Source organism: Macrotis lagotis, chromosome X, assembly GCF_037893015.1.
Source record: "Macrotis lagotis isolate mMagLag1 chromosome X, bilby.v1.9.chrom.fasta, whole genome shotgun sequence".
In the NCBI taxonomy this organism is placed as follows: Eukaryota; Metazoa; Chordata; class Mammalia; order Peramelemorphia; family Peramelidae; genus Macrotis; species Macrotis lagotis.
The window spans coordinates 59,906,887-59,978,975 of NC_133666.1; the positions used below are offsets into that span (position 1 = coordinate 59,906,887).

General features: G+C 36.3%; 2 pseudogenes; one reads left to right on the forward strand and one right to left on the reverse strand.

Moving 5' to 3' along the window:
* Positions 1-22,469: 22,469 nt before the first annotated feature.
* On the reverse strand, positions 22,470-24,870 carry LOC141498682 (large neutral amino acids transporter small subunit 1 pseudogene; annotated as a pseudogene).
* A 16,919-nt stretch (positions 24,871-41,789) lies between these two features.
* Positions 41,790-46,013, forward strand: LOC141498683 (KH domain-containing, RNA-binding, signal transduction-associated protein 1 pseudogene; annotated as a pseudogene).
* Positions 46,014-72,089: the final 26,076 nt, after the last annotated feature.

The window sequence follows — 72,089 nt, forward strand, 5'->3', positions numbered from 1 at the left end:
TGTTGCTTAGGATGATACTTTGGGACATGCTATCTGGACTAAATACTGTAAGTTCAGAGTAACCAATGTCCCATGAGGGGGATTTCCCCCCAACCCTGCAGATCCCATTTTGACAAAGATAGGCCCCATGATCACATCAACCTTTCCTGTTTTGCCAATTAAATGGGTAAAAAGTCTGGATCTAACATTTAACTGCAGGTAGAATTAGCATGCACTCATGGTCCTTTATTAGCTATATATTTTAGAGCCAACTCTGCAAACAGTGTCTTCAAATCCCATTCAGATCAGCAGATTCTGCCCACGAAGTTCAAGCTACTATGATCCCTCAGAGGAACCCCAGAGGGGACAGTAGAACTTAGGTAGAAGATTTCCAGTGTCATAGCTGCCAGTCCCCATTGTGATAATCAGTAGATGACAATTAGTCAGATTTAATTAGCTTTTAAAAAGGAATATTTATAAACGTGATATATTAACAGCAGTTGGTATAAAACATGCCCCAAGAAGTACAACGCACAAGTTTAAACAGTTTATGAGGAAGGGAACTCAAACACAATAAACACATGAGTTATAAAAAAGGTGAGTCATAACTGTTGGAAGGTTGTTTTGGCCATAGTCTTCATCTGGTAGAGGGAAGCTTGTATGCTATAGAGTACAGTAGAACCTGGAATCTGATTTCATCATCTCATCCTATCTGTCATGGGCTCTCAAAGCAGATAGCACTATAGATAGCTATTCAATACATGCTGCTAAGATCACAATGGGAAGCCCACATTTTTCTGGGCCTCCAAAATTTATTAGTTTTTCACCCTGTCAGGAGAGAGGGAGGAGGCCAAGGTACTCTCTTCTTTGACCACTCTACCAGCAATTCCTTCTCAGGGGTTTGACTGGCATTCTCTCTCTTTACTCCCCACCCTCCTTAACCCTTGTCTTGAAATCTCTTGGTTTCTAAATTGGCTTCCAGTTTTACAGAAATTTCTGAGAGTGTGACCAAGTCCCTCAACTAATCTGAACAAACTACCTGTCAATATGACTCCAGTTTAACAAATAACTTTCAAAGATTTTTTCTTTTTTTTTTCTTTTTGCAAGGCAATGGGATTAACTGACTTACCCAAGGTCATACAACTAAATGAAGATTAAATGTCTGATGTTGGATTTGAACTCAAGTACTCTTGATGCTAGGGGCCAGTGCTCTATCCACTGCACCACCTAGCTGCCCCTTCCAAAGACTTTTTTGTTTGTTTTGTTTGTTTTAGGATTTTTGCAAGGCAAATGGGGTTAAGTGGCTTGCCCAAGACCACATAGCTAGGTAATTATTAAGTGTCTGAGACCGGATTTGAAACCAGGTACTCCTGACTCCAAGGCCGGTGCTTTATCCACTATGCCACCTAGCCGCCCCTCCAAAGATTTTGGATACTAAATCTAAAGCATTTGATTGAATGTGTCATATTTTCACCTGGACATAGTATCATCTCATTGACTTAAAATGTAGAGTAACCAATGAACTCCTACTCTCTCATAGCATTTTCTTGATTTCTCCAAACATACTTCAGCTAGACTATTCCAAGGAGAGTATGTAGGGCAGTGAAAGACTGTGTGCTCATGACAGATTGCTGTTTGTTTCATAAAGTCATAAGCTTCACTCTCTCTTCCAGAGTCATTGAAGTACAGTAGCAAAACAAAAGGCAGAATGACTGGTGATGGCTGAGGATATAATGAATAACTTTGGTGTCTTTGATTTCTGACTAAGCCCTCCACAGTTACCAGCATTTAACTTTGTGGACAATGAAACAAACTATTCTCCTCTATCCATTCCACCAGGGAAGGTCTTTATATGAAGACTTTTACTCTAACTCACCAATGGGTTTGAGACTTGATGGTTACCCTCTACCTATTTTAGGCAGTCCGTCAAGATGGTCTATCAGTGTGTGGCCTCTATGACTGCTACAGCTTTTTAGAGCCAGTGGTGAAAATTGACTGCCCAGTAGATACCAACGATGGATGAGTAGCCCTGAAAAAGGCTCAGCAAATGTTTTTCAATGGATATACAAGTCTTCTTAAACTCCCCACATGCCCCCATTGTCAAGACAGATGACAATCAACTAAAAGAATTTGGGATATTAAAGCTGAAAAAGAGAACCCAGACCATTTTTATTGTCTTCTAGTATTTAAAGAGATTTTACAGAGAAGATAAACTATATTCATTTTGCTTGATTCCAGAGGGCAACAGTAGAACAATAGGAGGAAGTTGTAGAAAAGCAGATTTAGGTTTGACTACAAGAAAAAATTCCTTTTAATGTGACTCAATTTTCTGAACTAATAACCATAATTACTATTATAAAAACCATCATCATTGTTTTTGTTGAGTAATTTCAGTCATGTCCCAACTCTCTGTGATGCCATCTGGGCTTTTCTTGGCAGAGATACTAAAAGGGTTTTCATTTCCTTCTCCAGTTCATTTTACATATGAAGAAATTAAGGCAAATAGGCTTAAGTGACTTGACCAGAGTCACATAGCTAGTATGTGTCTGAGACCATATTTAAATTCAGTTTCTCCCAACTTCAAGGTCAGTGCTCTTTAAACTGTGGCACCACCTATCTGCCACATAGCCATCACATCCATAGAGTCTATTATGACCAGGCCCTGTGCTAAGGCCTTTATAAATGTCTCATTTGATCCTCATAACAACCCTAGGATGGAGGTATTATTATGATCTTTATTGTACAATTGAGGAAACTGAGGTAAACTTATGGGACTTGGCCAGAATAAGTCTCATATCTCTGCAGAGAGAGTATAAAGTCATTTATTTGTACAGGGGATTTGGAGAGAAGAGGAAGTTTAGAATAACCATTCTAGAAAGTGTGACAGGAAGTCAATCACAATAAACTAAGAGCATTGTCATATAGTAATCAAGGCCTAGCTGAGATCAGAGAACATTGGTGTGCAATAGACCTTGTCTTGGAATGGTTCATGACTTGCTTGAGCATCTTTCCTCAACATGTAGATAAGAACAAAAAAAGTTAGTGACAAGTGTTAAGTGATGATTGAGGTTTACCAAGACATGAGTGGAGATGGGCTGGGCTGTTCAAAGGCAGAGAATGGTGTTATGGCCAAATCGGTCAATGTAAGTGTTAATACAAGTTTTTGTAGGATCAAGGCAATGAAAGGAATAAAGTGAGATAACAGGAGCAGCAATGGACCAGAAAAAGAGAAAGGAGTTTAGGAATCATTTCGCATTATGTTATTTCACGAGTAGTGGTGGGAGTATTTCCCTCTCACACACAGGATGCTCACAAAAGACATTGCAGATTCTAGGGATTATTTATTCAAAAACCAATGCCCAGGTGCCACTGCTGTGCTTACTTTTACCAGTCAGGTAGAGGACATGATTTGTTCAAAGCAAAGATATTTAATAGCAGTGTGAAAAGAAGCAATAGAACATTCCCCTCACAAAACCCATAAATGCAAACATAATTAGTAGAGAACCCAAGGGAAAACCACCTAAAGAAGAGGCATCAAGCATGATGTTAATGTGGGTTGCATCAGCAATAGCTTAAAATGTAATTGGATAATATTAAACAAAATGAATAAAAATACAAAACTGCATAGACAAAGTCAATGTTAGTTTGCCACCACTGATGTGAGAAACACACACACTGCTGCAGTCTCTCTCTCTCTCTCTGTCTGTCTTTCTGAGTGAGTGTGTGTATGTATTTCTGTATCTGTGTCTGTCTCTGAATGTCTCTCTCTGTCACTTCTACTTTTGAATACATGATGAATGCATGACCCACTTGTTGAAACTCATGTCTCTAAGATACAGCTTAAATGTCACTTCCTCCATGAAGTCTTCCCTTCCTTCATTCTCTGTTCCTACCCAATATCCCCAGACTATGAAAGTAATGTTATTCTCATCAAATATGTCTAGATCCCACCCTCATTTTTATCTTCTTTTCCTGGGATCAAACGTCTTTTGTATATGTCACCATTCACCAAATGACTATAACCTATGATCCTGTTCATTTTTATTTTCCCAGCAGCTAGTATAATGCTTTGAACATAATCAATGCATAGTGAATTGAATTAAAGGAACAATTTAGAGCATTCAATTTGGCCAACTCATGTGGTAGAGAAGACTTCTGAGTCCTTTGGAAAGCAAGGACAAATCAGTGCATACTTATTAAATTAATTAGACAATTTATTGGAAGGTCAGATGCTGACACTGAAGTGTAAATACTGTGGTCATATAATGCTAAGATGGGACTCATTGGAAAATACACTGATTCTGGGAAAGATGGAAGGTAAAAGGCAAAGTGGGATAGCAGAGGATAAGATGGAAAGATGATGGAAAGTTTGTTTGTCCTTCCTTCTCAGCGAAGACCATGACAGGTGATATCATGACAAGCACATTGGATTTGAGTGAGGGGGTGCTCTGCTAAATCACTGGCCTCCAGATCTATCTGGGTCCCCTGGTCAGATAAGAATCAAGACAATGATGTGAGGCAATCAAGGTTAAATGATGTGCCCAAGATCACACAGCTAGTAAATGTCAAGTGTCTGAGGTAGGATTTGAACTCCAATCCTCCTGACACCAAGGCCAGTGCTCTATCTACTGTGCCATCTAACTGCCTTAGAAAGATAGTGTCATGGAAACAATAAACATGAACTTGGACCTGATCTAAACAAAAAACAAACAAGCAAAACCAAAGAAATAGAGGTCTAGTTTCTTTTCTATGAGAGAAAAAAAAATCTGTGCCTTCTTTCCAGTGACGTAGACTGAAAGAAGACATGACAAAAATGCAGGGTCAAGAAGTCATAAACATCTAATTTTCTGAGAAATATTCCATTTGGTTCGTTAGCATCCATTGGATAGATTTCTTCTTACCAAGAATTGAGGAAAACAGGAAGAAGGCAATAGGATTTGGTCTGTGATAATAGTAAAGTTACAGGAAAGTAAAGACTAAAAACAATAGATCTGATTCCAAGGACTCAGTCTGTCTCTTACATAATACTGGACAACTTAATACAGCTACATGTTCCCTGGGAGCTAATTTTACAAAATACATTTCATAGAGTATTTATGCACAAAGACTTATCCTACCTGGATAAAAAGATGAATATAAAGTGAGGAAAACAGGCTTATTGTTCAGGCATAAGCAATGCCCAATGATGTGGCACTTATAATTCACTTTATGTGATACCATCAGTGCTTAGTAACATTAATCTCTTTAGTAGCTGGTTTCTTCCGAAAAAAGTTTAATAATTGTATTTCAACTAGAATTTCTAATTGGACTATTCTTGTTTCTAGCTCTGAATGTGACAGATTTCTTTTTTCCTTTAAAAATGCAGTGGAAATGATAGTGTTAGGCAATTAAAATAATAACAAGAAATTTAATTCACTTCACTCTAAAAAGTAACATTTTTCTTTCTTTAGTTTAGAGATATCATTTCACAAATTATGGTGCATGTTGTCTAGAGATTCTTCCCAATAATGTCTTCTTTCCTTCCACTTCAATGGTGACTAATTCACTAGGATAATTTCATCCCTAGTCAGGGTAGGCCTCTAATTACTGTTCTTGCAAATATTAAACCTTTTTTAGTCTGGCCAACAGGCTGTACTTTATCACTTGTGGGGGAGGTCAATTTCATCTACAAGTATGGATTGTTTTAAGGCAAAGAAAATACATATAACATATTGAATTCAATTTCAGGCCCTTAGTTCTCATTTTATATGCTAACATAGTTAGAAAAGGACAGAAATAGATTTTAGATTTTACAGGTATTCTGGGATAACTATATCCAGTAGTGAGCATGTGGATCTCTCTCCCTCTCTCCTTTACTTTTTCTTTGTTTATTTTGATACAAAAGATACTTAAAAGAAAACATCCAAATAAATCCCCTAAAGATTCTTAGCAAAAAGATTTAATCAATTGTTGAGAAAATGAAGGATGTATCCTTTGATTTTGTCAGCATAGTACATAGTTGACCATGATAAATGACGAGCCCTGTTGGCACTGTCTTGGTATCTATTATTCTTTTGCCTTCCATGTTTACAGATTTAGGTGAAGGAAATCATTTCTGAAACAGTCACCCTTGGCTTTAGAATAGTGATTCTTCATTTCCATCTTCCATCAAATCAGAGACACACATGACCATTATCACAATGCTATGGAGGGAGAAAGGATGACTGAATAAGAAAAGATTCCAGATTACTACTTAGATCTGGTATTTGTAAAAATTGTAAGATAGAAATTTAACTCAAATTGTTCTCAATCACTCAACTCATCCCTTCTCCAGCCTGTATTTCTTTCCTTTATGTAATCCTCTTATATAATTTGAAGTCAAAAATATAAAAACAAAACAAAAGAAAATAAGGCCAATTTTTCAATGGATTGTTTATTCTATTGAGGCATATGGAAATTCCTCCTCATCTGCTAAAGAGGTAATAGTAACTTCAGTTTTAGAGTTCTTTGGCATAGCAAGATCAAGGCAGGATAAAAATGAAAACTAGGGAATGCATAGTTGTATGAGGAATAGTCTGCTGTTATCTTGGATCCACTGGAATGCTACTAACAATAGAGATTCTCAATAATAAACTATGGAGCATGAAGCCTTTCATTCTTCTGCCATTTGAGAGACTTCAAACCAATGTGCTATGGCAGATGATGAACAAATTTTAAGTTATTTTAATACTCAAGTGGCTTACTGATAGTTTTGTAAAGGAAATTTGCTCTCACTCTAGACAATACATAATTAATTACTTCTAGAATGGTGAAAAGACAGGAGTGATTTTGACAGCCATAATATCTAAAATCTAATATCATCAAAATCAATCCCGTTTTCTCCTCACAATATGTTGAATGGGTTTTCATTTACCAAAGAAAAAAATCTGAACAGCAAACTAAGAAGCAAAGAAATCACCTTGCTAACAAAGGTTCACGTAGTCAAAGTTCTGATTTTCCCAGCAATCATGTATGGCTGAGAAAGTTGAACTATAAGGAAAGCTAAGCATCACAGAAACAACACTTTCAAAAGTTGATGATGGAGAAGACTTTTAAGAGTCCCCTGGACAGTAAAGAGATCAAATCAGTGAATAACTTATAGAAATTGATTCAGGATATTCACTGGAAGGTCAAATATGGAAACTGAAGCTTAAATAATTTGGTAGGAATTGAAAACTGAAAATACAGGCCTCAATGGAAAAGACCCTGATTTTGGAAAAGATTGAAGGCAAAAGGAAAGGGGATGGCAGAAGCTGAGTTGAATATATAGAGTCAAAGATTCAACACACATAAACTTGGACAGACTTCTAGTTATACAGGAGGATAGATGAATCTGGCACATTATGGTTAGTGAGGTCATAAAGTGTCAGACACAACAAAATGACTGAAAAACAAATGTCTGGGAGGCATAAAGACATAACTGTCATTAAGTTTATAGTTCATAAGTATTAGTACTAGATTGTTTATGTATAGCACTTCTATACTGTTGAATGGGTAAATTAAATAGAAAGGGGAAAACATCAGCTGCATTTGATTGTTAATTTAATTCTATTAAGCCTTAATATCCTATTAGTTCACAATTTCATTCTTGGACATTTCAAAGCTTGATGCCAGTACCATTTCAGAGACTAATTTATGGGTGGTTTTTCAATCATCCTTAAACCATCTTTTGTGCTTATGCAAATATCAATGTATTTTCAAGTTTCACCCAAAAATGCCAAGAGCTGGTACAAAGGAAAGTTTCTTCTTTCATGTTTTTATTGTTAACTGTCAGAATGCACCCACAAGAAAAGCTGAAAATATTACAAATGAATTTTCCTGAGTCTCCCATTTTACTGCTTTCAGTGGTTGCACTTTTAGTGAATAGAAAGTTATCATGATGACCTAGCAAGCTTCCATAATACACTGTATGTTGGGTATGTACCTTATGCTCAATGTGGAAAGAGCATACATAGTAGGAGGCAACAATTATAGTCCTATCTCTGGCCTTCATTCACCAGGTGACCTTAGTCAAGTCATGCCACCTCTCTTACTCTTTCCTTTTAAATAAAATAATACTTAGAAATTTAAGGTTCTTTTTAATTTCTATACTTATGAGATCTAGCTCATATCACTATAAAATTTTATAAAGAACCTTCCTCAAAACAACTCTGAGAGGGAGACAGAACAAATATTTCTATCATTTTACAGATGAAAAGTGAGGATTGGAGAGGTGAAGCATATTGCCCTAAGTTACAGAGCAAGGAGACTGTAGAGATAGAATTCACATGACAGTCTTCTGACTTCCCATTCCAATATTCTTTTCACTACATCATGTTGCTTATTCAAAATCACAATGATGAAAGAAAGAGGGGGAAAGGAGGGAAGAAAGGAGGGAGGGAGGAAGCAAGGAAGGAAGGAAGGAAGAGAGGGAGGAGGAAAACAACCCAATGAATATGACCAGGAATGCAAGAAAGTCTGAAGCAAACATTGACATTTTGTTCTTTACTATGTAGAACATTCCTTCCAGAACCTACTACCTATTATTAGCAGTGCCCTTTCTTTCCTTCACAGTTGGAATTTGTAGATAAATTTTGTAGATAAAAAATTTGTAGGAAAAAGGATCAGCAGCAAACATATAAGCATTATACAACTGAACTAATCAAGTTCATTACCAATATCATTTCCTTTTTTATAATATATTTTTATTTACTATGTTAAATATTTCTCAATTAAAATGAAAATTGTGAACATTCATTTATTAAAATTTTGAGTTTTGAATTCTCTCCTTCCCTCCCATTTTTTTCCTCATCCCTTGAGAGGGCAAGAAATATGACATCAAATTTATAAATGAAGTCATACAAAATATTTCCATATAAGCCATGTTGCAAAAGAAAACACATACAGAAAATAAAAACTCCAAGAAAAATAAAGTTTTTAAAATATCCTTCAGTCTGCATTAAGATTTTATCAGTTCCCTCTCTGGAGATGGATGCCATCTTTCATTGTGGGTCCTTTAAAACTGTATTGGATACTTTCTGGGTGCAGCTAAAACAGCATGAAGCTAGGAAGATTCCAGAAAAAAACTTTGGATGAATCATCTAAATAAACCCTAAAGTGATAGAAACTAGAGAAAAACAGAGTGAAATAAGTTTTCAACTTGGGATACCTTGGAGAAACTTCAGAAAAGATCTGTCTCACAAGGGTAAAATGGGAGTGTAGCCCAGCATACTTGGGAGAGTTAGGAAGCCAGTGGGAGGCTCTCAGCCATAACAGAGCTCAGGTCCTGGTTCAGCAAGCAAACAGTGAGTGTCCCAAAGACAACTTGGAGAGAAATATTGAGTCCCAAAACCTAGTGCATCTTTGGAACACTCAAACATAGGAAGCAAATAACAAGCACCTAAGAAGCTTGAGATGTAGTGAGGGGACACACACCCAGCTCTCAGCACAAAATACTTGGTATTATTCCCACTATGCCTGAATGGAAGAGCTCAACTATTAAAACGAGCACAAAAAAAATACCAACCATAGAAAGTTCCTATACTGATGGGAAGGATACAAGTGTCATTTCAGAAGAGGAAAGCAGGGACAAAAATGCCTTTATGTGTTATTTCAAAGAGAGTTATGAACTGATCTCAAATCCAAAAAAAAAAAGATCTTTTGGAAGAGTTCAAAAAAGACTTTAAAAATCAAAGCTGAGAGGAAGGAGAAAAACTGACAAAAGAAAGAAGAGTTATACAGGAATATGAAAAAAAGACTGAAGAAAACAATAGCTTTTAAAGTAAAATTGACCAACTGAAAAAGGAAAGACAAAAAAGCTAACTGAAGAAATTAAACTCCTAAAAATTAGAATTGGACAAATGAAAACTAATAATTATACAAATAATTTTTTTATACATCAATAAAAATATTCTTGTTTAAGAGTAAATGAAATATCCCTCCCCCCATAAATATAGACTCAGTTGAGCGATAAAGTAAAAGGGAGAGAAAAAAATTAAAATTAAAATAAATAATAGTAATAATTGTAGGTATGGCCAGGTGGCGCAATGGATGGAGCACTAGCCCTGGAGCCATGAGCACCCGAGCCCACATCCGGCCCCATACACCCAACAATTACCCAGTCATGTGACATGCAAGCCACCCGAACCCCATTGCCCTGCAAAAACCAAAAAAAGGAAAAAAAAAAGACCCAAAATAAAATAAAATAGTAATAATAGTAGGGGTGCCTGGGTGGCGGACAGAGCATTGGCTCTTGAGCCAGGAACTCCTGGGTCCAAAACTGGCCTCAGACACCCAACGATCACCCTGCTATGTGGGCCCTAGGCAGGCCACCCAGCCCCATTTTCCCTGCACCCCCCCCAAAAATAATAATAATAAAAAATGTGCTTGAGTCTTTGTTCCAACACCAACAACGCTGTCGCAGGTGCATCACATTCTTTATAAGTCCATCACAAAATTTACATCCATAGTTTTCCACCATTGCCATTGCTGATTGCAATTCCCTCCTTTTGTGTTTCTCCACTACCATGTACTATATTTTCTCTCTCCTTTCACTGTCTCTGCTGTAGGGTAGTTAATAACTCTAGAAGAGACATCCAAAATCCATCAAACAAAAACAAAAAGTTGAAAAAAATAGATGAAAATGCAAAGTACCTATGAGGACAAATGATCGACCTGGCAAACAGATCTAGGAGAAGTAATTTGTGAAATATTAGTCCATCTGAAGGTTACAATCAGAAAAATAGCTTGGACAATATCTTTCAGGAAATTATCATGAAAAACTGGACTTATATCCTAGAACAAGAAGATAAGCTAGTCCTTGAAAGAATCCAACAGATCACTCCCAGTAAGAGAAAGTGAAACAAAAATTCCAAGGAATGATGTAGCCAAATTTCCCAAATGTCATCTAAAGGAGAAAATACTACAAGCAATCAAAAAGAAGCAACATAAATACCAGAGAATCACAATCAGAATTATGCAGGACTCATCAGTTTCCACATTAAAGGATCAAAGGGCGTGGAATATGATATTTCAGAGGGCAAAGAAACTTTGATTACAACCCAGAATCACCCTGAAAAAAACCAGCATATTCTTTTAGGGGACAAGATGGATTTTCAATGAAATAGAGTACTTTCAAACTTTCTGGATTAAAAAAAGACCAGAACTGAATAGAAAATATGATTTTCAAAGACAAGAAGACTCAAGAGATGTATAGCAAAGTAAACATAAAGAAAAAAATAAGATTAAACTATGTATATCCCTACACTGAAAATATAATGTTCAACTGTTATAAGTATGGTCTACACTGGATGACCATAGTTATAACAGGTGAAAATTATTTTTTCCTAGGACTGGTGAAAGGAACAATATTAAACAGAGGGTGTGGATATAAAGTGATCACAATATGATGGTACTTTAGTTCATGAAGGTTGTATTTCTACTGGAATAGTTGGAGGGAATACACTTGGACAGAGAGTATGGGCATAAATTGATTATGATGCTATTATGCTAATGGTTCTTGAGAATTGTACTTTTTTTCAAGATAGTTGAAAGGAGTATTTTGACAGAGGTTGTAGATACATAGCAGGTAAAAATAATACATGAAAAGGTATTATACTGGGAGAAAAAGAGAGAGGCACTTGAGGATAAATAATACCATATGAAGAGTCACAAAGGATAAATTGCAGAGGAAAAGAATATGAACACTGACTATCTTATTCTCAAGAGATTTGGCTTTGATCAATTTGATTAAAAAAAGAAAGAAGATAACCAAATTAACAGTATCAAAAACGAAAAGGGTGAATGAATCACCAATGAAGAGGAAATTAAAGAAGTAATTCAGAGCTACTTTGTTGAACTGTATGCCAATTAATTGGATAACTTGAGTGAAATGGATGAATATTTACAAAAATACAAATGGCCCATATTAACAGAAGAGGAAATAAATTATTTAAATAACCCCATTTCAGAAAAAGAAATTGAAGAAACAATCAATAAACTCCCTAAGAAAATTTCCAGATTCAGATGGATTTACAAGTGAATCTTACCAAACATTTAAGGAACAATTAATTTCGATTCTACACTATTTTAAAAAATAGGAGAAGGAGCTCTGCCAAACTCTTTTTATGACACCAACATGATGCTCATACCTAAACCAGGAAGAACCAGAACGGACAAAGAAAATTACAGAACAATCTCTCTGATGAATATTGATGTGAAAATCTTAAATACATTTTTATCAGTGAGACTACAAGTTATTACTAGGATAATATACCACGATCAGGTAGGATTTATACCAGGGAGGCAGGGATGGATCAACCTTAGGAAAACATTCAACATAATTAAACATATCAATAGCAAAACCAACAGAAATCATATGATTATCTCAATAGTGGCAGTCATCAAAACTGCCCAGTACTGGTTAAGAAATAGAGTCATGCATCAGTAGATCTGGAGAGGTTCAGAAGAAATCACAGTAAATGACCACATAAATCTCCTATTTGACAAATCCAAAGACATCAGCTTCTGAGATAAGAACTCACTATTTGATAAAATTTGTTGAGTAAACTGGAAAAAACTAGGCAAAAATTACGCATATATCCATATCTCACACCCTTTACCAAAATAAGGTCAAAATGGGTACAGGATTTAGACATAAAGAGTAATGCCATAGATAAATTAATAGGCCAAGAAATAATTTATCTATCAGATCTATGGTAAGGGGATAAATTCATTACCAAACATGAATTAGAGCACATTATAAACTGCAAAATGAATGACTTTGACTATATTAAATTAAAAACAAGTTTGTGCACTAATAAAATCAAAGCTACCAAAATTAGAAGGAAAGCAGAAAGCTGAGAAACAATCTTCACAACTATGAGTTCTGATAAAGGTATCATTTCTAAAATATGTAGACCACTGAATCAAATTTATAAGGTCACAAGTCATTCCCCAATTGATAAATGGTCAAAGGATATGAACAGATAGTTTTCAAATGAAGAAATTAAAGCTAAATATAATCTTATGAAAAATGCTCCAAATCATTATTGATTAGAGAAATGCAAATTAAAACAACAATGAAGTATCATCTTACACCTATTAGATTGGCCAAGATGAAAAAGGGGGAAATGATCCATGTTGGAGAGGTTGTGGGAGGATTGGGACTTGGATGCATTTCTGGTGGAGCTGTGAACAGATCCAACCTTTCTGGAGAGCAATATAGAACTGTGCCCAACGAGCAATAAAACTGTTCATAGCCTTTGACCCAGCAATTCTAATTCTAGGTCTATATGCAGAAGAAATTATATAAGGGGGAAAGGCATATATATTCTACAATATTCACAGCAGCTCTTTTTGTAGTGGCAAAGAATTGGAAATTGAGGGGATGCCTATTAATTGGGGAATAGCTAAAGAAAATAGGGTACATGGATACTACGGGAAAACTGTTGTTCTATAACAAAAAAACATAAATAGTTGGAATCTAGAGAAGCATAGAATGACTTATGGGATCCATGCTGAGAAAAGGCAGCAGAAATAAGAGAACAACACCACCATTGTGAGATGAACATTGTCAACAGGAGCAGCTCCCCTTAGCAGTCCAGAGAACTAGGATAACTGTATTCCACTGGCTATGGACTATATTATCCCCATCCAGAGGAAAAAACACAAAACAAATCAAAACACACACACACACACACACACACACACACACACATGCAAAAACATCCCTTCCAAATCTGATAAACACTTTATAAAAATTATTTCTTATGTATCACTTTCCCTTAATCCTAATTCCTTATAGTGAAAATTGCTAATTTGTAAGCATTTTTATCAAAATATTTATGTACAATACTAACCTGACTGTTCATCACTTAGGGGAGGAGGGGAGGAAGGGGAGGTGGAAGGAAATTTTGCAATTTAAAAATATACTTATGCATATGGATGCCAAAAATAAACTTTAAAAAAAGAGATTTAGTTCAAATAGGGAATAGCATTTAATTTATCCTACTGAACAGGGAAGTAGAAGGGGAAAGAGAAGACTGAGGGAGAGAGGAGGGATAAGGGGAAAGGAAAGAGAAAAGTACAAAATAAGAAGATGAGGAAAACACAATCACAACTCTGAATGTGAATGGGAGGAACTCTCCCATAAAACAGTAGCATAAAGAAGAGTGGATTAAAAATAACTTGTGCTAATAAATAAAACTTAGATTTGATTTTATGAAAAAACAGAGTAAATCAGATAAACCCTTGGTTAACTGATTTAAAAAAGGAAGGAAACCAAATTACCAGAATCAAAACTGAAAAGGGTGAACTCACCACCAAAGAAGAAGAAATTAAAGTAATAATTCAGGAATATTTTGCCCAATGAATTTGGAAATCTAACTGAAATGGATAAATATGACCAGATTAATGGAAGAGGAAGTAAAACACTTAACCAACCCCATTTCAGAAAATGAAATTTTGCAAGCCATCAATAAACTCCCTAAGAAAAAACCTCCAGGGCCAGATGGATTTATAAGTCAATTCTACCAAACACATAAAGAATAATTAATTCTATATAAACTGTTTGAAAAAATATGTGAAGATGGAGTTCTGCCATGGTCCTGATACCTAAACCTGGAAGAAACAAAAGAAAGAAATTTATAGACCTATCTCCCTAATGAATACTGAGGTAAAAATTTTAAATAAAATTTTAGCAAAGAGATTACAGCAAGTTATCACTAGGATAATACAGTATGGTCAGGTAGGATTTTGGTCAGGTATGCAGGAATAGTTCAACATTAGGGAAGCAATCAGTATAATTGACCATATCAATAACAATAAACAGAAATCATTTGATTATCTCAATAAATGCTGAAAAGGTCTTTTACAAAATATAACACCCAATGCTATTAAAAACTCTGGAGAGCATAAGAATAAATAGATTGTTCCCTAAAATGATAAGCAGTTTCTAAAACCATCAGCAAGCATTATATGTAATAGGAATAAAGTAGAAGCACATATAATAAGATTAGGGGTGAAGTAAGGATGCCTATCATCACTACTATTATTCAATATTGTATTAGAAATGTTAGCTTTAGAAATAAAAAAAGAAATTAAAGAAATCAGAGCAGGCAATGAAGAAACAAAACCCTCACTCTGCATAAGATGTAATGGTATACTTAGAGAACCCTAGAGAATCAACTAAAAATAACTAGCAACTTTAGCAAAATTATAGAATATGGAAATAAACTCATTTCTATATAAGATCAACAAATCCCAATAGTAAGAGAGAAAAAGAGAAATTTCATTTAAAGTAAATGAAGACAACATGAAATATTTGGGAATCTACCTGCCAAGGGAAAACTCAAAAACCATATGAACACAATTACAAAATGTTTTTCAAGCAAATAAAGCTAAACAACTAGAAAAATGTCAATTCTTCATGGGTAGTACCATATCAACCAAACTACCAACAACTATTTTCCACAGCTAGAAAAAGTAGTAACTAAATTCATCTGGAGGAAGAAAAGGAAAAGAATATCAAAGGAATTAATGAAAAAAAATGCAAAGGATGGTGATCTAGTACAAGATCCAAAACTATATTATAAAGTGGCAATTATCCAAACTGTCTAGTACTGGCAAAAAAATAGAGAAGCGGATCAGTGGAAGAGATTAGGCACAAGAAAAAGTCAGTATTAATAAATATAGAAATCTATTGGTTGATAAACTCAAAGACTCCAGGTTCTTGAATAGCAATTCACTATTTGACAAAAAAAAAAACTGCTGGGAAAACTGGAAAATAGTGTGACAAGGGGCAGCTAGGTGGCACAGTGGATAGAGCACCAGCCTTGGAATCAGGAGTACCTGAGTTCAAATTCGGCCTCAGATACTTAATAATTACCTAGCTGTGTGACCTTGGGCAAGCCACTTAACCCCATTGCCTTGCAAAAAAAATTTAAAAAAAAAAGAAAATAGTGTGACAAAAAGTAGGCATAGAACATCTCACGCCCTACACCAAGATAAGGTCAAAATGGGTACATTGATATAGGCATAAAAGGTGAAACCATAAACCAAACAGGAGAACAAGGAATATTCTATTTATCAGGTCTATGGAGAGGGAGGAATTTATGACAAAGCAAGAGATGGAGAACATTATAAACTACAAAATGAATAATGTCAACTACATTAAATTGAAAAGATTTTGCACAAAGAAAATCAATGGAACCAAGATAAGAAAGAATACAGGAAGCTGGGTAACTATTTTCACAGCTAGTGTTTCTAATAAAGGACTCATTTCTAAAATACAGAACGGATTCAAGTTTATAAGAATATGTGTCATCCTCCAATTGACAGACTATCAAAGAATTTGAAAAGTCAGTTTTCAGATGGAAAAAATTAAAGCTTCCTATAATCATATAAAAATACATCAAATAAAAATTGATTAGAGAAATGCAAATTAAAACAATTCTGAGGTACCACCTAACATCTATCAGATTGTCTAAGATGACAAAAAAAGTAAAATGATCAATGGTGGAGGAGATGTGGGAAACTGGGATACTAATCCACTATTGGTGGATTTGTGAACTGAACCAACTATTCTGAAGAGCAGATTGGAACTATGTCCAAAGAGCAATAAAACTGTGCATGCTCTTTGATCCAGTAATGCTACTACTAGGTCTGTATCACAAAGAGATCATTAAAAAAATGAAAAAGAATCACGTGGACAAAGTATTTATAGCAGCTCTTTTGTAATGGAAAAGAATTGAACATTGAGGGGATGTCCATCAATTGAGGAATGGCTGCAAACGTTACAGTATATGAAATATTATGGAGCACTATAGTTCTGTAAGAAATTTATGAGTGGCTGGATTTTACAAAAGCCTGGAAAGATTTATATGAACTGAGTGAAATTAGCAGAACTAGGAGAATACATTAATAGCAACATTATGAGATGAACAGCTATGATGGATATAGCTCCTCTCAGTAATTCAGTGATCAAGAACAATCCTGAAAGACCTGTTATGGAAAATGCCAGCCACATCTGGAGAAAAAACTATGGAGTCTCAATGCACAGCAAAACATTCTATGTGTACTTTCTAAAACTTCTTTTATATGTTCTTTCTTTCTGATGGCTTATTTTTCTTAATAGTTCTAATTCCTCTTTGACATGTCAAATATAGAAAAAAATAAATTATACCTGATTGTTTATTTATAACCTATGTCAGATTATTCACGGCCAAGGGGAGAAGGGAAGGGAAGGGAGTATAGTAAAATTTTAAAACTCAAAAACATGCAAAAGGATAAATGTTGAAAAGTATGTTTGCATGTAATTGGAAATAAATAAAATAAAATTTAAAAAATCTGTCTTAGATCCTTGTCTTGATCATCATCAAGACAATATTGATGTTACTTTATACAACAGTATCTTGGTTCTGCTTACTTCACTTTGCATCTGCTCATATAAGTCCCCAGGTTTTTCTAAAACCACCTTGCTTGTCATTTCATATAGTGCAATTGTGTTTCATCATATTTGTATACAACAACTTGTTCAGTCATTTCCAAAACTTTGGGCATTTCTTCAATTTCCCAGGTTTTTGCCACCAAAAAATGAGTTGCTATAAATAGTTTTCCACAAATAGGTAATATTCCCCCTGTAGACTTTTGGGCATAGTTTCAATTTGTTGTGAAGAATGGTTGGATCAGTTAACATCTCCACCAAATGTGTATAGTATTCAAAATTTTTTTCCATATTCTCTCATGCATATGCCAATCTCTTTCTCTGTCATGTTTGCCAGTCTAATAGGTGAGGTAGAATCTCAGGGTTGTTTTAATGTGCACTAATCTTTTTAATACATAGTTAGAGCATTGTTCACATGACCATTGATAGTTTTGATTTATACTTCTGAAAACTGCCTGCTGATATTGTTTAACCACTTGACAAATGGGGAATGATTTATATTTTTATAAATTTGTATCAGTTCCCTTTGTATTTGAGAAATAAGGCCTTTATAAAATAAACTGGCTGTAAATGTTACCACCAATTACCTGTTTTCCTTCTAATTTTTGGCTACCTTAGATTTGTCTGTGCAAAACCCTATGTAATCAAAATTAATCATTTTACTTCATATAATTATATCTCTTGTTGGTCATACATTCTTCCCTTATTCATTTATCTAAGAGGAACATTTTTTTTTTGTAAGACAACGGGGTTAAGTGGCTTGCCCAAGGCCACAGCTAGGTAATTATTAGGTGTATGAGGCTGGATTTGAACTCAGACACTGCTGACTCCAGGGCTGGTACTCTATCCACTGCACCACCTAGCCACCCCTTTTCCATGCCTTTTAAAGTTATTTATGAAATCCTTTATGTCTTATGTCTAAATCATTTATCCACTTTGAATGTGATTTGTTGGTAGTAAAAAGAAATGTTGATACTTTGTGTGGATTTATTTTATATCTTGCAACTTTGTTAAGATTCTTTATTTCTTCAACTAGCTTTTTATACCTGACTCTAAGTATATCGCCATATCATGCGCAAAGAATGATAGTCTAGTTTCCTCATTGTGCATTTTTATTGCTTTATTCTGTCTTGTCTTATTGGAAGTTAGAATTTCTAATACAATAGTAGCAGTGATAATGGACTTCTTTGCTTCAACTCTGATCTTAATGGAAAGGTTTCAAGTTTAGCCCCAATACTGTTACTGATTGCTCATGGTTTTAGATAGATATTATCACTTTAAGAAAGACTACATTTATTCCTGTTTCTAGTATTTTTAATAGGAATGGTGTTATGTATTGTCAAATGCTTCCCCCCCCCAAAATTTATTGAGAAAATCATATGATTTTTGTTGTTTTTACTTTTTATATGGTCAATTATGCTGATATTTTCTTAATACAGATCCAGTTCTGCATTACTGGTATAAATTGGAGGTGCTCATTAGTGTACAGTTGTTGTCAAATACTTCAATATATCTTTTTCCTAAAATTTTGGCATCGATAGTAATTAGGGGAATTGGTCAATAGTTTTCTTTCTCTGTTTTTATTATCCCTTGGTTTAGGTATCAAAACTGTATTTGTGTCATAAAAGAAATTTCATAGGACTCCCTCCTCTTCCTTTACCTAATTTTTTTCCAAATAGTTTATATAGTATTGGGCTTAATTGTTCCTTAAATGTTTGGTAATCCATATGATTCTAGAGACGTTTTTAAGGAGCTTACTTGTAACTTGTTCAAAGTTTTTTTTTTTTTTAAGATAAGGTCCTTTGAAAATTTTATTTCTTCTTCTGTTTGTGTAATTTATATTTTTGCAAATATTCTTCCATTTCATTCAGATTGTAGTTTTACTGGCATATATGATTGTGAAAAGAATTCTTAATAATGACTTTAATTTCCTCCCCCTTGGTGGTGAACTCACTCTTTTCATGTTTGATACACGTATTTAATTTATTTTTAATATAATTTACCAATTATATATATTTTTAAAACAAGTTCCAAGATTCACTCATTAGTTCAATGGCTTTTTTTTAAACTTACAATTTTATTAACCTCTCTTTTGATTTTCAGGATTTCTATTTTGGTGTTTGCTGAGTATTTTTAATTTGTTTGTTTTCCATTTTTTAGTAGCATGTTCAATCCAATGTTCTATTCATTCTCATACACACACACACACAAACTTATTGATATACATTTCCCCCTAAGAAATCCAATTTTGGAATGTTGTCTCATAACTGTCATTCTCTATAATGAACTAATTTACCGCTTCTCTGAATTGCTCTTTGACCCACTCATTCTTTAGGATTAAATTATTTAGTCTCCAATTAATTTTAATCTGTGCTTCCACGGTCCTTTAGTGAAAGTAATTTTTATTGCATTATGTTCTGAAAATGGTCATTTAATGCTAATGCTTTTCAGCATTTGATTGTGAAGATTTTATCCCCTAATATATTTATGACCCTAATATAAGGTCAATTTTGTAAAGGTGCCATAGATCGTTGAGAAAAATGAAAATTTCTGTTCTCTTTATCTTTAGAGAGCTATCATATCTAACTTTTCAAAGATTCTGTTCATCACCTTAACTTCTTTCTCTTTTATTTTATGCTTAAATTTATCTAGCTCTGAGATAGGAAGGTTGAGGTCCCCCACTAAGACAGTTTTATTTCTTCCTGTAATTCATTAAAGTTTTCCTTTAAGAATTTGAATGCTATGGCATTTGGAACATATATGTTCTTTGAATTGATGCTACATTTCACTCTTGATAATTACTTTTAAAAAGATCTAGTTTCCCTGCTCATCTGTTTTAATTGGATATATTTTAGATTTTGCTGTGTCTCAGATCATTATTTTGCTACCTCTGTGTTTTTGTTTTTTACTTTTTCTGAAACATAGTAGATTCTGCTCCAGTTCCTTATTTTACTCCAGGTTTCTGTTTATTCCATGCTTCTGTTTCAAGTGTGTTTCTTGTAAAAAAAACATACTACTGGATTCTCATTTCTAATCCATTCTATTATCCAACTTCATTTATGAGCTAATACAATTCATATTCACAGTTATGATTACTATGTATACCCCTCCAACTCATTTTCTACTGTTTATTCATTTATCTCTCTTTATCCTTTCCTCACCACTAAAGCCTATTTTGCTTATGACCACAGCCTTTCTTTATTCACCTTGCCTTTAATCATCCCCTTTCCCTTATTTCTCTTCCCCTCTTATTTTTCTATTGTGTAAGATAAGACTTTTATATCCATTTGAGTATATTTGTGTATTTACTCTATGAACAAATTTGGGAAAGACTGTAGACTCTCCCTCATGTACTTCTTTCTACAAGAGGTCATTTTCTTCATTCTTCTTCCTTCTCCCATGGCATCTCTTTTATCACCCATTAATTTTTTACATCATCTCAACATACCTGACTTTCACATCCTCTATCTATGTAGAATCCAAACTTCCCCAATAAAGACAAAATTCTTAGGCATTACATATACTATCTTCTCAGCTAGAAATGTAAACAGTTTAATGTAATTTAATCTCCTTTGATTTCTCTTTTACTTTTATCTTTTTACACTTCTTGAAGTCTTAATGACTGATAGTGAAATTTTCTTTTCAGCTCTGTTTTTTTTTTTCATCCATATTACTTCATAGACCTCCATTTCATTAAATGTCCATTTTCCTTGAAGGATTATACTTAGTTTTGCTGGGTAGATTATTCATGCTTGTAATTCTTGTTCTTTAGCCTCCCAATAAGTCATTCTCTCAGGCTTTCACTACATTAATATAATAGCTGTTAAATCTTGTATCATCTTGACTGTGGCTCCATGATATCTGTTTGGTCCTGACAGCTTTAAATATTTTTTCTGAGAGCTCTGGAATCTTGCTATAATATTTCTGAGAATTTTCATTTGGGGATCTCCTTTAGGTGGTGATAGAAAAATTATTTCAATTTGATCCTCTAGTTCTATGTTATCAGGGCAATTTGATAATTTCCTAAAGTATGATGTCAAGGATATTTCTTTGAACTTGATCAGAGAGTCTAATAATTCCTTTTTTAGGAATTAAAAAAAAATTTAAAATTTTTTTTGAGTCTAATAATTCTTAAATTAGCTCTCCTTAATCTGTTTTCTAGGTAAGTTATTTTTTCCAGTGAGATAGTTTATATTTTCTCCAATTGTTTATTCTTTTGATTTTGTTTTATTTTTTTGATGTCTCATGGTATTATTAGCTTCCACTTGTAAAATTCTAATTTTAAGAAGTTATTTTCATCAGTGAAATGTTGTATCTCTCTTTTTCATTTGGCCAATTCTTTTTTTGTACTTCTTTTACAAATTATCAAATGTCTTTTCATTATCGTCTTCCCTTGCTCTCATTTCTTTAGCCAGTCTGTCCTTTACCACTCTTATTTGATTTTTTAGGCTTTTGCAAGGCAAATGGGGTTAAGTGGCTTACCCAAGGCCACACAGCTAGGTAATTATTAAGTATCTGAGGTTGGATTTAAACTGAGGTACTCCTCACTCCAGGGCCAGTGCTCTATCCACTGTGCCACCTAGCCACCCCTCTTATGTGATTTTTTTTATTTTTTTTTAATTTTTTTTAATCTAGCTTCCTTTATGAGAATTAAAAAAAAAACAAAAACCAACAAACCAATATCATTGTACGAAAACATATGAGGACAGATGCAGACCCTCAGAGGGGAATCAGTGCAACTCCCCATTTAAAATCAACGTTATATCAAGTCCCAGTAGTTCTGTCCCCTTGTGCCCTGGAGTGCAAGTTAGCCCCCTTCTCCATGATCTACAAGACCACTGGAGAAGGGTTGACAAAAGAGTGTGGCTTGAACTGGGATCATTGTGTTGGAACCATTCAGAGGTACATGGGTACAGTTGGCAGCATTGAAAAAATAATATTCTCACTTGTAAAAAAGAAATCATATCGCCGGCATCTACTAGACTGGACTTTAAGTTAAAATAAAATAAAATGAAGCAAAATAATTTCCTCAAAATAACAACTAGCTTGCATTCACAAATCCAAAGTCTTAATGACAAATTCAGCATGTTCCCTGGTCACTCCTGGAGTCCTGAGGAGGGAGGCAGGAGAGGTTGTTTGTACCACAGATTTAACTGTCAAAGACCCTCAGCTGCCTGCTTTGATGTCTTCTGGAGGGGTGGTGTGTTCTTTCCAAGGAATATTGGGGGTTCTCTCTCCTCGGGTCACTACCTTTCAGGACTCTTGTGGAACCACCTCCATTAGCTTGTGGAACAGGACCGTCGTGCAGAAGATGCCCTGAAGCAACCACTTGGGTTTGTTTTGTCACCAGACACCAATGAAGTAAATAGGAATTCCTGTGAGGATGATGACAAAGCCAATCGCACACTCCACCGGAGTTTTCCAGAAAGAGACGACTATCAGGAACAGGCAGGCCATGATGAAAAATATGGCTAACATGAGGTTCACCTTTATGGGCCTGTGCAATTCTGGCTTCTTAAAGCGGAGCCACATCATCCCGATGATGGCCAGGGCTACACAAAGCCAGTTGAAGAAACCAAAGAAGTTGATGATGGAGAAGATGTCGTTGGAGAAGGCGTAGAGCAGGGTCATGGCGCACGTGAATATGAGGGATAGCACAGGAGTCAGGTTCTTGGGGTGGATCATGGAAAGAATAGAAGGAAGGTGGCCCTCCCTGGAGCCTACAAAGAACAACCTGGAGGAGGTGAAAAGGGAGCCGTTGACTGATCTGAAGCACGACAAGCCCACGAAGACAGGGATGATCCAGGACATGACACCCAAGTGATAGTTTCCAAAGTCCACAGCTACGGCTTCTGAACTCAGCATCTGCTCGGTGGACAAGGTGGTGAAGTAGGTCAGGTTTGTCAGGACGTACACTAGTGTGTGACCAGGGGAAGCTAAATGATGATAGCCAGAGGCAAATTTCTGTAAGGGTTTATCATCTCCTCTGTGACAAAATTCAAATAATTCCAGCCACCGTAGGCAAAGAGGCTGCTGTATAACGCCAACACTATATTCCCAACATCTAAGTTGGTGCCTTCAAATGAGAACTAGGGACTCAAATTGGAGACCTCACCTTTCCCAATTTGAATGAAGCCAAGGAGAATGATCAAAGCCAAAGCCAGTAGTTTTGCTGCAGCAAATGCATCCTGGACCTGTGTGGTGGCCTTCACGCTGTAACAATTCACTGCTGTGAGAAACAGCACGCAGAGGCAGGCCCGGGCAGCTGGGGAAGAGCGACTTGAGCAGGTAGGTGGCGAAGACGAGAGCCACGATGTACTGCGACGAGGGCCGGATGATGAGCAGCTCCACCCAGAGCTTGAGGAAGGCCGGCAGCGGCCCGTAGACCTCCAGCACGTAGGCGTAGTCGCCGCCGGACTTGGTGATGGTGGTGCCCAGCTCGGCGTAGCACAGAGCACCCGCGATGGAGAAGGCGCCACAGGCGGCCCATACCACCAGCACCAGGCTGGGCGAGCCGGGCTCGAGCACGCCGGTGGGCGCCACGAAGATGCCCGAGCCGATGATGGTGCCCAGGATGATGGACCGCAGTATCTTCTCCCGGGCCGCCGAGTCCTCCTGGGGCCCCGGGCTGGGGGTGGCAGGCCGCGGTGGCGGGGGTGCGGCAGCGGGGGCACGGTGCTACTGCAGCGAGGGGGCAATGCGGTGGCTGGAGCAGAGCAGCGGCGCGGGGCGGGGAGGAGCCACGGAGGGAGGGCAGGGGCCCGGGGCGCGGCTGCGGCAGCCCTTATTTGATTTTAAAAATCATTTTTGTCTCTTCCAGGAATTCTTCTGCTTTTGTCCAATTCACATTTTTTTTCTTTGTAGCTTTGCCTGTACTTGTTTTGACACCATTGATTTATGAATTTGTATTGATATTTCATGTCACTCTAATACCCTTCTTTAATGTGGTCCTTTTTTGTTATTGCTTGTTCACTTTTCCAGACCATGACTTGACTTTGAACTTTACTTTTAAGTTTGACTTTGTACCCAGAATGAGGGATCCATGAGGGATGACTATCCCAAACTTCAGGGTTTTTTTTTGTAACACTGTTTTCTTGAGTTCTGTATTTGGGTTTTGGAAGTTGTCAGTGCCTCCAAGGATGCGTGATTGAGGGAAAGATGTTATTTGTCTCTTGGTCTACACTCTGGTCCTTACTCAGGATGAGAACCTGATCCTATTCCTCATGGTCCCTGCTACTTTGGGTCTGAAAGTAGTTTTGCTACTCCAGGTCTTTGCTCTCTTTCTATCAGAAATGATATTACTCTTAAGACTCCTCTCTCTCTTGTCTGAAAATGCTCTTCTCTGCCCTTGAACTGGGACCCATAAGTAGAGAAAAGCAACGGAATAGTCAAACCATACATTCAATGATAGCACAAGGGGCCTCTGGAATCTCTTTCTGACCAGTTACCATGTCCACTTACTAACTCAGCCTTGAGAGCTCCTGGAGTTACCGCTGCTACGTTCATCACTTAAGTCCACCAAAACTTACAGCGCCATGTCACAGATCTCTTTTGTCGACTTCCTTAGTTCTCTTGGGTTGGAAGAATATCTATTCTGATCTTTTGTTTGCTTTGCCGCTCTACACTTCAATTTCAGACATTATTTTCTTTTATTTTATTTTACTCAGATTTTTGCAAGGCAAATGGGGTTAAGTGACTTGCCCAAGGCCACACAGCTAGGTAATTATTAAGTGTCTGAGACCGAATTTGAACCCAGGTACTCCTGATCCAAGGCAGGTGCTTTATCCATTATGCCACCTAGCCGCCACCAGACATTATTTTAATAATGTTTGGAGAGGAATGTTGAGAGAGCTTGGCTGAGTGTTTTCTCTACTCCTCCATCTTGGCTTTGCCCTGCAAATATCCCAATGGTACGATCAAGGTATCATTTCCAGTGTTAGCAGGAGGTGTAATTAAGGAAGGCTACTGTATACTCTTATTGTAAATACATGAATTCGAGAAGCTTTAGGAAATTGCCCTGCTTGGCTCTCTTGAGAGATACTCCTTTCCTTTGATCTTTGGCCGACAAAACTGGAGGAAATACAGCTAGTTGTCAATTGGACAATAAATGAGAACATACATGTGTTGCATTTGAACATAGTTACATACTTTGTAAAACTTTTTTTTTCAGATGGAATAATTACAATTCATTTACAAACTTCTCCAAAAATCCTAGCAGGTGTATAATATTTGAAGGAAACAAGTAGATCAGTACTCATTGACTTCACGTCAAGACAGCAAACATGTTTTGTAATTAAGTATTAACATTCTGCCATTTAAAGACAACGTCTACTCTTTGCATTCTTGTTATTTCAGTAGACAACAATGGAAGGAGAAACTATTGCTTATACGGGTTTGTTGCAACACCTCGTAGATAATTTCCTTAGAGAATGAACCTGGGCTCTAAAAGAAAAAAAAATAATCATTGCTTTTTTTCTGGGTAGGAATTTGAATGGCATTCCTGTATTGGAAATGTTTGGAGGGGTAATTACTGTGTTTTTAAATTACAAAGTATTATAGTCCTGGAAACAATTCAATAGTTATGTTTGAAGGCATTCCAATCAAATTGAGTACATAAAATATTTTAGGGATTACACGACTCTTTGATTTGCACCAATCTGGAGCAAATTTTGAAAGTTCCTTCCCTTCCATGACTTAGACTTTCAAGGCTCATTGCTTATGTGAGACACTAAGCCACTTTTATGGATTAGGATAACTTTAGCAGCCATCAACTCATTAGGCAGAAATTATAACCTGTTTAAGGAACAAGTTAAGTATATACACAGAGAGTCAGTCAAAATGCATGTACCAATTTGAAGTAATTTTGAGACAGTGATATATAAAACTACCCCCAAAGCTTGAAGACTTTTAATTGATTCACTTTTGTGGACTCAAGGAAGATCTTCATGGATGAAAAGTTAATTTGCTGTTAGAAATGTCAGGTGACAGGAAAGACAAGGCACATTAATGACAAAGAGGACAATAGAGTAGAAGCATTTGGGAAGATTATAAACCCAATTGGACCAGAAAGGAGAGTATATTTGAGCCAACTAGTTCCCTGAAGGATTTTAATCTTTAATCAAGAATTAAGAGAAATGAACATTGTCATTTTTTTCAGGTTGTTTTTTTTTTTTTGTGAGGCAAATGGGGATAAGTGACTTGCCCAAGGCCACACAGCTAGGTAATTATTAAGTGTCTGAGGTCGGATTTGAACCCAGGTACTCCAGACTCCAGGGCTGGTGCTTTATCCACTGCGCCACCTAGCCACCCCATTGTCATATTTAAAGCTACTTTGGAGGGCCTTCTGAGAATGCTTGCATATCAGAAATAATTCAATGACAAATCAACAGCTGTATAGATGATTGGAATCACTGTCTCCTATAGAGATTGTTCCACTTTGATTTCTTTAGATGGATAGTTGAGGGTTGAATCATTGCCTCCTCTGCCATAGAATTTATAGCTGGAAGATGTCTTAAAGATAATCTGTTTCAGTTGCCTCATTTTACAAATGAGTAAACTGAAATACAGAGAGGGAAAATGACTTGACTAGGGTCTCAAGGTAGTAAGGAGCCAAGGTGGGATTCAAACCAAGGCTTAACACAAAAGTCAGTCTGGGTAACCCTTAGGTGCTGAATTGGATGATCCCTTGCAGATTCTGACATTCTGTGATTATATGAATCTAAATCTGTATTCATGCTCTCTTCTTTCCTTCTTTCCTCCCTCCCTTCCTTCCTTCCTTCCTTCCATCCTTCCATCCTTCCTCCTTCCCTCCCTCCCTTCCTTCCTTCATCCTTTCTCTCTCTCATAGATATATAACACACATAACATATCTACTTTATATATATATATATATATATATATATATATATATATGCCATACCTATAACGTATACATTATATATTGCTGCCATTTTAGGGAAAATAAAGCAAGACGACTTACTTGATGGAGCTTGTTAAGAACTAGCCACCAATTCAACTTGAAAGGTGAATATTATTTATCGAAGTTTTGTTGACTTCCTAATCCCTCCACAACTCAGTACATACAATATTAATATGCTAAAAAGACATTCTGCTTCTGATGAAAAATCAGGCTGTATTATTGGGTGAAAGCAGGGGGGAAGCAGATCACATTTAGCTGCTGCTTGACTTCAAAAATGCAAAACACGCAACAAGCTGTGTTTGATTTCAAAGAAAAATCTAAATAAAACTCTGTTCTTTTGATGGATTGTTTACAATAGTGAATGCAGAAATTGCTCCAGCAGTTGGACCATCATAGTGCACATTTGGACCCAAACCAGTTTAATGACAGTCCTTTGACCATTTGGGGGAAAAATGAAAGAAAAAAATTGCCCTCTAGATTCCCATGAGGGGTGGGGGTGGTTAAGATGCTCACCATGTAAAAAAATAGCTTATTGAGAGATAGGTTAATTTAAAAAAATAGCACCTAGCAAACCATATACACCAAACCCTCTTGGAACTAAAAACTATCTTAAGTTGGTGATGCATTCATTCATTCCTCACCTCATTTACATTAATGTAATCACGGGAAAGCTAGCTAAATGGAGTGTACCTAGGAAACAGCAGTAAAAAGCCCCGAAGCTGTATTCCAAAGGTTCAAGTTTAGTAGTTTTAGAGGTGGGCACTTTAGGAAATTGCCAACAGTTCAACAAATACCTTGATTATCTTGAACTCTTAATAGTAATTTTTATGAAAAGATGAAAATTACATATCTGCCCAAATCTCAGACTTCAAGACCATAATGAATAATGCCTACATTGTATTTGAACAACTTTGGAAACACTCATTTCAACACCAAGTTGAGTTGAGTGGGGAGTGGGTGGCTGAGGAGGCCAAGTAAATGACAGAAGGGCAATTTTTAATCATTTCTCTTCACCTGATATTCTGCTATTTGCTTACTTTGAGAGGCAGAAGATGGAATGTCATAGTATCATTACCTTTTATTAAAGTCTTTTTTTCATTCCTTTGGAAATTAACTATTCTGTTTCAGTGACATGGATCATTTCTGGATTGCACAGTTCAAAGAAAAGGAGGAAAAAATGAACTCTAATTTGATTTGATTGAGCTATTTATTTGTTTGTTTTGCGTTTGTCTGTTTTTAGCTTTCATTATCCTCCATATGAATCAATGTGCTAAGTCAAATCCCTCTTCAAATTTGCTTTGAATAAAAGATGAGCCACTGAGGCCAAGGTCCACCTGCACTGCTCACATGAGCTATACCTATAGGGTCCTGTATACGTTATTTACAAAACAGAGTCATCACTATGGTAGAAACTTAAGCCATCAAGACCAAGTTGTTCTGTCAAACTATTGATACCTATGACAAAGATATGGCAAGCAACTAGTCTTAAACCAAATCACAGTCACCAGAATAACACTCAGCTATTTTACAGAAATAACCCTCATGCCAAATTTCAAATGAGTGTGAGGAATGAGAAAGAGAAAAAAATCCAACAACCCCCCAGCAACTAATAAGTGAGAAAGACACCTTGATAGGCACTTGGAATACAAAGACATTATGAAAACAAAGGGCTACCACCTTCCCTCCCCACCAAGGTTCCTTAGTTGAAGTAAAAGGAATGGAATTTTGTTCCCTAATCACTACTGATCTCTTTTTTTGATTTGCACCATTTTAACAGGACATCAAGTTTGCCAAGAGAGGTGGGCATTTCAATAAAATCACTGTCTTTGATAAGCAGTTGCTTCTTTTTGCTGCTCTGACTTGTGCATTATATCCAAAACGATGGTCTTTCTAGAGATACACTATGTCAATAAGTAAAGTATCTATGTTGTGTCAATATGGAAACTACTTCCACCTAGACAACTCTCAAACCACTTAAAATATATAGTTTGAGAGTGTCTTGCCCAATTGGTAGAAGTTAGTAAAACTCAGAAATAGGATTTGAATCCAGGTATTGCTACTTCTAAGAACAGTGTCCTGTTCATTAGTTGAGTCCTTGGGTCTACACTACTACTTCATAATAAAAGACAACCTTTTAAAGCCAATTCAGTATCATACAGAGAGACAAACAGATAAGTAAAGAATTCATTAAATATTTTCAATATCCCTGGCAAAGTGTTTTAGCACTGGAGACAAAAATATGATAAAGCAAGATAGCTTGTTCCCAGGAAACTTAAATTCCAGAGAAGGAAAACAATAGGAGCTCAAAAGTAGTGGACAAGAAGTGACATGGGGGCCTAGTTCTGGGCAAAATAAGAGGGATGTTCACCAGGAGAGTCTTTAACCACAGGGAAGGAAGCCAGAGGTCCTCTGGGAAGGTAAAGGAGAACAATGACTGAAGGGTAGGCATTAGGGTGAGGAGATGGTTAAGAAGCACCTTAGGGCCCTGCCAAATAGACCATGGCTCTGAAAATTACATTTTATCATAAGAGAACAATCAGACCCAGTTTTCTCCTTTAGACAAAAGGGGAATTGGTTTTTATGCTGAGCTCTAATGGTCTCTTCCACCTCTTACCTTCTGTGGTCTAAGGTCCCTTTGAGTCCACCAATAAAAATCTGGGGCAAGGAAAAAATTCCTAAACATTAAATTTTCTCAACAGTGTAATGGGTTGTTTTTATATTTTATTTACTTATTTTTCCAACTATATGCAACAGAAGTTTTTACTAAACATTATTTATTGCAAGATTTTGAATTTTACATTTTCCCCCCTCCCCTTGACAGAAAGCAATCTGATATAGGCTCTACATCTATAACCATGCTAAACAATAGAGTGATCATGTTATAAGAGCAGAATCAAATTCAAATGGAAAAAAAGAAAATATTAGAAAAAAATGACATAATACATAAGACAACTTTTTTAAAAAAATTGAAGATAATAGTCTTTTGGTCTTCATTTAAACTTCATTAAACAATTCCTTCTCTATGGCTGTGAATGGTATTTTCCATCTTAAGTCTTTTAAAATTGTCTTTGATTCTTGTACTGCTGAAATGAACAAGTCCATCAGAGTTGATCATCACCCCATATTGTTTGGGTGTCTAATGTTCTGGTTCTGCTCATTTCGCTCCACATAAATTCATGCAAGTCTTTCCTCTTTTCTGAAATTGCATCCCTCAATATTTCTTATAGAACAAGTGTTCCATCACTTACATTTACCACAATTTGTTCAGTCATTCCTCAAGATAAGGGCATCTTTTAAACTTCCATTTTTTCACTGCTACAAATGGAGTTGATAGGAGTATTTTTGTACATGTGAAATTTTTACCCCTTTTCCCAATCTCTTCAGGATACAGACCCAGTAGTGGTATTGCTAGATCAAAGGGGATGCACATTTTTATTGCTCTTTGGACATGTAATGGGATGTTTTGAGGAGTTCCATAGCCACGTATAAAAAGCCTATTAGGCACTATGTATTATACTAATCAGTTTTTATAAATGTCTCATTTGATGCTCACTCACAGCAACCCTGTTCTCATTTTACAAGACTCAGGTTAGGTGACTTGTCCATGGTTGCAGAGATAGTATGTTTCTGGAGCCTAATTTTGAAGTCAGGTCTTCCTGACTTCAGGACCCAGTTCTCTGTGCACTAGGCCCCCAATTACTATGGGAAACATGGGTTCCCACTCACTAGAATGTCTCTATTTAGAGGCTGGATGGTCATTTGTGAGATGTCACAGATGAAATTCTTGTTCAGAGGTGAAATGGACTAAATTACAGTAGCATTTCTTTCAACCTCAGAGATTCTTGATCAAGGCAGATTTTTATGTGTGGTTAATATGCCACATACAATTGGATTCAGCTAGGAGAGTCTTTTCTTTCAAACTTCTGGGGTGGAATGAGAAAAGAAAATGGAATGGTTTTCTTCTCTATATGCCATTCTCTAGTGAGGGTTAGATGATATCCCCATTAGAAGGGATCTGAGAAGCTAGCTAATTCAAATTGGGCCACTTACAAGAATCTCTACTGCAGCATCCTTAAGAGGACATCCAGGGGCAGCTAGGTGGTGTAATGAGTGGACAGAGCACTAGTGCTGGAGTCAAGAGGACCTGAGTTCATATCTGACCTCAAAAGCTTAATAATTACCTAGCTGTGTGACCGTGGGCAAGTCACTTAACCCCATTGCATTGCAAAATAAAAGAAGACAGTCTCTTATTGATGACTGTAAATGAGAGGGTACACAGTCCTTCTCCAGGCAGCTTGTTCTACTTCTGAATGGCTGAAATTGTTTGCATTTTTGGTGTGTTTTGGAAGTAACAGGGAACTCAGGCCTCCAATTCCATATTAGCAATGTTCACCTAACTGTACAAGAACAGTGATTGTGACCTGCACATTGCTCTCAGTTTACTCCTCTGTAAAATGAGGCATTCAGACTAGCTGGCCTCCAAAGGCCTTTTGCCTTTAAATTTACAGTTCAGAATTCAAGAGTTGGAAGGGATTTCCAAGGTCATCTAGCCAAAACCCTTTGATTTTACAGAGGAAAAAACCAAGGTAGAGAGATGCAGTCTATCAAAGGTCATAAAATCAGTAAACTTAGTATCAAAGGGTGGCATCTGAACTCAAATCTTCAGATGTGAGAAGTAGCATTCCTTCTACTGTACCATGGCACCTACCTGATGTGGTCCCATGTAGGAGGTTACCTCGAATGGCCTTTCCATCTCTAAATCTATGATACTGTAAATAGAGATGCACAAAGGAGACTAGAGAGAAGGAAGAACAAGGGAGAAAGGAGCCATAAGACCTAGAAAGTGATTGGGCACCTGATTAGAAGGGGAATGAGCTCAAGAGAGCCAGAGTACTATTTCCTTTGCTCTACTCCACACCTCAAGCCCTGTATTTCTTCTAGCTCCCCATAGGCTTTTAATGGTTTAGTCAGTGATGCTTTCACTTGTGTGATTGGTTTAATGAGCTGTGAAGAACTGGAAAAAGCAACTTTTTGGTAGCACTGCATGCATTGATACAGCAACAGAGAGACCTTTGGAGCTATATAAAGATAACGGCATTGAATTGCAGCCAAGGTAACGTTTTCCCCCATATCAGTCTTGAGTCAGAATCTTGCCAACAGATCTTGGTATTAAGACTTTCTTTCAAACTGAAACATGTACCAGCCAAATACGAAATCCCTGGATGACATCAGGGCTTGAGGGGTTTAGCTAAGCATCTCATGAATACAGCAAGTTCTTCCTGAAGAAAGAGTTTAGGGGAGAGATTGGAATCGAAGATGGGTTGTAATAATAATAATAATAATAATAATAATAATAATAATAATGACTTCTTTTCTCTGGTTCTATATGTGGTCAAAGTGCTTTCTGGACATTGTACCATTTGATCTTTACAACCATACTTTAAGTTTTGAAAATATTACCATTCCTGCCTCCCTCAGGATTGAAGAGCCAAAAATATTGCCATTCATGCCTCCTTCAGGACTGCAGATCCAGAACCCCCAAACAATAGCTGTTGCCAGCAGTGCTAAAGTAGGTACCAACTTCTATCTAGTTTGAAGACTACTTATTTATAGATTATAATATTTGTACTGAAATTAGTCCATTAAGTGAAGACCTTTTTAGAGATCTCCTAACAAAGACTGGATGACCAGTTGTTGGAGACATTATAGAAGGGGTCCCTTCTTTCCTCCGGGGCAGATGCTACTGGATTGCCTCAATATTGGCACTTCCACTTGCATGAAGTAATGCTGAGTGAATTGAGCAGAACCAGAAGAATATTATAGACACTAACAGCAACAGTGCAGGATAATTAGCTATGATGGACTTGCTCACGTCAGCAGTACAATTAATAATCAAAGACAATTCTAAAAGATTTCTGATGGAAAATACTATCCACTACCCAGAGAGTCTGAATGCAGACCAAATCTCACTATTTTCAATTTTTAAAAGGAGTCTTATGTATTATTTTTTTCTCACAAATTTTTCCTAATCTGATTTGATTCAGTTTTACATGTACAATCTATATTAGATTGCTTAATGCCAGGGGAAGGGGGAGGGAAAGGACTAAGTGAGAAAAATGTAAAACTCAAAGCCTTGCATAAAATGATTTTGAAAACCATCTTTGCATGTAGTTGGAAAAATAAAAAGACCACTCATGAAATATATAAAGAAAAAAAGAAATGGACACTTCCAACTCAAAGATTTTCTAATTCCATAGTTGTCAAAGAATGAAAAGTGCCAGAGCCAGAAGAGACCTTGATATGGCAAGGTCATCTCTAGCTATATCTCTGTCAATAACTTTTGATTCATTTTCCATGCTTTTAGGTGATTCTGAATCAGAAATTCCACTAGTTAGTGAATTTCCAACAGTTACAACAGTGAATTTGCAACAGTTATCCCTACTATGCAGATGAGGAAATTGAGATTGTGAAAAAGGGCCAATTAAAGTTAGCTTACTAAGAAAGCAGCATTCAGACCTCAAGTTTTCTAACTCCAAGTCTAATGCATTCTTTCCCCTTAACTGGGTTGTCATGAAAAGTATATGGATGGGTTCTGCATGCTTAAACGTTTGAATGTGAGAAATCCAGTTTTGTTGATTAACAAACAATTCCAATCTCAGGAGTTCCACATTTCATATCATATGCAAAATTTGGCTTTTGCTTTTTGTTTATTTGTAAGTGTATTCTCTTATGTGTAGAAAAACAGTTTAAATACTTTTTAAAATGTTGGGTAACTTGAACATAAATAATTTTTGCACAACATTAGTCTGAAAAGTTGTCTGAAGCAATCGGAAACATATGGTGTCATTTTGCAAGCTTCAAAACACAATGAAACCCAGTCGATGCTAATTTGAGAGAACACAATTCTCTACCTGAGCTTCAAGTTCCAATTAATTTTTTGCAAAACATGAATTCAGAGTGGCTGCATTTTTTAAATCTTGTAGATCTCAAAGTAGGGCAAATATTAATGTCAAACCTCAATCACTATTGTTTGCAGAGTAGTGACTTTCATTTAGTTATAATAGCATACCAAGGAAATTCATCTTCCAGAGAGAACAGGAACAAATCTCATTAAAGTCAATGGATTTGCAAGGATGTATCTGAAGACTGATTTTGGTCAAATTCTACTAAATTCTCAGTATAAGCATGGGGGAGAGAAGGAAGATAATAGAGAAATAGATTAAATTATATGAGTAAATTTATCAAGAAAATATGAAAGGTCAAATGCCCTAGACTGGTAAATGAAAAGAAAATATTTTCTGTTGACCTCAATGACCACTTAGTTCATTAGTTGAGAAATGTTGCTCAGTATCCTTTAAAAACAATTGGATTAGTAGATTTAATGAAGCCAACAGCATTTTTTTCACCTGTTCCTGGAAAATACTCAATATTCCTTTTTCCTTTGGATTGGGGAGGAATGTAAGTAAGTCAAATACTGTCCTCATTACTGATGGGAGGTCATGGAATCATTACTTTCAGAGTTTTACTGTAAGACACTACTTGGATGGAGGAAAGAACACAAAAGCAATGTGCTTTGGCACAGAGTATGTGAATAACTTCTCCAAGATAAACAGGTTGTTAAGGCATTGCTTCGTCTTCCCTACCTTTGGCAAGAGGCTGAACCCCACAGATTATGAGAAAGTAAGAATCTTTCAAGATTACTTTGTTTCAAAAACAAATCTACAAGTCTTTGTAATCAGCTTAATAGTTGGGGTTGAGAAGGCTAGACTAGAGACATCACAAAAGCGAGTCCAGGTTCAAACAGTCCCGTGTTACCTGGCTTCTCAAGGCATTAGGATTCCCTCCTCATTGACTGAGAGGATATCGGTCTAAATGCAGAAGGAAGGTGAATTTTGATCTGGTTTTAGGATGTATCATCACATGTACATGCAAATACTTTTGCTTACATAGACTAACTGGAGACTGGGTGGTTAAGTTCCAACTTGTAATGCAATGCAGTTCAATAGCATGATGGAAGGAGAAGAGATTTGAATGTGGAATCAGAGGTGTGACCTGTGTTCCACTGCAGACTCAGTTGCTGTGCTATTCTATATAAGACACAACCTCTCTGGCCTTCAATTCCTTCCTCTTTAAAAATGTGGGGAAGAGAAGATATATTAAAAGTTTTCTCGGATTCATGACAGCTCTGATTCAATGACCAAACTAACTCTTTTTCAACTGTATATCAGTCACTGAGTATACAGAGATGAAATATGAAGCAAACCCATGCCTCAAAATACATTTATGCAATTAATTATGATTCAAGACGGAATATAATAAGTACAAAAAATAGCTCCAAAGTGCTATGAGAAAACTGAGGAGTGAGAGCTCATTTCCAACTTGGGGTAATGGAGGAACTGTGAGGTTGGTAATGAACTCTTTCATACAGATGAAATCACAGAGGAGATTTACTCAGTCATAGAATCAGTATGATTCTAGAGCTATAATTTACAGAGCTAGACTGCAAATCTAGGTCTTACTAAGTCCAAGACCAATGTCATTCCTACAATGCCACAAGGGAAAAGAATAGCAAGAACTTGCAGGTAGGAAAAAATGAGGATATAAGTCTCATATAAGCCTAAGAAAAAGAGGATATCAAGAGTGATGAACACTGACAAAGGCTTCTCCAAGGTCAAAGTTGCTGAGTATGGGGAACGAGAAAAGACTAAAACCCTTAGAAAGAACAGTCCAGTCAAGTGGTAGTAAAGGTAGCCAGCTTCCATTGGGGTTTCCTTTTATCTACAGCCCTGAGAGAAACATCAGTAGGAGAGGGATTGCATTCTCCGGAGTTTTTCATCAGATGATCAAACCAATTTGTGTGTGTGAGGAAGTATGAAGTAGAAGCAGAGGACATAACTTTTTGTAGAAGAATGGCAGTAAAGGAAACTAAGCAGAATTAGTCAATAGTTTTCCTACAGAACAGCGGGCATCTAAGACACAAGAAGGAACTATGAAGTAGAGATATAGAAGATGAGAGAAGCAGAAGGAAGATTCCATGGAGCAATAGCCCAATGGAAACCAGTACAAATTGTACTTAGAGCACAATGGAAAGAATAGCTTTGGCAAGGAAGAAAGTCATTTCATGCTATAAAACTGGAGGTAGGAAGAAAGAATGAGAACCTAAATATACCATTTGCATGCAAATACTATCAACATTTCCATATGCAAATTAATTTTCCAGTTGGGTAATGAAAAAAGTTCAGAGTTCCCCCAAGTGTGTAGATTGTTTCAATAGTGCAGATGTGGACAAAAATATTATTGTACTATAAACTCCATGATAGAAGAGATAAAACCCATAACAACTATATAAATTCTCTCCAAATGAAAAATGATTAGGCAAAAATTCAATATATTTTGACAGGCAATTTTCTTATATATCAGACTATTAGTAAGTATTTTATAAGTCAATCAGTTATGTGAGTCTTTTACTAATATTTATTACTGTGTTATCTATTGTAGGTTAGTAAAAATCACTGTTCTAACCCAAAACTGAAACTCCATTGGGTTTCTTTTTATCCATAGCCCTGAGAGAAACATCAGTAGGAGAGGGTTTGCATTCTCCAGAGGTTTTCATCTATCAGATGATCAAACAAATGTGTGTGTGTGTGTGTGTGTGTGTGTGTGTGTGTGTATCTATCTGAAGACCAGTTTAGCTAAGTTCAGACTAGGAAGTAATGACTTTACTTGGCTCTGGCAACTAACAAACTTTCTACAGTAAGTGGAAATGTCACAGAACTCAGGGAGCAGGATTAGAGACCGACCCAGTTATAGGAAAGACCCTTTTAGACAAAATGATAGCTTAGGATGAGGCACTGTGTTCAAAGGGAGAACTTAGGTCTAAAGAAAGAAGAGGTTCAGTTCTCTGGTTGGAGGGCATGGGGGAAAGGAGGATTCCGTTCTTTCCTCTCTAACCCATATTCAATGAATGTAGAACTCATGTGTGACCATCTTATCAATGCAATCCCTGTCTCAGCTGATGGTGATGGTGTTTGTCCTTCATTCTGGAAGAAGACCATGACATTGGGGAAGTGATGCTATGACAAGCATAGGAACTGGATTTGGGGAGGGAGGGTTGGGTTAACTCACCAGCCTCACTTTCTCCTCTGGAGCCATCTGGGTCCAGCGGCCAGATAGGAATCAAGATGACTGGAGATGGCCCTGAATGAGAGGCAATTAGAGTTAAGTGACAAGTGTCTGAGGCTGGATTCAAACTCCCATCCTCCTAACTCCAAGGCCAGTGCTCTATCCACTGCACCAGTCACATCAAATTTTAACTACATTGTTGGGATCATCATCTAGTCAAACAATGGTTCTGGGTTCTCTCCAAAATTTCTCCTTATAATAGTCCAAGTCAGATCATGTGTGAATTCAAAGTAAATTCACATGTGGATTCAAAGTAAAAAAGTATTCATTGAAAGAAAATATCAAGTTCCAAACAAGGAAGTAAATCTGTTACTAAATGCTTGATGTACCCTCTCCAAATTGGCTGCCACCGTCAACTTGAAACAAAGAAAGTCTTTGGTCCCCAGTGATTTTCGGTTTTTAGAGTGCATCACATAGCTCACTCATAGAAAAGTGCAAGGGCTGAGCGTCTACAGCAGACTCGGTTTAGTTATTTCCCTTTCCATTTTGCTGTCACTGAAGCACAGGGATCGCTGAGTTTTCAATATAAACACTGAAACCTCCTGCTGCTTCCTTTGGCCATTATGTCATGGCTGCCATCTCTCTCCTATATCTTTGCTGCCTGCCAGATGTGATCTCCATATCCAGGCAGAAGGCAACCAAAGAGTCTGGTGTCACAGAACGTTTTACAGGAAGCAGCAGCTGTGCTCATGTTAGAACTGTGAACAAGGCAATCTGTCAATCAACAAACATTTATTAAACACTTATTATATGCCAGAGACTCTAATAAATACTGGAGATACAAAGTCACATGTCAAACGGTCCCTAACCTCGAGTTACTTATACTACAGTTAGGGTGACAATATTGTCACACACACACACACACACACATATATATATGTATAATCTATACCTATATCTATATAGGTTTATATATAATATATAAATAAGCATAAATATATAAAAATACATTTATGAATATATACTCATATATGAAGATATATATGGATATGTATACATATGAATATGTAAATCTTTGTAAATATGCACATCATTTTGTTGGGGTTTTTTCTATGCCAGGAATTCCACTGGTATGGAAAGTTGGTTAGTTAGTTTTTCCCTACCAAAGAAATTCAGTACTTTCTCTGAAAATTACATTATCAAAGAGGCAGGGTGAGTGACTTGCCCTACTTCCCACAGCCAATGTGTATCCAGGCAGGACTTGAGTCCAGGTCTTCCTTGTTCCACCTTAGCTCTCAATCTACCATATAAGACTATAAGCAAATGAATTCAAGACAGTTAGAGAAGGGTACAAGCTGCTGAATGGATAAAGAAAGGCTTCATTTAGAAGAGGATACTTAACTTGGGGCTAGCAGGAAATCCAGGATTCCAAGACACGAAGTCAGAAAGAAGCACCTCACACTTCCCTACCTAGGGTATCAGAGACTGAAAGCACTCAGACACTAGGCTGGATGAGGAACTGCAAGGAGATCAAGCTGGCTGGACTGTGGAAGTAAGTTCTGCATAAGAAGAATGGAAGCATCTTCCAGAACACTGTAATGGAGAGCCTCCATGAAGAAGAAAAGGAAGCTCAATCCTTATTTTATCTGTGGACTTCAAGTGGCGAAATTCCTCTACTTTTCTGAAAACCCTGAGAGATTTCAGTCAGTAGCTACTGGGAGGATCAAAGGAAAATACAAAATGCACCTTGAGGTCACCTATTTCACTCTTCTGGATTTACATAGGAGGAAAGTGATGTCCAGAGAGGTCTCATGACTTCCCTAAGGAGTTAAGCACAAGAGGCACTATGAAAACTCCAGGTCTTTTGACTCTTGATCCAATATGCATGATCCATTAACAGTTAACCAATTAATTATGTCAAATAGTGAAAGTATGAGATCTATCCACACAAAGAATTCTTGTAGTTTCTTTAAGGAGAAGTTACTTTCAAGGATAGAGGGTTATTTACTTCAGAGGTATCAAACATGTAGTCCACAGGCCACATGAAGCCCACAACCCTCTGTATAATTGTTAAATATGGTCTCAGTCACCATTAATATAGAAACATTTGCTCCAAATTATTAACATGAGAGATATAAACCAAAACAATCATGTGGTTTTAATATACGTGGAGTAAATTGGGAAATACTAATCAAAGATGGCAACAGTCAGTGTTAAAATATCCAAGGGAAGGTGAGTACACATTGCTGATTGAACTTTAAATTGGCCCAAACATTCTAATAGCAATTTGAAACTGTGCTAAAAAAACGATCAACAAAGTCATAGCCTCTGATCCTGCTTCTGGGCCTACATTTCAAGTAAGGCAAAGGTCTCAATAAAATATTCATAGCAGGAGAGAAGCAGAGGAAAAGGAGGGGAGAGGAGGGGAGGAAAGAAGACAGGATTAACCTTTGAAATATGAAGACTAGCACAATACATTTATACAACATTTTACATACATCATCTCATTTGAGTTTCACAAAAGTCTATGATGGAAGTCCTATTTTTACTCCTTTTGGCAAATGAGGAAACTGAATCTTAGGGACACAGAGCAAGTAAACGTTAGAGTCAGGATTTGATCCATTTCACCAGGTGGCCATGGCATTGATCTCTTTGTTTCTAACAAGGTTGATTTATTTGTAGAAGGTCTCAGCTATGATCCCTTTTCATTTGTATAAAAACCATCATACTAATATAAAGACTAATGAAAATTGTATTATAAGTTGGATGTGGGAAAAAAAACCCACAAGACCTTTTCTCTGAGAACCTAAATTTAGTATGGTCTCAAAGTGTGAAATATAGTGTTAAAATGCCATTGTAGGGGATTTCTCCTTATTATCATTACCTGAAATGCTTTTGTTCCAGAAGAGAATAGGCAGCTTCAGGCATTCCCAACAGAAAACTTTGCCAGTCTAAGATGACAATGAGTTTCTCTCTGTGTCTCTTCAAGTCCAATAAGAAGCACAAATGTATCTTCCTGGAAATCGCCAAGAACTAGTAGCACTCATTTGAGTCTCTCCACATCCACACAATCAAGACTGCTTTTGGGGGAGGGATATTCCTCTCTAAAAAAGGGAGTATCAGAAAATTTGATTAATGAGATATGGTACAAGAATGTCAGTGCTAAGGCAGTAAATACAAACCATCCCCTTGACCCTTGAACATTCTTTCTGGTCTGTCAAGATGATTATGACACTTTGGGTATAGGTTTTCATGTTATTTTCAAAGACATCATAACTTGTACTATTGGGGGGAAAAGATTACCGAGATGAGACAAGAAGAGACAAGAGACTGTTGATAACCATCGCTCATGGAACCCAGATCCTGATTAATTAGGTTAGGCTCATATGATTATGGCAGACTTTTCATAACTGAAGAAATACACAAATGCTCTGAATAGGAAACAGTATTATTTGATCACTAGCAATGTTCATTTCGCATGCCAATCCTCAGTAAGAAAAGTTGACTTCTCTTTCCTTCCCCCGACCTCTCCACCCCCATTGCATTCAACTATGGCCATCTTTTAATCACTCAGGAGTTGATCAACCAACTTGTGTATTATCCATTGTTTTTGTTTCTCCTCTTTTTTCGCCACTAAAATCTACCCCTCAGTTTATTTCCTTCCTATTAGTGGGAGCAGAGAAATGAGCTAAGAGACAAATAATTCAATATGGACATTTTCTAAACAATTCTGCTAAAGGTTTGCTATCTAGTTTCAAAAAGAGAATTTAATTCTCAGTGGATTTCAATTAACCATGCACTTCTTTGCTCAGGTAGCAGGGCTGGTATAAGTTAGCAGTAGGCACTAGAGCAAAAACTATAAAGTTCCAAATCCTTGCCAGGAATGAGGTAATCCACCCTCAAGATGCAGCTTTGCACGTGCATCTAACTAGGCAGAATGTACTCAATTTATTCACTGAATTACATATGTGTATAGGCTGTGTTTATAAGAACATAATTCTCTCCCATAAATTATATTAGCTATATTCCTGGATTTGGCAAACTAAGCAAAAGCAGAAGGCTAAATTAAAGAAGTTTCTCTGAAGTTGTTAAGAGTTCTTGTGATATCTTTGTCCAAAAATTGGCATTTGAAATTATATGAAGGTATAAATACTAAGTATCCATGAAAACCCCTATCCAATACATCACCAAGGGATGGAGGCAACACCAGGTTCTTGAAGACAGTGCTGGTAAAATATAAATCATAGCAAAAAATTATTGCAAGTCTGATAATTGAGGATCAGCATAGCTAAGCACAGAGAGTCTCCTCACCAAAATGGTGACCAACGAATGAATTTTTCAACCATAGATACTTGTGAAGATCTTATCAACAATGAAAGGTGAGGATCTGCATTAGTGAAAAGAGATTAAAATCAGATTTCCTTGAAATAAATATGAGCAAAGGTATTTTTTTTTAAATTTGAGCCACAATAGATCAAAGAAATGAATGTTTAATGATGGATGTTCATGGAAAATGCATGTAGGTGACCTGGAAAATTCTTTATCTGATAAGAATTGCAAGGAAAGTGGAAAAGCATTTTATCAAATAAGAGGTTTTAAACTAGCCTTTTATACCATAAGCCATAATAAAATATAAAAGGTCACATTTTTTTTAAATGGACAAAATAGGAAAAATATATACCTTTCCAAACTATGGTTAAGTGGAGAAATCTTAATCAAAGATGAGAAAATGAACAATTTTAATGACATGAGATTTAAAATTTATTTTGGTGAACTAAAATGATACAACTATGATATGAAAGGAAACTGCTGATTCGGAGTGAAAACTGATACATTATAAATCTCTAATTAAGATTTTTTTTTATTTCAAGATATGTAAATTCACAGACACACACATATATTATAACAAGAGTATAAGAGAGAATTAACAGAAATATGTAAGACCAAGAGGCAATGTTTAACAGATACACAATGAAATAACTCAAATGAAATCCAACTAAATAAAAAATAAAAGCAAAGTAAACTAAAGCAATTCAGGCTGGAAAAAGGAAACCAAAAGGAAATAATAATTGGTGGAGTGGTTAAGGCACTAATATATTCCTGGAAGAGCAGGCAAACAGACCAGCCATTCTGAAAAAATAATTAATAAGTTTACCAAAGAATATGACTAAACATTTTATTCCTTTTGACCAAGAAATATAAGGAGGTCAAAGACCGAATTTGAGGTTTCATCCATATTCATAGTAGCACTTTTTTTGTGGAAGCCAAGAACTAGAATAAGTAAGACTACATCAACTGTGGAAAAGCTGGACACACACACACACACACACACACACACACACACAGTGTGATATATGAAATTATAGTGAATGAAACAAAGAAAGGCAGACTGGTAGAGTAGATAAAGAGATGTATTTAGATTCAGGAAGACCTGGGTTTAAATTCTGTCTGAGTCATGTCCTAGCTGTGTGACCCTGGGAAAGTCCTCAGTATTCTAGACAAGCTTCTAAAATCCTAACTTTTTTTTTCTTAAGAAAGATTTTATTTATTTTGAGTTTTACAATTTTCCCCCATTCTTGTTTCCCTCCCCCACCCACCACAGAAGGCATTCTTTACATTGGTTCCATGTTATACAATGATCTCAGTTGAATGTGATGAGAGAGAAATCATATCCTTAAGGAAGAAAAATAAGGTATGAGATAGTAAAATTACATAATAAGATAATGGTTTCTTTTTCTAATTTGAAGATAATAGGCTTTGGTCTTTGTTTAAACTCCACAGTTCTTTCTCTGCATAAAGATGGTACTCTCCATTGCAGACAGCCCCAAATTGTTCCTGCTTGTTGCACTGATGGAATGAGCAAGTCCACCAAGGTTGGGCATCACCCCCATGTTCCTGTTAGGATGTACAATGTTTTTCTGGTTCTGCTCATCTTGCTCAGCATCAGTTCATGCTAATCCTTCCAGGCTTACCTGAATTCCCATCCCTCCTGGTTTCTAATAGAACAATAGTGTCCCATGACATACATGTTGTTAAGCCATTCCCCAACTGAAGGACATTGACTTAATTTCCATTTTTTGCCACCACAAACAGGGCTGCTGCAAATATTTTTGTGCATGTAATGTTTTTACCCTTTTTCCTCATCTCTTCAGGGTATAGACCCAGTAGTGGTATTGTTGGATCAAAGGGTATGCACATTTTTGTTGCCCTTTGGGCATAATTCCAAATTAATCTCCAGAAAATTTGGATGAATTCATAGCTCCACCAGCAATGTATTAGTGTCCCAGATTTCCCACATCCCTTCCAACATTGATCTTTGTCCTTTCTGGTCATATTGGCCAGTCTGAGAGGTGTGAAGTAGTATCTCAGAGATGCTTTAATTTGCATTTATCTGATAAGTAATGATTTGTAACAATTTTTCATATGACTATGGATTGCTTTGCTTCCCTCATCTGTTAAAACCCTAACTTTTAGAAAGACACCAATTTGTATTTAATAGAGAAAGTTTTGCACAAGGAGTTCTTTATGCTGATGAAATCACAGGCCTAGTCAAAAAATAATGATTAAAAAAGAAACAATAAATAGAAAAATCAGAAAGCAGAACCATGAAAAAATAGCAATGTAGAACGACCGTGGATTGTGTGCTGCCCAAATATGTTATGTTTCCACATGGGTCTGTCTAGAAGCAGTCTGCATAGGAGGAAATAAAAGATACCCCTAGAGTCTCCTCCATAGCCTCACCCTTTCCAAAGGATGATTAAATTCCTGTTTGGAGGGGTACAAGAAGGTGAAGTCAAAGGTTGACCATTCTGTTTACTTTGGAGAAGTGTAGGGGAGGGGACTATCAGACCAACATTATATCTAAGCCCCACTAAACATTGCTAATCTATGGTAAATATTTGTTTGTTCAAGCTGAATTCCCATACTGGAAAGGGAGTGCCTCAAGATTTATATTCAAGGTTTATTGTCTTTGTCATCAAATGCTAGTTCCATAATGAACACAGAGAATATAGCAAATAAACTTGTTTACCCAAGCTGAGAGCAAATATAAAACAGAGAAAGCATGAATCTGGGAATGTGAACCCAGAAATACAGAGAGTAAATACATTCTTCCATTATGAGGGAGAAGAGAAAGAATCGGGGTGGGGGCAGAGAGAGATGAAGCTCCTCCACATGCTGACTTTCTTTCCTGTCTTTCTCTTCCTTCAGGGACTAGAAGATGGAACTGTGAGTCTTCTATCTTGAAGCTGGAAGCCAAAATACCAGGATGCCTCTTTTCTCTTCAACTTTGGCCATGCCACCAATCATGGAATATTGAATAATTCATCTACAGCAAGAGTCCCAGGCAAAAAGGCTTTGGAACAAGTTGCAATAATAACAAATAATATTTATATAGGTGAGCAAAGAATTTTACATATGGTATCTTCTTTGATACAACAACCTTGGGTACTCGGTGTTATTATAATACCATTTTCTGGCAGAAGAAACTGGTAAAGTAATTTGCTAAATGTCTAAGCATGGACTTGAATTCAAGTCTCGCTGATTCGACATCCAGCTCTTGATTCATTATACTAGCTAACTGAGTTAATGCTTTAATATACACAATGACAAAATGTAAATGAACAATAAAACCAAATGACACTATAATAATCATGGGCAATCTTAGTACCAGAGAAAATATATATCATCCCTTGTTTTATGAAGATACCAGATTGGAAGATCCAAAGACTGCAAGAGGAAACTGGGGCCAAAATATCAAAAATGGAAAAAAAGGTTTCATGAGAGACAAAGCAAAGGAGAAGATCCTGACTATGCCCACTTAAATATGGATCTGCGAGTGTTCATTGAAGTCTTTGGGTAGCCCTGTGAGACTTGTGCCCTCATGGCTCATGCTATGGAAGAGGTCAAGAATTTTCTTGTGCCCAATAGGATGGATGATATCTACCAGGAACAGTTTCCTGAATTATCTTATCTGAATGGTATGCATGAACCTAATTGTGGGTGTGGGATCTCAGTAAGGGGAAGGAGAACAGCTCCTCCACCTTCCCCTGTTTCCAGATGACACATTTTAAGAGGGACATTGAAAAGCTGGAGTGTGTCCAGAGTGGGCAACTGGGATGGGGCTGTGATGTTGGGTTTCCCTCGGGGAGCCTTCATCCACAGTGCTCCAGGGAGAGGGGCCATCACTAGTGACACTGATGTGGCCTGTGTAGTTCCTTCCCTTCCAGCAGTCCAGAGAGACACTATTCCAAGTGCCCAAGCTATAGGCATCCAGAGAATACCACTGCCTCCACCCCCAGCAACAGAGATTTAAGGAGACTATGGGTATGATGATAACTACACTGAGCAAATTTACAAAGGAGACGAGGGCTATTACAGCCAGGGCCAAGGGGACTTAGACTATTATGACTATGGACGTGGAGAGGACATGGACAAAATTCTTATGAAGCTCATGGTCAAGATGACTGGAATGAGACAAGACACTCCCCGAAGCCTCCTCCAGGTAGGCCAGTGAAGAGATCACTCAGAGAGCATTTATATGCAAGTTATTAAAACAAATATGAGAGAAAATTATCAGTTATGAGCAAAGTTGTTACTAATTTCTTATATCTAACAGGATTCCTGTTGTTTTACTTACTACAGACAAGTAATTATCTAAAGTTTTTTTTCATGATTCCCTTCTCCTGTCTTTCTCCATCTTCACCCTGCATTCTGGCTTCTATATGAAGTATTCTAAAAATTAGTTAAAATAGATTTAGGAATGTTGAATTAATTTTTAAAGTGTTTGTCTTTGTTTTTAAATGTAAAGACAACTGTACCTTTTAAAAAAAACAGAAGGTGAGCTTTTAAAAAAGTCATGAAAGGCCTGACTTCAGAAAAACCTGGAAAGACTTGCATGAACTGATGAGGAGTGCAATAAGTAGAAGCAGGAGAATACTTTTTCCATTAACAGCAACAGTGTGAGATGATCAACTAGGAAGGATGTAGCTCCTCTCGATAGTTCAGTTATAAAAGCCAAACCCAAGGAACTTGTTATGGAAAATGACATCTACATCTAGAAAAACAAAACAACAAAAAACAAACAAACAAAAACTATGGAGTTTAGGGGGCGGCTAGGTGGCGCAGTGGATAAAGCACCGGCCTTGCAGTCAGGAGTACCTGGGTTCAAATCTGGTCTCAGACACTTAACAATTACCTAGCTGTATGGCCTTGGGCAAGCCACTTAACCCCACTTGCCTTGCAAAAACCTAAAAAAAGAATTAAAAACTATGGAGTTTGAATGCAGAGCAAAGCATGCTATGATCTCTTTGTAAAATTTCTTTTACGTTTTCTTTTATGTTTTTTTTTTCCTTTCTTTCTCTTGTTTTTTTTCTTCCTTAGCTCTAATTGCTCTTTTACAACATAACTAATACGAAAATATGTTGAAGACAATTGTATGTCTATAAATTTTACCAGACTGTTTGCTGCCATGGGGAGGGGAATGTAAGCAGAAAAATGTGGAAATCAAAAACTTGCAAAAGGATGAATGCTGAAAATTATATTTGCACGTAACTGGAAAAAATGAAATCAAAATAAACGAAAAATAAATGAAAGGATATGTGGCAAATAAAGCATTTATTTCAATGTCTATGATTATCTTTGTTATGAAAATGTTGAATAGATTTCTGCAAACTGTAGACCAGACAATGTCTTTTGACTTGTTCCTTTTCACTGTTTTTAAGTGGAACCCATTCCTTTTTTTGTGGAGGGGGGGTAATCTTCTGCTTCTATCTTACACACCAGATTCTGCCTCTGGGACCTTATATATCTTGTTTACTGATAAATCAATCACATAACACTTCCACTCCTACCAGTATGAAAACGAATTAAGGAAATTCACAACTGGGGAAGTTTCAATCTGGATTATGAACCCTGCTTGTCTTCAGTCTTATGCAGTAACTAGTTGAAGGAAACAGACTGGAAGGACAGGAGGACTGTGAAAAGAAAGGAAGGAAAAATATAGATGGAGGGCTCCTTTCTGATTTGCCATTACTCTCGCCATTCCCTTGACCTAGAATACTTTATTTGGACAATGCAAATCCAGATCCAGTCTGACAGAATGCAAATGCACAATTTTCTTCCCATACTTTGAATTACTTTGAACTTTGGTATATACATTCTGTTCCATAATAATACTAATCATCATCCTAAGCATAATAATAAAAATCACTAGCTTTTGCATAGCTCCTATTTTGCACAAGGCATATATTTATTTGTATCTTATGGGTGTTTCTCGAATTGGTTTGTGTATATGTCTGTTATTTTTATAACAACTATAATTCCTCAAGAGAACAGATGAGAGGACATATAAGTTTTCCACATTATAGATTGATGGCCTCCAAACTATGGTGCACCTATCCCAAAGGGATCACAGAATGATCCATGGGGGTAAGAGGAGATGCCTGATCAATGTTCAGAAGGATAGAACCAGAGAATACACACCCCCTTCCACACAGCAGTCAAATTTGAGGCTTTCCTCCAATACAGTACACCACCTCCTTTTGCCAATTGGTTCACAATATCCCCCACACCTCCTACTGGAACAGTATAAGCTTTGACACCAAGCATTGGCCCTGGTCAGTTATAATTTAGCCTCAATCTGTAAACATGCCACAGAGAAAATCATACCTCTATCAACCAATTTATGCACACCTTGTTCCTCAGATCATTTTCTGACTGTAGTAACTTTTATATTTTAACTTTGTAAAAATTATAGTTACTCCACATCTATTTTCACCAAGGTTGTTATAAAAGGAAAAAGAAGTTATATTGAAAAGGGAAGAATTTTGGCTAGATTTAAGAATAAACCTCCTAGTAGGAAGAGCTGTTAAGCCCTGGAAGTTTTGCTAGGGGAGACTGTGATATATGTGTTTCCTAACGAGACCTTGAAAATAGAATTACTGTGTCTCTTTTTGGGACTGCTATAACAACAAATTTAAGGACTGAATGATGGGTGGTGGTATGGTACTTTCCACCTAATGGTTCCTGTATCTGTAATCTTTGATATTACAAAAGTAATCTGTAAAATGTAAAAATAACAAGCATCAAAGAAATGGGAGAGATGGCAAGATGTAGTATGGCAGAAAGAGCACTGGAGATCAGCAGTGGCACCAATGAGTTGTTTAACCTTGAGTAAAACATGTTCATTTGCAAGACCTTAGCTCCATCTTCCATACAACAGGAGGATCAGGAGAGATGACTTCTAAGGTTCCTCCCAGGCCCCACAGAATATGGAAATTTTGCTATAGCATTATTATTGACACCTCCTCTGAGACTTTTTTCAGCTTTCAGCTAGATATGACCCTGTCTCTTCAAATCTCTCAAGTTGTTCAGCTCCAGTCCATTCACTTAATCTGATTCTAATTTGGGATGGTGATATTTATTTATTTACAATCTCATTCAAATGCTAAAATATTACTAACAAGGTTCAAGAAATAATGCTAGTTCTGACCAGATCTGTTTCCTTCTTTGCCTTGCTCTAAGCCAGACTCCCAAGGAAAATGTCAAAGATCTGCAGTAAATTACCTCTGCCAAGATATTTAGGCTCAGAATTTCATTGTGTACATGGAAAACACATCCTAGAACTAAATTAGATCCAATCATTCCAAAATAATATCAAGACTCTGAAGGAGTCAAGACTGCAAAATCTTGTGCAAAGGTTGGGAGGCTTGTCAACATTCTCCAATTTGTCATCACAGAAAATTTGACAAAGGAATAAATTTCGATGTTAGGTAGAAACAAAAAGTGTCCTATTTATAGAGGCAATGTACTCTTGAATGAAGGGTGTGGGGAGGTAAAATAAAGAGATTCGAAAGCACAGAGAAAAGAAGGGCATCACCTCAAAGACCCAAAGCTAAAGACTCTGATGCTTTTCTTCCAGCAGACAGAGTAGATATCCATTTGGTGCTGCGGTAAACATGGAATCTGGAGGATAGGTTGAGACAGACAGCAACTGGAAATTTGTAGATTATTGAGCTGAATGACACTGATGACAATTAAAAGATGAGCATTTATGGCTACCACCCATTGCTCCACTGAAAAGCAAGGTGTGAGAATTGATCAATTTCTCACTCCTAATATTTAGCGCTTTCCAATTCATGCCCACATACGCCTTCTAAAGGAATGATGAAGAGAAGGCTAGTCCCAGGTGAGAAGTGACCACAAAAAACAAGAAAATCAGCCCACTTCTCTAGACACCCATTCCCAAAGGCTGGGCTGGTTAATGTGGCATGGCACTGCTCAGCCTGAGGATAATGGAGAAGAAGGGCAATGCCTCACTCTGACAGCTGACCTGAGACTAACATTACCAAGTCCCACTGGAAACATACTCCTGAAATTGATATAGGTTATTTGTGGAAAGAAAACAAAACAGAATTCTAATCTAAAATTCTATAGTCAAAGGAATGGAGCATACTTTTCAGTTAAAAATATGTTCCTGATACAACAAAAGAAAGCATCTATTGGCTACCTCTTACTTTCTGCTATGGACAACCAATATCCCTACAATGAAGTTTGACATTCTTTGTTTATTGTTAAGTCTGAAACACCACTCACCCAGATCCTAACTTCCTAAGCTCTGATCAAAAAACCTCCTGTTTATATACTAAAAGCAGTGGAGAAGCTTCCCAATTGTGATATGCCTTGAAGACAAATCGGAATTAAAGAATACCAACTGAAAATACAAAACAAAACTGTTCTGAAAAAAAAATGCCTGAAGACTTTATGACTACTTTGAGTAAAGCTGCTAAAGATTTGTGGAAAATGTTGAAGACTTAAGTCTTTAAAAAGGCAATAACAATTATGCTCTTTATCCAATAGATCCATAAGAAGAATATATTTCTATGAACAATGTTTATTAAATGGAACTGTGTCATTGACTTGTGACATTACAGTCAAATACTTCCTTGGTTTCCTTCAATATAAAGTGAATTTAGTGTTCTCAAATTCAATATCAAGTAGAAGTATATAAAACATCTTAAATCTTCTTCCAAGAAAATCTTACCCGAACACATTGTTGTGGTACTGAGGTGATGGAAACTGTATTCTCAAAGGCTCTGTTAGTAGAATCCAGATTTTGGCAGGTTTTCGCTACTGGAAAGGTTTCCAGGACAATCTTGGATCCAAACTGCATCTGCTATTAGATGATATGCATAGCTGAGGATGGAAAGGGTCCTTACAAGGTTAGCTCACTATGAGTTGAATTCTTTGGCCAATGTAACACAAGAAAGAAAGGAAAAGGAAAATGTCCTTAAGTCCTGTACATAAGCCTTCTACTTTTGTAATAATTCTAGAGTGGCATAAAAGGGAGCAGAGAGTCACTATGAAACACAATCATTTTTCCAGTATATTTGACTCTCTGTGATTGTTTTGGGGGTTATCTTGGCAAAGACACTAGAGTGGTCCATCATTTCCTTGTCCAGTGGATAAAGAACTGGTCTTGGAGTCAGGAGGACCTGAGTTCGAATTTGACAACATGCTTGACACTGACTAACTGTGTGGCTTTGGATAAGTCACTTAACCTTGATTGCCTTACATTCAGGATCATCTCCAGTCATCCTAATTCCTATCTGGCCACTAGACTCTGATAGCTCTGGAGGAGAAAGGGAGGCTGGTGACTTAGCACAGCAACCCCCTCACCCAAATTCAATTCACGTGCTAGTAATGGTACCACCTCCTTGATGTCATGGTCTTCTTTTAAAATGAAGGACATTTTACATATGAGGAATTAAGGGAAACAGAATGAAGTGACTTGCCCAAAGTCACACAGGGAAGCTAGGAAGTGTCTGAAAATAGATTTGAATTCAAGTCTTACTGACTCCAAAGCATAGCTTTCTGTTTATTATGAGATATTCTAAATGGGAGATCTTTACTAACCAGCCAAAATATGGGTAGAAGTAAACTACCTCCTTATTAAAATTTTCATTAGAAGTATAATCAAGGGGTGGCTAGGTAGCACAGTAGATAGAGCACCGTTCCTGAAGTCAGGAGTATCTGGGTTCAAATCCAGCCTCAGACACTTCATAATTACCTAGCTGTGTGGCCTTGGGCAAGCCACTTATTTGCCTTGCAAAAAAAGTGTAATCAAAAGATTTTTAAAAGGAGAAGCTTGATGGCATAATTGCTTGCAGGTACAGCTTGGAGGCATGGTTATGAGTGCTGACTAGGTCAATTTTATATTTTATAAGCAACACTAAATAGAATTTCATTGGACACTATGGTCATCATACTTTGCACTGCTCATGATGAGCATAAATAAAAAGATCACCATAAAGAAGAATGTAGTTGGTATGCCAAGATCTGTGGCAGAGATTGAAGAAATAATGAAATTCTACCAAGAATTTGATGAGATTCTTCAAATCATGTCAACAGGTACCTCAGAATGATGTGATGCCAATGAAAGTGTGGACAAGGGAGGATGGCAGAAAGTATGTTGAAAATTATGGTCCAGGATAATGAAAAAAATGGTCAAAAGCTTGTAGACCTGGCTAATTTCTTCAAGAAGAGACTAAGAAGACAATGTACATGGTGAACCTAATGAATATCACATATTAAAAAATCTTATCATGTCTTAAAAGACAAAAGTTGATCACTAGTAATTGGTATGGAAGTCAGCTAGACAGGGTTAAGAAATGGATTTGTGATTTCACTGCTATAAGAAAATCCTTTTACCAAAGTAGTTCAGAATCTTCCCTGTAATTTATAATCACAATCCTTTCACATATAAATCCAGGAACTATAACTCATGCCAAGTTAAGAATCAGGGGAACCAATGGCAACAATGGTGTACATTATGAATTCAATTATCATATATTATAAAGGAGGATGATGAGACTTTACAAACAGTAGCCTCTCACATACAAATTAATATAACAGAGTGGAAATATAAACAGTCAGAAGGCTAGGCATTTGATGCAATTAAATTATAAAATTTTCAGGATATCTATAGATGAAATTGGAAGGGGGAGGAAAATGATGAAAAATAGAACACATTTGACAAAGTTACATATACATTTATATATAATTAGCATATATATTACATATAAATATATATGTATATTTGCATAAATATATGTGTATTTTTATATATTATATATATAAAATACATTTATACACACACATATATATAGAGAGAATTAATATCAGTGAAAATAGAAACACCACAGGTAGATATTACATCCAAATGTATTCTATTAGTAAATGGAAATGACATTGAAGAAGATAAGATTAAAAGAAACTACTTAATTTGACCGAGTCCATAGGAAAAAATCTACTAAAGAGTATGTAATTTTGAGGGTGTTGGATCCTTGATTTTTAAAAATATCTCAAAGAAAAGAAGACGCCAAAATAATGAGCATTGACAATAATAATCCATTTGACCCTGTATTCATCATTTACCAATAATTTGTGGTGCCATTGACAATTTCTTACAGACTTCTCTTTTGTTTATTACAGCTCAAATTTTACTTGCTTTCATCTGTATTCAACAGCATTTTCCCCTTATTTCACAGCAACCATTTAGTCTGCATCAACTCAATATGGTATATACAGCACGTCTCTGGCTATGGTTCTCCAGAAGCTCAAAATGACTCTCACAGTCACAGAGTTGGAAGGGTCCTTGGGGGCTGCTATTAAGACCCAGGCATAGCTGGAAAAAAAAATCCCATCTACAACATCCCCAAGAAAGGGTCAACTTGTCTTTGTTTTGAAGATTTCCAATAAAGCTAGAAAGTTGAAGGTGGATACATAAATCTTATTTCAATCTGATCTAAGATCTTGTCAATGTGGGTCCTCCTCCTAACACATAATCCACTGCCTTTTCATCCTGTAACTATTGTCTTTGTGCTTTCATAAATCCCTCATGGGGACCCACCCTAAATACTCAGGACCACCCACTAGAACTCTTACCACTTCATAGATACTAATGGAACATGCAATCTATCCACCAAATATCCCCAATAAAGCTATATAACTCACCTATATCCTTTTCCAGTCATATACCTCTCTGATATGCCTTGCACTGCTTCACCTTCATCCTTAATATATTGCTAGTTATAGCACTATCACCATGCATTTCCTCATTGGCCTTTGAGTATTTTGCAACAGTACAAAATAATCATAACAAATGATATATATATATATATATATATATATATATATATATATAGTGCTCTAATTTTGGCAATTTGATATACATACATTATCTTATTTGATCCTCACAATATTCTTGCTGACATAAGCCAATTTGCAGATTATCTTGGAGATAATAGGAGATGAGATTGCAGAGGTAGAGTGGGACAGGATCACAGAACTTTGACTAAAAGGATAGATTCTAGATTTGCTACACTAGGGAAAGGTGAACAGATATAATTTTCATTTCATTTTCCCCTTGTTACATGCAAAAATAAATTTCAACATTCATTTCCAAACCTTGAGTTCCAAATTCCTTCATTTCCCCCCAACTAACTCCCCATCATTGAGAAAGCAAGTTACCTGGTATACCTGAAAAAATGTGTAATCAGGAAAAACTACTGCAATAGTCATGTTGTAAAAGTAAACATGCCCCCCCAAAATTAGAAATTTCAAGAAAAATAAAGTGAAAAAGTATGCTTTATTCTGTATTCAGACACTATCAATTCTGTCTTTGAGATGGATAGTATTTTTTCTAATTAGTCCTTCAGAGTTCTCTTGGGACACGGCATTGCTGAGAAAATTCCTAGTTGATCTTCATGCAAGATTTCTGTTTCTTTGTATAAAGTACATTTTCCATTTCATCTGCTCATGTAAGTTTTTGTTTTGTTTTGTTTTTCCTAAGAGCATTCTGTTCATCATCCTGTTCCATAACAGAACAACATGTCATTTCAATCACATACCACAATTTGTTCAGTCATTTGTCCAACTGCAGGGCATCCCCTCTACCTTCAGCTCCCTGCCACTAAAAACAGATGATATATATGTATATATATGTGTGTGTGTGTGTGTGTGTGTGTGTGTGTGTGTGTCTATATGGGGGGAGAGGGGGAGAGAGAGAGAGAGAGAGAGAGAGAGAGAGAGAGAGAGAGAGATTATTTTCCTCCTATATTTCATCTCTTCTGGAATACAGAACCAGAACTTGTACTGGCACTGCTAAGCCAAAGGGTAGGCATAGTTTTATAGCCATTTGAGCATAGTTCCAAATTGCTTTAAAGAATTGTTGAATCATTTCAACAAGAAAAAATGATGTCTAGGTTCTTTCTCTGGTCATGGCTTTCAGGTAGTCCAATAACTTTTAAATTATCTGTCCTGAATCTGTTTTCCCGGTCAGTTGTTTTTCCAATGTAATAATACATATTTTCTTCCAGTTTTTCATTCCTTTGGTTTTGATTTATTGTTTCTTGATTTCTCACAAAGTCATCAACTTCCCTTACTTCAATTCTATATTTTAAGAAATTATTTTTTTTCAGAGAGTTTTTATATCTCCTTTTCCATTTTGCCAGTTCTGGTTTCTAAGGCATTCTTCTCTTCACTGATCTTTTGGATCGCGTTTTTCATTTAACATAAGGTTGTGTTTTAAGATATTATTTTCTTCAGTAATTTTTTGTATCTCTTTCACCAAGTTGCTGACTAGGTTTTCAGGATTTTTCCACATTCCTCTCATTTCTATTCCAAAATTTTCCACTACCTCCCTTACTTGATTTTCAAAAGTTTTTTTGAGCTCTTCCATGGTCTGATCATATTTTTTTTTTCTTGGAGGCTTTGGACGCAGAAGCTTTGACTTTGCTATCTTTTTCTGAGTGTGTATTTTGATCCTTCATATAACCAAAGTAATTTTCTATGGTCAGATTTTTTCTTCTTCTGTTGTTTGCTCATTTCACCAGTCTATGACTTGATTTTAACTGTTAAAGTGTGGTTCTGCTTCCAGTTTAGAGGACACAGCCTTTCCAAACTTTTCACGGTTTGTGTAGCTGTTTTCAGAGCTACCCCCAGGGACCTGCAAGTTTTCACTTTCTGCAAGGTCTTATGAGATTCTCTACATGCTTTTTTGCCTGTGCTCTAGTCTGTGAATGACCACAAGTACTCCCCTATGCCCTGGAACAGTGAACTATGACACTAAGCTCTGTTGTGTTTTTGCTCCTCTTCGGAGAACTGGGGCCCCAGACTGTGAACCAGATCTGACTATGGGTAAAACAACAGAATCCTGCCTCAGGTATATCTATGAGGCTGCAGTCATCTCCCCCAAACCCCTTAGCAGGAATTGAGCACTCCGGAAGCAGCTGCTGGGTGACTCCAGAGGCCTGTTTCTAGTTCACTGGGGTCAGGTTTGTGCTGAGGCCTGCTCTGGACTAGGCTTCCCTCTCACTCTGGTATGGCAGAGTTTTCCTGCTGACCTTCCAAGTTATCCTTGGAAATCCTTGGGCCAAGAGGCCTAGAAACTGCCACTGTCACCAAGGATCCATGTGCCCCTCAATCTGTTCCTGGATGTCTGGAACCAGTTCCCTCTGGCACCATCCAGGCTTCACTGTTGGTCCTTTCTAACTCCAGTGTAACAGACCCTTCCTGCAGATCTTCTCAGTTATCTTGGACTAGAAAATTGTTTCACTCAATCTTTTTGTGGGTTCTGCCACTCTATTATTTGGTTATTTAAAGGTATTTAGAGTGGTTTGAGGAAGAGATTAGGCAAGTCCCTGACTTTCCTCTACCATCTTGACTCTGCCTAGCAAATTCTTTTTTTTTTCAATCAAGGAGTAACATGGTGAAATTTATTTATTTATTTTTTTTTGCAATACTATTCTGTTGTGCACTCTGACTGAGGGAATGGAGAAACTGGATATAGGGAAAGCAGTTAAGGAGATTTTGAAGGAATTCTAGACTTGCAGTCAGATTATCTAGACAAGATAGATGCTTTCACATCCAAGTTACATGTAATGCTTGCTGTTAAATGGACCAATATCCTCACTCGAAGTATGGAAGCCCTGCCTACAATCATAACCAGATTTGGATAAAACTAATTTTCTCTTTTTTTTCTGAATATAGCTCATCTGTAGTCTGTCTTCCCTGGAAACCTGGTAAAACTACTCAGCATGGAGACCTTTCTGTTACTGTGGATTTCTGAGAGATCACATTTCCTCCTAAATATATTTTCAAGTCTAGTTTAATTCTATTTTCTTCCTATGTTAGTTTAAAAAAAAAACATGAGCCATTTTCGTTTCCTCAGAGAGCATTATATAGCAGTCTCTTAAAACCCCATTTTAAGGAAAGATTCAAGCACTCAGCTGAGTCCTGTTTGGAGAAGTTCAATTACTGACATTTATAAGGTGTCATCCATGTGGGGCAGATGCCATTAAAATCTGAGCATTTTTATGTGAACCAAGTTCTATCAACAGCTAAGGTTTCCAATAAGAACTAGATTTTTCCTCCCTTAAATCCCATCTGCATAAAAACTGTCTTTCTGACATTACCTTTTCTCTACTTTTCTTCCATTTTGTCCCTGGGTCCTAAACATAGGTTGGAAAGTAAGATGTGGGTCCTAAACATAGGTAGGAAAGAAAGGTCTTTGCCTCTTCAGATTTGCTCTTAGCATGGGCAGGAAGTAGAAACAGCAAGTCACTAAAGTAGGAAGAGAAGCTATTATCTTGCTACCTGTGATTACTGACTCAACCTGACAACAGTGATGAAAATGACAGGGATGATGTCAGTATCCAAACAAGCTAGCCATAGGCACCCAATACTTTTGCACAGCTACTTCAAAATAGTTGACGTACAAATTATAAATGGTACAAATTGAAGGACCCCTTACAAGGATGGTAATGGTACCACCCATGGTTCCACAAATCAACCTGCTAGGTAAGAGAAGTAGTGGTTCATATACTTTAGTGTGACAACTAGAGTAAGGAAGGGTAGTTTTTTTTTTAATTTCACCCATAATTTCCATCGTACAAAAACAAAGAATACATTTGACTTGGATTTCAAGGAAGATATATTGGTAATATCTGAGACTTTAAGCTTTCATCTACCAAACTATGCATAAAGAGAATGGGATGTCCTATAACACAAAAACAAGAAGACCTGAAAGAAAACTGATACAAAATGAAAGGGAAATCTGGAACAGTATGCAAAGCCTTTAAGGGCAGAGACTAAATGTATTTTTGGCTTTGTTTTCCCAATATATGACAAAGCCTCTTGCTCATAGTGGTGCTTCCTAAATGTGTAATAAATGAAGTCAAAATCATGATCTTGGGGTACACCGTCATGTTCTCTAATCACAGATTTAAAATTAGAAGAGGCTTTAGGAGACCCTGATATCCAATTCATTCATTTTATAAATGTTTTATAGATGGACAATTGAGGCCCAGAGAGAGGTAGTGATTTGATCAAAATCATATATAGTCAGTCACTCTTTCTATTCCATCGCATGACTTCATTGGAAGATCTGAAAAGGAAGAGTCATAGAAGAAGGCAAAAATTAGGACAAAGGGACAAAGGATGTCCACTGCAGTGCCTTTCTGGTAATATAGAAGCTTCTTTTTAAGCAGACATATGTATGAAACTTCCTTACCTTCCCAAAGTTTTTCTAACTCTTTCTTAGATATTACTGACCTCAATATAGCCCATTGTCCTTCTCATTCACTCCTATGCTCAGCGTAGTGTTTAGGGTGATTCTGAAATTAGACCTAGGTCCCAAGTGATAGCCTATATTCACAAATTGCAGGAAAAAGAACTTGATAAGTTTACTTTGGGCACTGACTTGCAAAGAACAATGCTAGGAGCATGCAGATGTAGACAGAGACATAAGCCCCATAAATGTGATGAATTAGAAGACAAAGTCAATGATATACACCTAGAAGAGCCCAGAGGGTACAGTTTGTTATCTTAATATAATGAGTGTTTATGTTAAACAGATTATACTTGAACCACTGCAGGTTGAGCTTAATGTTCCTGCTTCCCAAAAGCTCAGTTCAATATATCACATAATAGCATTTCACCTCTGTTTATTGTTTTATTTGGTGTACTCTAACAATAAAAACCTCAAGAAAAAAAGGGGGACTTCATTATTCCTCCCATCAATGCAAGCAAGATGTTGAGATTCTAGTTTGGGAGAGAAATAATAAGAATCTAATACAATATTCAGACCTTCTCATCCAAGAAATTAACATTTCATCCCAAAACATCATAAAATACAAGAGCTAAAAGAAGCCTCCAGAGGTCATGGGGATCCTCATTCTCTCTCTTCATAGGATTAAATAGCACTGACAATGAAAATGAGAGCAGACACATTTATAAAGGATTTGTTTGTCTGTAAAATGTTTTACACATTTCAAAGTTTTTTTAAACTCAAAAATTATTTCCATGGTAAAGAAGAAAGTATAAGTATTTTTATGCTCATCTTCCAGATGAGAAAATTGAGTCTCAGGGAAATGGTATCTGATTCATGACTAAAAGCATTTATTAAGGAAAATACTGGTGAGAGGATAAAAGAGGATAACAAAAATAATGGAAAAAAATTACTCCTGATTCAAGGTCCTTCCATTCACTGAGAAGATCAAATATATAAATAGTCAGACAGGCAGAGAGCTAGATGATGTGTGAAAGAAGAGCATAAACATCTAAGGGAAATCAGAAAAGGCTTCAGGTAGAAGGTGGCACCATAGGTGAACCATCGAGGAAGCCAGGGACTCAAAGAGGCTGAAGAGAGATTGATGTGTATCAGTCACAAGAGGAAGCCTGTGCAAGAGATAAGATATGAAATTCTGCATTCAGGGACCTTGCCCATAATTCCACAGTCAGAGAAAGGATTTGAGCTCCCATCTTTGAACGTCAAATCCGGTGTTCCTTCTATGATATTACAAATGGCTCCGGACTTCATCATCATGAAAATTTTACAATGAGACCTCCATTATACTCAACCATATATAAAGTATTAAACTAAAAGTAAAGAGTAGAAACCTGAAAGCAATTTGATTTTCTTCTTAGAAAAGTATGAGGGCAATCTTAGGCTCTCAGTCAAAAGATCCTCAATATAAAATAAAGGAACTTCTTAGAAGACATGAAAGTCTTTCTTGGAAAACAAAGTGCTATATAAGATCTAATGTGAAGGTCAGTGTTAACTAAAAAATTAGACACAAAAGTCAGATTCTTTTGATGGCCCTCTAATAGCATATCAAATGAGATTGAAAATTACAAGACTAACAGAAGAGGTGGCATTTGAGTTGGACTTAAAGGGAGGGGTTTGAATCCTACAAATGGAGGAGAAGAGGGCATTCTAGGGACAGGAAAATCTGAACAAAGAGACAGAGATGTAGAGTTTTGTGTTTCCAAGCAGGACAGTGAACTGTCTTGGCTGGAGTATATACTGTATGAAAGGGAATTAGATGAGCTAATAAAGCTGAACAGAAACAGCGGAAGGGAATATGGAAGGCTTTAAATGTCAAACAAAGAAATTGAAACTTCTACAATCATTTTTATTACGTACGCAAACACATGTCAAAAACTATGTCTAGGCATAGAGCAGAGCAAAAAAGGATTCTTGACAAAACCATGAATCTTCATTTCATATTGCTTTCTCCTTGTTTAAGGATTTAATAAATTCTATATTAAACTTTGAAAATTTCAAATTTTTCAAAAATTTCAGAATGCTTGTGCTTCCTTTAGAAAGTCATTTTGTTTTTTGTGCAAATTTTTAAATCTTACGATGACATTCTGATAGTGTAATGATTGATCTCTCCCCCTCTTACCATTAAAAATGGAAATGAAAAGCCCTTGTCACAAATAAGCGTAGTCACATAAAAGGAATCTACACAGTAGCCATGTAAATAAATGTATATCTTTTCCCACAACTTGCATCTATCACTTCTATAAGGGGGGGATAAGATGCTTTATCATAGTTCCTTTGGAGACATGGTTGGTAGCGAACCGAGCTATTAAATAATAATTGTATTATTAATAAAAAATAACAAAAATAATAACAAGAATTTATCTTTACAATGTTACTGTCCTTGAATAAAATGTTGTCCTGGTTCTGTTCACTTCATACTACTCAACCTTCCCTGAAATTGTCTCCATTGTCTAAATATTGCATTCCTGTCATATATTGCAATTTGTTAAGTGATTCCTCAACTTACCTAGCAGCACCCTAAGAATCAAACTCTTACTTTTGATATTTTTATCTCTTCAGTATCATGATTTTTCCTTTTTTTTTCTTTTTCTTGAGACTACTCCCTCATAGGAAATATCTTCACTATTATCTCTTCCCTATAGCTCTTGTTTTCTTGTTGATTTTGATGCATTTCTTCAGGAAACTGGGTGTGTCCAACCTTCTGTCCATTTCAGGAACAAGTAAGCTTATATAGTATCCTCCTCCCTTCAACATCAATTCTGTGAAGGCGGTCCCATCCTCTCCTTCCTACTTTTTACATTGGTATATTCCTTAATTTAGTCTCTTTTATATTTCTCCTCTTAAAACCTTGAGAACAGATTCCTTCCCTTCCAACACACATACATGCACATGCACAAACCAGAATCTCTATTTCTTTTCTTATCTGACTCAGTACCTTTTGTGGACATTAAGATTCTGAAGAGACACTCACTTCCTCTCTTCCTATTTGAATGTATTAGGGGTTTCCTGACAAGAAGGCTGCCGAAATGGGAAAGGATTCAATTCTTACAACAGAAGAGCTTTTGACTGATTTTCTGAATACTTCTGCTTATAGAAGGGAAGTGATCTTTCCCCCACAAACCCTGCCCTCTTCTTAATTTCCCCCTTGCTGCCAAGTCTTCTTAAACCTTATCTATCACCTCCCTCCACTCTTACCATACTTCAGTACATGATTAAATAACACTCACCTGTTTGTGGTTCCTCAAACAAGATGTTCCGTGTCTCAGTTCTGGGCATTTTCATGGGTTGTTCTCCATCTCTTGAATACTTTCTCTTCTCATTTCTGCCTCCTGGCTTCTCTGACTTTCTTCAAGACTCAGCTAAAACTAACCTTCAATAGCAAAGACTTTTCCTATTTCCCTTAATTCCAGTGTCCTCATTCTGCCGCTTATTTCCAATTTATTCTGTATATAGCTTGTCTCTCCATAGTTGTTTATATGTTGCCCCCCACTAGACCATGAACTCCCTGAGAAAAGGAAATATATTTTGCCTTTCTTTGTAACCCTAGTTTACAACACATAATATGTGTTTAATGTATACTGATCAATTGACTTAAATGTAGTTTTTAATTGGATATCTTGAACATCATTAACAAGTTAAAGATAATTATATAAATGATAAAAATAGAAAAAGTGGAATAGTCATTCACAGAGAAAAAGAAAAAAGGTTGTATGTTTTAACTGAATGTTACGATGTCAAGAATAAGACCTCCAAGCAATGTTGGGTTTTCTCTATGGAAAATTTATGGGAGGGCTTGGAGATGAGAGTTATGCAGGATGAGAAGGTATAGATGGCTTATGAATAACATCACTGGATAGACTAGATGGAGAAGCAGATGGAGTATTTATTAAATATTTAGTTACTATGCATCATCCATTCAAGTACTGAAGAAGGTCCTGGGATTGATTTAATTTCTCTGTTTTGCCTATAACATTATATCTACAAGTTCTCTCAGAAGCATGGAAAGTGTTTCTTACAGAGAAGATTAAAAGAGATATGCTAAATCTATTATCTTAAGAGGGTTAATTAAACTTTTGAAGGAAAAATGATAGAGTTTAATGCTTTATGGAAACCATCATAATTTTTACATGTTAGTCAAAGAGCAAGGAGGAAGGTTAGGAGAATTATTAAGATGAAATGAATACAGTGAAATGGCCATCTTCAGGTCCTTTTTAGCTAGGCAATTATATGGTCTTTGAGGAAAGGAAATCTAAACTCTTTTTGGATTTGAATCCTGAAAAAAAGAAAGAGAAAGATGAAGAGTGACTATAAGAGATCTATCTATTTTGCAGAGCTAATTTATTTTCTCTAAAATACTACATTATTTGAAATATCACTGAAATATTTAGGAGTTCTCCATCAGAAGAAAACTCAATAGAAAAGTACCTCTTATAACTTCTATCTCTTTAGTATTCTGTTATTTATTCCCAATTATTCTATTTTCTCATAAAACATGCAAGAAAAATGAAAGGAATGAAAAGTTAACAGAGTAATGGAAAAAATAAAAAAAGAAGAAAACCAGATTTCAATGTCCAAGAGAAGGCAGATGCATTTCAGAAATATCCTTGGTACATATCTCCTCCCTCAATCCTGAAACAGTTCTCTTTTACTTAAGTATGTCTAGATGGTTAGGGAAGTCTGTCCATTTGAATAGTACTCAAGTTATATAACAAGTACAGGGTCTGGGGTGGCTAGGTGGTGCAATGGATAGAACATTAGCCCTGGAGTCAGGAGTACCTGAGTTCAAATCTGGCCTTAGACACTTAATACTTACCTAGCTGTGTGGCCTCGGGCAACCCACTTAACCCCATTGCCTTGCAAAAACTAAAAAAAAAAAAAAAACAAGTATAGGGTCTTATTAATTAAATAATTATTATAACAAAAACAATATCAAATTAGATCAATTAAGATACTGTATGCCTTCCAGTGCTACATAAATATGAAATATTTCTATTAATTTCATATTTCTAAAGACATCGTATTTTGTTATCATATTCATACTATTAATTAGCAATCATCAAAACTATTTGATACTGGTTTAAACAGAAAAATCAACTAGCAAAATGTCTTCAGAAAAATAAAAAAAAACATTAAGTTCAATAACTCAGTACTTAATAGATATAAGAACATAAATTATTTGGTGAACAATTTCCATTTTGGCAAGAATTTCTGGAAATTTGCTAAACTGTTTGCCAGTAACTGGATTTAGACTAGCATCTTATACTTTCAGAAAGCCTAACACAATGTCAGTAGAGTAGGGAGTTGCTCTGACCACTCTGGAAGCAATTTAGAATCATGCCAAATAAAAACAATTTTTAAAAAAGGTCATGCCCTTTGACTTAGAGATTCCACTGCCATGCTATTACATTATGGAAATAAAAAAAACCATTATTTGTACATTATGGAAGTCCATGAACAAGTGAATTATAGCAATAGTTGTAAATAGAGCAAATGCCCATCAATCAGGGAATGGCTAAAACAGTTACAGCACATGAAGGAAATGGAATATTTGATATAGTATAGCAAATTATGGATATAATTGATAAAATGAAAGATTTCTAGGAATTGTTACAAAGTGGACTAAACAGAACCAGGAAAACAATATAAGCAAATTGGGCAGGGGGCAGCTAGGTGTTGCAGGGGATAGATTATCTGCTCCAGAATCAGGAGGACCTGAGTTCAAATCTGATCTCAGACACAATAATTTCCTAGCTGTGTGAATTTGGGCAAGTCACTTAATCCCATTGCCTTGACAAAAAACCAAAACCAATGTAAGCCTAACTTGAAATATAACAAACAATAGACATATAAAAATATAATGACCAGTTTTGGCATCAAATAAAAGACATGAAAATGAAGTCTATTCTTTCCAGAGGGTAGGGGAATTACAACTGTGTATTCTTATATGCCAAGTTTTCTGTTAACTCATCAAACCAGGAGCTCCAAATAATGATGTGTAGTTCGGGCCATTCATCCTTGTCCGTCCTGTGAAATTCCCGTTCATGTCTTTCCCAAAGTTTGCCACAAAACATCAACCCAACAAATTCAATGCTTTACTTGCTTCATCTTAACATCCTAAAAGTGCCTGCTTGGCAGTCCACTTTTGTCTTGTATTTCTCTCATGGAATTTCTTGTTGTGTGGATTTGGTTAGCTACTTTTACTCCTGTTCTTCTTATGACTTATTAGTTGGAGGTCATCTGCCAATGACTCACCATTGTTCATACTCACCATCTGCCATTTCATCCCACAGGTTTAGATATTGAATCTGACTGAGCTACATGTTAGTTCTGTTATTGTTTTCTCTTTCTCTATTCAGAGTTATAAAAGACCATTTTCTGGGAGGAGTGAGAGGAAAAATGCATAGGGAATAGAGCAAAAGAAATTATTAAAATTATGAAATATGTAAATGAAATTTTATTTAAATATTTTTATTATTGAAAAAAATTAATGGTATGATTCCATTTGAATACAGGTTCCTCAAAGATGAATACCATTTCATTTTTCTCTTTCTATCCTCATAACCCATCACATAACAGACATTTAACATGTTTGCTGAATTTAACGATGAGTAATGAATGGTGAAAAACTTACCAGATTTTATGTCAGGTATGTTTGGTGTAAATCTCAGCTCAACCATTTTTAATTTGGGCAGATGAATTCCCCTCTCTGGGACTTAATTTCTTTTTTCTTACTTTTCTTCTTCTATCAAATGAAAAGGTTAGAAGAGTTGACCTCTAAAGTTCCTTCTGGCTCTGTAGGACTCAATGTAGGATCCAATGATGTATTTATTTTACTTCTGAGCTTTTAGGAACCCTTGACCCACTAGGATGAATCAACTGAAAATACATACTAACTTTGAGATGTTGTGTTTTTTATTAGCACATTGGTCTGGAAACTCATGATTATGAAACAATGGGGCAATGAATAATGAATACTATGAATATTTATTATACAAAACCATAGCCAGGTTCATCCTAATTTCAAAAAAATTGTTGCTCATCTGTATTGTGTGAGAAACATATTTGATTGTACTTTCTGTTTTCAAAGAGGGCTATGAGTGTTTCTCAATGCATTGCATTAAACAGCCTAGAGGCAGCATAGATATTAAATTATACAAACAATGAAGTCAATTCTCAATTATACCATTGTAGCAGATACTGTCCATGGTTCTCATTTGGCTACAACATATGTGACCATTAGGAAAAAATCCTTGGGTTAGACACTAGCCACTAGTCAAGGGAAAAGACTTAGAATTGTTATTTTTTCTTTTAATACTAAGATTACATGGAGTACAAAGTACATTCTCTTTTCCCAGTATGAATTCTTACTCAACTCTTCAGGACTTTGAGTTCATTATTTCAAATTGTCTCCACTGTGATGGATCACAACCTCTTTTGAACTTAGTAGATGACCAAATCAATCAACAGACATTCATCAACTTTGTGGACAACCCTGTGATGGGTCTCTCCAAGTTTCTTTACACTTGTCTTTGGATAATCAACACATAAGTGATACTTCAGTATTTGCAAAGAAGAGTCCCTGGACTTCCCTGACATAACTGGCAAGGAACTAGGATTGCTTCCACATTAATGAAGAATAAAGGTAGATTTTGGTGGAGGAAATTCCTCAAGATGGGAAATAATGTTTGAAATGAATGCACACAATGGAATTACATTGTTCATCCTTTAATCTATGTGAAGTGTGAACACTCCTAGGCTTTTTGTAGGAACTTCATGACATGCCAAAGATAGATCTACCAGGCTACAGATTGCCAACCAGTTCTCTAGTCTAACAATGGCAAGGAAAAAAAGAGAATCAAGGCTCTACCTCATTAATGGGATACTTAAAACTTGGAGAAGCCAGGTAGCCAAAATTAGCTGCATCTGGAATCATGTGTCCTCACATTGAATCTTGTCCCCCATGGATAACTCTTCAATAATAGGTAAATCACCTAAACTATCAAAGACTCAGTTTGTTTATCTGTAAAACAGAAATAACAAAGCTCTTCAGGGTTGTTTGAGAAAAATACTTTGCAATTCTAAATGTGAGCTACTATTATTAATGGAATTTCCTTTAGGTCTGGCTTGTATCCTGACATTCCCTTGTGGTGTTTTACGACCTCTCCGAAGAAACGAGAGACATGTGAAGAAGAATTTATGGAAGGAGGCAGGGGAACTGAAAGTCAGAAGATAACAAAAACAGGAAATTGTCCTTCTTTTGAAGGATGATAATAACGATAGTGATGGTAAAGGTAACAATAAAAATAATTGTTACAGTAAGCATTTATGTGTCACTTTAAGGTTTGCAAAATTCTCTGTGAATGTGTATTCATTTGATTCTCACAACAACTCTAGGAAGCAGATGCTACTACTATCCCCATTTTACAACTGAGGAAACTGAGGCAGTCAGTGGAAAGTGATTTTTCCAGAGTTACATAGTTAATGGCTGAACTCAGGTTTTGTTGACTATCTTATCTCCCTAGAGATAGGGGAAAGAGGGACAAGGTAGATAATAGGATAGGATGGCATGAATACAGGGGGGAAAATTCCACTTAAAATTAGTTTTTCAACCTTTTCCAAAAGGACCAAATAGGAAAGAAAGGAAGGAAGTTGACTGCTCTAGACAATAGTTATGAGGCCACTACTGCACCTTGTCTATCCTCATTTCCTTACTGACCACCACTCACTAGTGGTTCTTCTGCTATGGCAAGGTTTTATATCATGATCTACTAAATCTCTGGGTTTAAACAAGCCTACCACTCCGCTGAGCTTGGACAATGTTGTAAAAGAAGAAGAGTCAGGTACCAATTCAAGGTAAGACAATTTTAAAAATTCACAGCTTAGAAATTAATTCATTATGAATGGTTGGTATAACATTTTATCATAAGGAGGAAAATGGCCCTTTAGCTGTTAACAGTAACAAGAGGAAGGGAGAATAAGAAAAACGTAAACCAAATGGGTATGAAAACCTCTTCACCGATGTAAAGTTTTGTGCTGGTGTGCTTGTTTCTTTTACTCCTAAGCCTGCATAGACTAAGAGAGGATCAGTCATGCTTGAGCTTCTTTGATGCCAAATGAATTAATGTCCAGAATATTAACATCACAGGAATCATTATTTTGGGAGACTTTAAGTATCACTATTATTTGAGAGTGACTTTTATACAGAGAAACAGAGCAAGTTCAAGTTCAGAGTGTGGCTAAAAAAGCCCTGATCTCCCAGTTCTTGAGTACTTGGAAACAAAATGTGTTAGGTGTTAGGGTGTGGGGAGAGGGTGATGTGTTAGGTGTTAGAGGGTGGTAAGAAATTGTAGTTAAAGTAGGACTGCTGGGAGGAACAGTGGATAGAACACTGGACTTGGAATCAGGAAGACTCATCTTCCTGAATTCAAATTTGTCCTCAACACTTCCTTAGCTGTGTGATCCTGGGCAAGGCCTTTCACCCTGTTTGCCCCAGTTCTCCCATCTGTAAAATGAGCTGCATAAGGAAATGGCAAACCGCACAAGTATCTTTGCCAAGAAAATTGCAAATGGGGTCACAGAGATTCAAACTTAACTGAGTAAGGACTGAACAACAACAACAAAAGAAGAATAGGGAAAATTCATAAACAGATAATTGTATTTCAAAGGTACATAGTAAAAATGTGTGGATTAAGCAAACAGCCCAGCAAATGATATAGCCTGGGAAACATAGTGGCAAAAGTAGAAAGAAAACCAAATTAAATAGAAGGCAACGCAAAATATGGGAGACGTGTTGCTGCCTCCATCTACATTAAAAGACAAGAAGACATAACAAAGGTTTAACAGGGAAAAGCTTTGGCTAGGATCTACCTAGGACAATTTTACTGCTTGTTTCTTTCCCTTCCACTCATTTGCATTGAACTCAAAAAATCTTAGATTGAGAGGCAAATGAGGTGCCCTAGATCCCTCTAAGTTTCATGGGGCTCTCTTGCACATGTCTACCCTGAATTGGGTTTTGTAGTAAGGGATCTATCTACATAAAGGCAAAGAGGAATTTTAAACTCTAAAAAGCAAGGGGATAACTTGTCTCTAATTTAATAGGAAAAACTCAGCTGCTAAGGGGAAAAGTTTATAAGACTAAGTGTACATTGTCAGTCCACAAACTAGTTAGGATCTTTTTGGGATTTACAGATGTAAGCACCCTTAGAGGCCATCTAGTCCACTCTACTATGCATTTTATAGAAGAGAAAACTGAGTCCCAGAGAATCCATAACTTGCCCAAGGAAGAAATACTGATCTGAATTCAAATTCACTGATCCACAATTCAGCAATCTTTCCATTGTAACACAATGATTATATTAAAGTAATTGTCAAAACAAAACCTCAGATTAGAAGGATGGTTAAAGATGAAGATTATTTGTTCAACCACAATAGCTCCAATATAACATACTTTAACAAACCCTTGACTCTAGAGTAAAATGTAGCCTTAAATGCCTTCTCATGCATGTTAAGATCAGACAAGATACCTGTCAACATAGAACTAACTTGACTCAATATCAAGAAAACAAAAACAAAGAGCCAGACACCCACAAAGGAATGGGCATAGAAAATGCCCCTTAAAGAGTTCCAGGGAAATAGGTTTTCCAGATCTTCCTTTTATGGATGACTTAATGCCAATTATATCAAATCCCATAACACTACTGAATCTCTTCAATAAAATTTATGTCTACTCAAAAGTGAAAGTTATGCATTCAAGAAAAGAGCAATACAATTTTCAAATTATATTAAAAGTAATTCAAGAGTATATGTGCATTAACCCAGCTACATCCCTTTTAGACATGTATCTGGAGGATGCCCAAGGCAGAAGAAAAAGGTTCATAAATACAAAAATATTTATGGCAACACTTCTTGTGTTATCAAACTAGAAAGAAAGTAGATACCCATTTACTAGGAAATGACTGAACAGACAGAAAGTGTGATAGAAGCAATATCAAATAGGATCCCTGCTATTCAAGTTGAGGTAATTTTTTTTTTCAAAAAAGAAGGGAAATTGTCCCTGAGATTTGACAGGACCAGAGAACTGAAATTGATTGCTGATGTGGTTTCCCAGTTGCCTAGGGAATGAAAAAGGCCAGTCTATGATAAAAAGGTGCCACTTGAACATGTTTGTTTTTCCACTCCCATGAAAGTCAACACAATCTTCTGAATATACCTATTTCCATAGAAGATGAGGGAGGATGAATTGATATAAACCAATATAGTATCCTTGCTAAATATTCTTCCCATGCTATTAACTCCTTTTTCATGAACTGTTAGATGGTCTATGAGTCTCCCATTTCATGCCAATCCCAAGTTTAAATTACTTGACCAGATCTGATTGAACTCAGAAAAAAAATGTACTAATATTGCACTTGGAAAAACAAAGTTTCTATATGAAGAATTCATAGATACTTGGGGAAACTTACATGAATTATTGCCAGAAGGACAAGTTACACAATTATATCAATAATTTGAAGGAAAACAACGCTGAAAGACTTTTAGAACTCTAATAAATTCAATGATCAATCATGGGTAAACAAGACAGATAAGGAAGCACGCATGCATGGAAGAGAGGTGATAGACTAGAGGTGCAGAATGAAGCATATAATTTCAGACATAATTAATATCTTCATTTGTTTTGCATGATTAAAATTATTTTTAGAAGAGAAGGTTTTACTGGGTAAGAGAGTCAAAGTGATAGTGATGTTTAAAAAGTAAAAGTATTAAGAAAATTTTTAAAAAATTACCAAAGTAACCCACAAGAAAAAACCAAGTGTATGAAGCATGCACCATGTTCAAATAACATGTAATTAGATTCTATATCAAGAATTGAATAAGAGGAGATCAAACCAGTTTGTACTGGAGAAAATGGGTTTTGCTTTGAATAATCCCAAGTGACTCCTTGAACCCTCATCCTGCAAAAAATTCTTAATGTTAATATTTTCCTGGTAATGTGTACCACAGAACACACTTGGAGATTTAAAAATCTCCAAAGAACCAAAATTTCAGGTGATTCAAGGGATGCTTAGAAGAGTTATAGCAGGGGTAGACAGATGACAGAATATTATCATCAATAACAGGCAGGCCAGCCATGGCACAAAAGGGACAGAAGAATTTTGAAACAGGGCATGAGATTATTTCATCAGAATATAAAATTCATAAAAAGGATTATAGAGTTTTTGAGCTGGAAAGAAATTTAAGATCATCTAGTCCAACTTGCTGCTTTTTGCATGTGAGGAAACTAAGGACCAAGAGAAGTTAAATGCTTTGTTTAATGTCCCACAGGTGAGTAATTGCAAGCTATGATTCAGACCAAGTTCTCTCTTGCCATAGAACCACAATCAGTCATTGTATTACCAGAAAATAAAAAGAAATCAGTTATGTAGAGAATAACAAAATATACAAATCCTAAAAAGGTAAACTATAAAATGGATAAGTATAAAACTCTGACCTTGAGCTAAAAAAATTGCATATAATATAAAAGGAGAAATTCATGATGAGATGGCAGTTTATATGGAAAGGATCTTGGGTTTTTGACTATAAACTTAATGAGAGCCAAGAGTGTGACATAAGAGTTGAAAATATAAGTATAGTGGTATCCTGTTGAGTCCCTTTCCAGATTCTCTTAACCTTTCCCCAGGTGAGTGCTGAATGGGAGGGAGACAGGATAGACAAGAGAGACAAGTTCTTCCTGCATACCAAGATCTCCTAGATCTCCAAGAGCTCCGTTTATTTACCAAAATACAAGTGCTTAAATATCCTTCCCTGTCCTTGGTCCACTCCCACTCCCATGGCACTTAGTAAAATAATGCTCTTGTACTCAAGGACACCAGGTAAAGAAGGCTTACAGTACTCTCACACACAATAGTCCCTAACAGTATCCAAAGCCAAGATGGCAGAGTACAAGCAGAATATTTAAAATAAATTAATTACTATAGTTGTTAAGGTGATCATTAATAGCACTGTGTCCAGAATGAAGGCATTTATAGGTCCATGCTATATTGTCCTGGAAAGACCATATCCAATGTTTCATAGTAGGTTCTGGGCTCCACATTTAAAATGTGCATTAGAAAACGAATGAATTCGATGAAAGTGACTGAATGATGAAGGGACTAGAGAATATAATACACATTTATTGGTTAAATTGGGGATGTTTAGATTGGAAAAAAATATCTTTTTGTTTAAAATTTCATCTCTGTCTTCATAATACCCTTCATATCCACTTTTTTCTCTCCTCTGACATTATCACTTTAGCACAATCACCCCTTCCCTGATGCTTAGACTGTAGCAACAGTCTGCTGATTGTTCTTCTTGATAAACTAAATAAACACATATATCAATTGCATATATGTGTATATAAATATTAAAAAAAGAAAAACAAGGTATAACATATGAACAGTCAGCACATCACACTGATAAAAAAGAAATATTAAGACTCAGAGAAAAGCCTCTATAAGATTATACACAGAGTTTATGGAAGAATGTAGATAAAAACTTTACAGGATGGAATAGTGCAGCAGGTTTATGAAATATACTGATAGAGGGAGTAGCCATACTAGTGAGCTTACATATCCCAGAAATTTGGCATTGGAAAAGAACTAAGTATCCACTAAAATAAACCTGGAGCTGAAATCTATCTGAATTAGGACCTGCCCAATAATGGACATCCAGTCCCTGATTGAAGACCTAGGATGAGAGGGAAGCTATCGCCTTGTGATACATCAAATGAGAATTGTTCACAGAGTTTGTTCTATCCATGAGGAAATAAAGATATAAAGACCAACACCTAATAGGAATGATTATTAAAAGGTCCTTGTAACTTGCCAAATAATCTGTCATCAATAGAATTCAAACACAAGTCACAAAAGAACTTAACAAATTTTCCAACCTTTAGCTTCCTATCTTTCAAAGTCCATTCTTTGGTAAATATGTAAAGCCATCTGATTATTAAAGATGTGACTAGT